This window comes from Ambystoma mexicanum, chromosome 7q (assembly GCF_040938575.1).
Source record: "Ambystoma mexicanum isolate Mex_15411 chromosome 7q, UKY_AmexF1_1, whole genome shotgun sequence".
Lineage (NCBI taxonomy): Eukaryota > Metazoa > Chordata > Amphibia > Caudata > Ambystomatidae > Ambystoma > Ambystoma mexicanum.
The window spans coordinates 1,124,551,330-1,124,623,418 of record NC_090941.1 but is presented as its reverse complement, the minus strand read 5'-3'; positions in this window follow the sequence as shown (position 1 = coordinate 1,124,623,418).

Here is a 72,089-nt window from a genome sequence, read left to right as displayed (position 1 = left end):
TGCTAAGCCTAATCATCCTTCTCCCATCTGATTCTCAATGGCTCATGATAATGGGGTGCTCTTCACCTGCAACCTTAAACTCTCCCCGTTCATCCGGTCCGTGGCCACATCTGCCAGACGTAACCTCCTAAACAGAGAGAAAGTCTGCCCGCACATCACGCACACAGAAAAAAGTAACCTCTGGAGCGCTTTACAGAGGTATCGACGGTACAGATGCGTAACGCAACACTTTACTGAGGTCCCAGCAGAACAGATTTACAGAGCAGCACAGAGGAGGGGTACAGCTGTACAGGGGGGAGGGAGGAGAGGGACGGCCGGCGTCTAGTGAGTCTGGAGGCACAGGGGGCGACGTGATGAGGAGAAAAGACTCCTTGAAGAGGTGGGTCTTGAGTTCTTTTCTGAATTGTAGGAGCGTGGGGACGAGTCTGATGCTGATGGGGAGGAGGTTCCACAGTCTTCAGAGTAGGCAGAGAAGGCCTGTTTTCTGGTCTTTTCCTTTTTGCAGTGGCACATTTCAAGTCTGCACGTGTCCTGGCTTCTGGTGATGCACTCTCCGCTGGAGATGCTGAGTTTCTCCTTGAGGTAGCTGGGTGACTTGAGGGCGACTGCCTTACAGATGACGCAGCAAGACTTGAAAGTGATTTGTGAGTGCATTGGCAGCCAGTGAAGGTCAATGATGCCCGGCGTGATGTGGACGTATCTGCGTAGATCATTGATGAGGTATGCGGCCATGTTCAGGACACTTCTCAGGGGCACAAGGCAGGCCTCCGTGGGGGGCACTGCCCCATTCAGGTGGGATCGGGCCGGTACTTGAACAGTGCATCTAGAACAGTCCAGCTGGAAGAAGGGCTTGACTTTCCACAGGAGGGAGAGCTGATACCAAGCTGGAAGAGTTTGCTTAGCAATGTGTGTCTTGAAGGAGAGGTGTGTGTCAATGTGGCACCCAAGCGACTTGGTACAGAGGTGAGCTCTGGTGTGAAGTCCTCAGGGTTCATGGCTGATAGCCAGGTCTGCATGTCTGAGTGTTCGATGTTGTTGGTGAGTATGCACTGGACATCCAAGACTGGGTCAGTGAGAGGCAGGTTTTGAGTCTATCGATGTCCTTGATGGAGTCGATCTTGAGGTATAGCTGTGTGTCATCGGTCTATTGGTGGATGGGGATGTTGGGTGGGTAAGAAGGGCTCCCATGGGCTCCATGTATAGATTGAAGGTCACTGGGGAGAGGATGGACCCCTGCGAGACTCCAAGGTGATGGGTAGCATGGGCGATCTAGAGGAGTCCATCTGAACAAACTGCTGGCGGTCAGTGAGGTAGGACTAGAACCAGTGTATCACAGGTTTGCTGATTCCCATGCACCAATGTAGGGGGTCCGTGAGTGCCTTTTTACTGTGTTGAAATCAGCCGAGAGGTCCAGGAGAACCAGGAGGGAGGGGTGGCTGCAGACGAGAATGTTGAGTGTGTCTTCAATTACCTGTATGGTTTCTATCTCCTGCATCTGGGTCTGAACCCGGATTGGTAGGTTTGGAGGAGATTGTTGGTCTTGGTGTGTTGCTGCAGTTGCACGTCTACCGCACGTCTACCGCTTTCTCGATGATCTTAGCTAGCAGCGGAGTTGGGTGATGCAGCAATAGTTACCTAGGTTGTCTGGATCCAAAGTTGGTTTCTTTAGTAGAGGGAGGATCTGTCCAGTCTTTATGATCAATGGGAAGATGAAATGAGTTAGGAAGCTGTTGATCTCCAGGTAGGGAAGGAGAACTTCTGTGGAGAGGGTCTTGAGGATGGATGCTGGGAGGATGTTGTCTGTATACAATGTGGCTTTGAGGGTGGCCAGGGTTTCTACCAGGTCCTCAGAGAGAGTGTCTTGTCCTGGATGTGCAGATTTTACAAGGAGGGACTTGAAGTGGGTCTAAGGATGCAGAGCGGGTGTCTATGTGCTAGCGAATCTTGATGATTTAGTCCATAAAGAAGCTATTGTTGGTAATGGATTTATACATTGTGTGTGGTATGACAGGGTCGGGTAGTGGGTTGACCCAGTGCTTGATTGTTATGAAGAGGATTCTGCTTTTGTTGGCATCTTCTGCTATGGTGTTCTGATAGTAGGAGGCCTTGAATGTGTAGATTAGTTGTCAGCGGGTTGCTCAAAGTTCCTTGAGGAGCGCCAGTTTGGATGTGCCACATTTTTTCTTGTTTCCTGGTGACTCTTTTGGTGAGGTTAAGCTCCTGCGTATACCAGGGTGCTGACAGTTCGTTGTGCAGGTGCGTTGTTTCAGAGGCATGTGTTGGGCGATGGAGGTTGACTGGGTGGCATTGAGTGCTTCCAGTAGAGAGTGACAGTTCAGTTGGGGGTGTTCGGTCAATTTAAGGTGGAGGTTGGTGAGGTCTTACGTGAGGGTTTACACCAGGATGTTCTTGAAGGACCTGAAGGTTTGTCTGATGGGTTTCTGCTGGAAGTGCTTGACTGGGATGCTGTGCAGGATTGAAAGGCACCGCCAGGTGGTCAGACCAGTCAAGCAGGAGTGCATATCTGTGGTGGAGGGAAGGCAGTGGGGTGATGATTACATTGAGGATGTCACTTTTCTTGTGCATTGGATCTTTCATGTGCTGTGTGAGGCTGAGTGTGTCGAGAAGGCAGAGGAAAGATTCCTTCATCAATTTGGAGGCCTTGATGACTAGGAGGTTGAAGTCGGCTAGGAAGATGTTGTTGGCATGCATGAGGGATGTGGTGGTGACCAGGTTGCTGAAGTCTCTGATAAAGGCAGTTATGGGTTTAGGTGGTCTGTAGATGAGATGGAAGGTGACTGTGTCCATTGAGAAGAGCAAGAAGTGGTAGGAGAGGACTTCAAAGCACCCAATGTTGTCGATGTCAAGTCTAGTACAGGGCCACAAGGTCTTGTGGATGACCGCAAGGCCTCTGCCTGTCTTGATTGGTCGGTCTCTTTGTTGGATTCTGTAGCAGTCAGGGACAAGGACGTCTAGGATGTAGGTGAAGGTGGGTGTCAACAAGGTCTAGTGATGAGGACGGCATCAAGGTCATGTGTAGTGATGGGGTTGGCGATGTCTACTCCATGGGTGATAGCTGAGCAGATATGGGTGAGCATCAACCTCTGTGTTGTGGATGGTGAGGGGGTGCTGACGGTCTTGAGTCTGATGTGGCTGAGGTTGCTGCATTGCAGAGTCCATTCCTTATAAAAGGGGTGATGTTGACAATGGCGTTGCCTCATGATGATGGGGATGGCCTGTGGGGACAGAGGGAGAAAACACATGTCTGCGCATGCTTGCCTGTTGTCTGAGCAGGGGTTCGGGCCATGCGTCTTCCTAGTCCAAACAGGTGCAAACAGGAATTGCCATTTTCTTCATCTACCCTTCACTTCCAAGGCCTAGATGAGAGACACCCTTAGTCTAAGAGTTAAGAGCAGAAAGGAAGAGGCAGGGATAAGAAGGTAGTTGGGGCTTAGGCCTCATGGCCTAGATCCACTTTCACCTGCTCACCAACTGCAACGGAAAAGAGGGTGGAGGGCTGCTTAAGCAGGGAAAAAAGACAGCAAAACAGGAAGGCACCAACAATTGAGCAGTGATTGACAGGTGGGTGGGGCTTAGGCCACGAGAGATCGATCCACTTGCATATGCTCACCAACTGCAAAGCAAAAGAGGGTGGAGGGTTGCTTAAGTAGGGAAAAAGGGGCAGCAACACAGGAAGGCACCAACAGTTTAGCAGTGATTGACAGGTGGTTGGGGCTTAGGCCATATGAACTAGCTCCACTTGCACGCGCTAAACAACAACATGTAGCTTTGTGAGTCATCGGGCTCTTCGGTTGTACAAGCATTTCCGGCTAATTGCAATATTCTTCGTTCGGATTGTGTTTCCACCCATCCTGGTGGCGGCATGGCTTTAACCCATTGATCTGCCTTAAAAATCACTTATTTGCCTCTTTCACATAATATTTGAAGGGAAGCCTCCTGCTTCGGTTGGAAACAACATCCTCCACTCTATTGCACTCGGCTACATCTCTGATTTTGCAGATGCCTTGCTTGATTTGTCTGTTAGTTCACAGGTCTATTTCTACAATGTATGAATCGTTGGTGATTTTAATATGAAGTTTACTGATCCATCAGATCTTCAGGCCGCTCATCTGTCATCTACTGTGGATGACCTGGACCTACCTCAGGCAGTGGTGGAGCCCACTCACTATCTTGGTGATACTGGATCTGATCTTTTCACCAGTTGCCTTGAATGCTACCTATTCTGCTCCGCAAGTCGTGTGGACTGGTCATTTTATGTTTCCACTTTCCATTAGGATCAAATCCCTCCTGGCTATTCCCAACATGTGTGGCCCATGTGTGGCCCTCGGCAACGCAAATGTCGCTTGGTCAATACTAAGAATATTTCTAGCCAGGTCAATGAGTGTCGTACTGCTTCTCAAGCTTTGGATTTTAACACTTTGGTAGAAGCTTTCTCCATCACGGCTGATCTTCTTGCTCCTGTCACAGGCCCTAAACCTCGCTCTTGCCAGCTTGAGCCTTGCTTTAATGCTGATCTAAGGGCATTACTCCTTCACCGCTGCGTCAGGGTACGGCCATCTATCACAAAGCAAATCACACCTTCTATACGAGTCAAGTTGAATCATCCCTTCATCAAGCCCAGGAGCTCTTCAGCTTGGTACGTTCAATCTCCAATGTCTCGGCTCCGTCTGAGGTGGCGTCTCCCTCACAAACATGCTGTGATACGATGTCTTCTTATTTCATAGAGAAAGTTGGTACTATCCGTGAGACAATCTGATTCTCCGGACTGAGGATTGAGTGGTTTGGCACATTCTTGGTCTGTTTTTCCTCTTTTTACTCCAGCCGCAATAATTGCTGCCACTAACAGAATAACATCTGCCTCACCATTGGATACCATGCCCTTAGCTATTTTGAAAGAGAATAGGCCGGCTATTGCCTCCCCCGTCACTCAGGTGTTCCACCATTCTTCTGCATCTGTCATTATTCCAGCTGCCCTGAAGAAGGCACTGGTAATTCCGCTTCTAAAAAAAGGCCTCTTTAGGCTCTACTGTCCCTGCAAACCTTCCACCCATTTCACTGCTCCCTTTCTGATTTGGCGCATTTAGGGGCGCTAGTGCCATTAATACCCAAAACATTGCTACTGTAAAAGATAAAGGAGAAAGGGGAGTTTGGGAGAAGTCTATGGGGTTGGCATGGCAACTTGCCGATGCATGGCCAAGAAATGGCCGAAGCAACTGCTGGGCCTTGTTCTTTCAAGGAGGGCTGTGCGTCTTCCATTTACGACCATGCTTTAATGAGTTCCAAGCCATTGCCCATGCACAACATGATACTCAGCGAAGGCTGGAAGATGGCGGAGGTGACAAGAGCGGCGGAAGCTTCTGTGAATCAGTCCCTGAGCCTCGAAACGAAAGCAGTCGGGCTAGTTAACAGAGAAGAATTCCCTGGAAACAAGATCGAAAGAGTGTCCCTAATTTGGTAAGTACTTATGCTGCTTGTTATAACTATAAGTACTCATAACTGCACCAAGTTCAAAAAGTACCCCTGGTTTTGTTTACTCGAAGTACCCCGGGTGCAGTTTGTGTCAATAGGGCAATGGTTAGCCTGGTGCAGGGTGCGGTGAGTACCTGGTTACTGTAAGTGTCCTTGGTACAGTGAGTGCCCCTGGAGAGCAGGAGGCTGTGAGTGTCCTCAGTGCCATGCAGTGAGTACCCCCTATCTCTTGCCCACACTCACTGGCGCGGGCAGGTTGCCCGTGCAGTCGGCTCCACATGCCTCCATTCTGTGCAGTTTGCAGTGCCCACTGCAGCTACTTGCCTGGTCTGCTTCACCGGAGTGTGCAGCTCTGCCATGCTCCCCTACCTTCTCTGGCATTCCTGCCCTTTGCCTCTACCAGCCCTGTACATGCGCCCCTCTGCGCTGCCTTGCCTGTGTACTACCAGCCCTACACTCCCAGCTCTGTGCATTGCCTGCCCCAGAGTCTGGGTTGCTACCACCTACTCCTTCTTCCGTGCACTTCCACCACATACTCCCATATCTGCACCCTACTTTCTCTGACCTCCCTGTCCTTTACTTCTAACAGCCCTGCACATGCACACGTGTATGCTGCATTGCCTGAGCACTACCAGCACTGCACATCCGGCTTCGTGCATGCACCGCTCTATGCCTTCTTGCCATCTGCCTTGGAATCTGGCCGCCACCAGCTCTGTGCGTCCATCTGTCACTGGCTTGCTCTGTGTGCATGTGCACTCTGTCATGTACCCCAGTGTTCAGTCATGCACTCCAGACTCAGTGTATTGCCCTCACATGTCTGAGAGTCTGGGCACTACCAGTTGTACTCTACAGTGTGTACCCTACTCCTCTGCATTCCCGGCCATGTCCTTAGCCTCTGGCCCTCTGCATGCAGCCTCTTGGTACCTGGCTATGTGTATTCCTTGTTGTACACTTGGCAGCAAAGTCTGCTGTTCATCCACCAGACTTGCACCTTGTGCATTTCTCTGTCCCACCAGCCCTGTTCCTCAGGTCGGTGTGTAACCAGTCTGCCCTACGCTTTACTAGCACAATGTTGGTGTGTGAGTGGTTGGATATTCTGCATTAACTGGATCTTCACCGGCTTGGCCCCTCACTCCCCTTTCTGGTAATGACCAGCCCGAAACACAGTGTCTCTGCATGTCCATAATTGTGCACACCCTGCCCTGCACTCTTGCTTTTGTGCAGAGCCAGCATTAGTCTCTCGGATCTGTGCATAACCATTCCTGCACAAGCGGGGCACTTCTTCTACAACATGGCCAGCTCCGGCCCCCAACACAGGCACTGGAATGCCAACATGCTATGTTTGCCAGATGCTCTGATTGGCTATTAACATTCACCTAGTCGGCCCCCGTGAAAAAGGCCCACACTAGGCTCCATGCATGGCTCACTTCTTCTCCTAGCCCTTTGTCCCCGTGTGTTACGATCCACGCAGCACCATCCAACTCCCAGCGCAGCGCAGCACCGCCCACCTCCCAGCGCCGCGCAACACCGCCCACCTCCCAGAGACATCTTACCTGCGGCGGTGACCTTGGCCGGGCGCTCCCCTTCAGAGGCCATGGTTCCGGGCTCCCCGGAAGAGGGAGGCAGCGCACGACAGCTTGGAGACTGTGGCCGCGATGGCGCTGGGGTGGGTTGAGCCTCACCACCCCGGCATCCTGGTCACATAGGCAACGCCCACGTGTTGCCGTAGGAGCGGCCCGCTCATCCAATCATGTTGCTGCTTCCCAGTTGCGAGGGTCACGTGATACGCTGCGTCGCTCACGTGACCCAGTGAAGAAGCGATCACGTGACCCGAACACCGGTTCAAAAGAACACGGAAGCTGAGTCTCCGCGCTTCTCAGCTGTTCTCAGCAATTTCGAGTGGCGTTGTGTTTTCTTGGATCTTGAACCTCCGGCTTTTTGAACTCTGGCTTCTGATTTATCTGGACTGTTTTTGCCTGCTCCTTGGATTTGGTTGCCTGAACTACTGTCTAAACGGAATTTGGGACTCTCTGGCTTGCATCATTGGACCTGCTTCTTACGAATTTCGGACTTGGCTTTTGGAACTTTCAAGTATTATCTCCCTCGGAACTTGGACCCCTTTTTGCTCTGGACATTTCTTGGAACTGCTTCTGAAACTCCCTGGCTCAAGGGTGTTTGGTTTGGACTTCGGCTCAGCATCACGTCCAGCCTCTAAGTGTGGGGGTCCTGAACACCAACTTCCCCGGCTGTCTTCCTGGCCTGGTTGTCCTCCCTGTTCGGTAGGTCCCACTCCATTATCTAGAGTATTGATTATTCCGAAATGTATTGCCTTGTATTTACACTCACCTGCTTTTCCATTGCAGCACCTGGTGCCCGTGTTCCCGACCCTTTTATCGCCTGTGGCCTCAATAACTGGCGGGGGAGTTATTCTCTCCTTCGCTGGTGCTTGGGGACAGAGGTACCCATAGGCATCGCAGAGGTTCGTTGTGACAGACTGAGAAGCCTTCTCTGCCTTGGCTATGGATGCCGCCGCCGGGGACCAGGTAGCTGCTCTGGTACAGGCTATTACGGTTCTCAGAGCCGACATGTCTGCCGCTACGGCCGCTATTCATCAGCGGCTTGACACCATACAAAGCGAACGTCATGCACTCCCTCCTGATCCGGAATTTGGGGATAGCATTCCCCAGATGAGCCCACCAGCCCCTGCTCCGAATCCTACCCCGGTCTTTGTTCCCACACCGTTTCCCTTGGCCCCCCCTGAAAAGTTTCATGGAGACCCCAGTAAATTCCGTACATTTATTAATCAATGTAAACTTCATTTTTTATGCTGCCCCCTAGCCTTTCCCGATTCCACAACGAAGGCTGCATTCACACTCTCACACCTGGGAGGCATAGCAGCCGCCTGGGCCAACCCACTGTTAGAAACAAACAGTCCCATATTATATGATTTCGATTTGTTATTCACGGAAATGACAAGAGTGTTTGATACTAGACACAAAGCACAGACCCGGGATCTAGAATTGTTAGAATTGGTTCAGGGTAAGAGTCCACTAGTGGATTACATTACTCGCTTTAATCAATTATCAGTAGAGACAGCATGGCCAGAGAATAAAAAGGCTGTGGTGTTTTATCGCGGCCTAAATGAGGCAATGAAAGATGCACTAGCAGTAGTTCCTTCACTGCCAGCTCAATATCCCGAACTCGTGGATCTGGCACTACAGGTCGATGCCCGAAGGGCTGAGAGAAGAGTTGAAGCTAAAAGAACCGTTCCCTTTTCAAATCCCAGTACCAGCGATTCCCCTCCTCAGCCTATGCAAATCGGTGGGGTACGTAGTCCCATCACGGCTACCGAAAGGGAACGCCGTCGAACCTCCAACGCATGTTTTTACTGCGGGTTGAACGGCCATTATGTCCGGGAGTGTCCTCGACGTCCTAAACCTAAAGCGGAGGTTTTTCGGAAAGCCCGTCCCTAAATGAGGGGGTTCGGACGGGTCCTCCCTTTTCTTCCTCCTCGCCTGCAACGTTTGCGGGACCCATGCATATTCAGGCCCTTCTCTTTTTCCCCGGCAACACTCCACATCAGGTGCGCTTGGCGATCGATTCAGGAGCCACGGGGAACTACATCGACATCGCCCTCGCTGCCTCCCTTAACTTACCCGTCCTGAACAAACGACGACCGGAACCTGTGCAAGCCGTTGATGGCTCATCGCTCATCTCGGGCCCCATCAAGCAACAGACAGCTCCATTGACCCTGGTCATCCACGACAAACACAAAGAAACCCTGTCATTTAATCTTATCACGACACCACAGTTCGGTCTCATCTTGGGTCTTCCATGGTTACGAACCCACAACCCAATCATTGATTGGACCCAGAGTAAAGTGTTATTTGAATCCCCATACTGTCAAGATCATTGTTTGATATGCCCTGAATCGGTGACCTCCCCTTCCCAAGTGTTGGGTGCTTTGGCCCAGTTGCAGCTCACGGATGAGCAGGATATGGAGTCAGATCCTCCTAACCATGTCATAGGAGTCGCCGCTTCTGGCATACCTGCAGAATACAGGGATTACCTGGATGTTTTTGACAAAGGAAAAGCTGACGAACTCCCACCGCACAGACCTTATGATTGCCCCATCGACCTCGTCCCGGATGCCGTAATTCCCTGTGGTCGAATCTATTCCTTGTCACCCACGGAAGATCAGGCTCTCAAGGACTACTTACAGACCGCCTTAAGAATAGGCCACATTCGCCCATCACAGTCCCCTGCTGCCAGTCCCATCTTTTTCGTTCAGAGGGAAGGGGACCTACGTCCATGTGTAGACTACCACCGTCTCAACCAAATCACCATTAAGAATCGATACCCGATTCCTTTAATAAACCCCCTTCTAGACAATCTTACTCACGCTGTACTGTTTACCAAGCTCGATCTCAGGGGGGCCTACAATCTTATCCGAATAAGAAAAGGGGATGAGTGGAAAACCGCCTTTTGTACCCGACACGGACTCTTGGAATATACCGTCATGCCTTTCGGACTCTGCAATGCCCCTGCGACATTTCAGAGATTCATAAATGACATCTTCCATGACATCCTAGATATATTCGTCATAGTTTATCTAGACGACATTCTGATATACTCCTCTTCTTTCTCTTTACACGTAACTCACGTTAGAGAAGTACTCCAGAGACTCAGGACCAACGCCTTATTTGCCAAGCCTGAAAAATGCCTCTTTCATGTCACAGAGGTGGATTTCTTGGGGTTTCACATCACTCCTAAAGGTCTGTCCATGAATGCTACCAAGGTTGATGTTGTTTTGAACTGGCCTGTACCCGCGACAATTAAGGCGTTGCAATCATTTCTCGGGTTCGCAAATTTTTATAGGAGATTTATTGCAGGGTTTTCCTCCATAGCTGCACCACTTACCCACCTGACCAGTCCCCGAGAGTCATACACTTGGACGAAAGCACAGGATCTGGCCTTCGAGACCTTAAAGGCAGCCTTCACTTCCGCTCCCATTCTGCAACACCCAAACCCGGAGCTACCTTTTATAGTGGAGGCAGACGCCTCGTCATTCGCATTAGGTGCTGTGTTGTCGCAACATTGTCCCATCTCGGGGTTACTACACCCCGTCGCCTATCACTCCCGCAAGTTCACCACTACAGAACTACATTACACTGTAACCGAAAAAGAGTTGCTCGCTGTCAAGGACGCATTTCAGGTTTGGAGACACCACCTGTTGGGAGCAAAAAACCAAATTGTTGTTTATTCTGACCACCGCAACCTGCAAGATCTGGCGAACCTGAAATGCGTAAACAGTCGACAAGTCCATTGGCACCTGTTTTTCTCCGCCTATGACTTTGTCATACGACACCGTCCTGGCATCGGTCATGGTAAAGCAGATGCTCTCTCACGCCTACAAGGTGGAGATTCTCTTCCTGTGTTCCCCGAACACATCTTAGAAAAAAATCATGTCATCTGTCTTTGCACCCCTTCAACCGACCTAGTCAGTGCCATTCGCACTTGGGCTTCTACGCATTCCGATGAAATGAGTGAATGGGATTTAGTGTATCATGAAGGGTTACCCTTCATGCAAGGCCTCTTGTTTCTCCCCACTACGGACACACGCATTCAGGCTCTTGAGTGGTCTCATGACGCCCCAGTCAACGGGCATCCAGGACAACAAAAAACCCGCACATTATTAAAGAGATGGTGTTGGTGGCCGTCCATGCGTCGAGATGTAACTAACTATGTTCTAAACTGCCCAATCTGTGCCCAATGTAAAAATACCAGAGGACGCCCGTTGGGTCTGCTTCAACCATTGCCCATTCCTCCTTGTCCCTGGCATACTGTAACCATGGATTTTATAACTGATTTGCCGAAGATCCAGGGTCATGATACAATATGGGTTGTGGTGGATGCATTCACCAAGATGGCACGCTTCGTTCCATGCACCGGGATCCCTTCAGCACCGACATTAGCCAGATTGTTTTTTCAATCGATATTCTGTCTCTTCGATTGCCTTCAGTAGTCATTTCCGATAGGGGCTCCCAATTTACCTCTAAGTTTTGGCGTTCCCTCACTCGCCTCTTGGGCATTGATGCTCGTTTCTCGTCTTCATACCACCCCGAGATTGACGGCCAGACCGAACGCTGTAATCAGACACTAGAACAGTATCTTCGCTGTCTTTCTCTTCAACATCAATATACCTGGTTCCAAGTTTTGCACCTTGCAGAATTTGCATATAACAACGCACCTCATTCTGCCACCGGTTTCTCTCCGTTTTATTCTATGTATGGGCAACATCCCAGAGTTTTTCCCATTCCTGACTTCTCCGCTACATTAACTCCTGCGGCAGCTGTCTGCATTAGGGATCTGAAAAGCGTACATGCTCAGACCTTGGTGCATTTAAAGGACGCCCAGACTGCCATGTGCCGTGCGGCCAATAGACATCGTGTCCCGAGCCCTTGTTACTCAGTTGGGGATAAGGTGTGGTTGTCCACCCGCCACCTACGGATACCTGGTTGCCGTAAGCTCCTTCCCCGTTTTGTTGGCCCGTACCGAATTTCGAGGGTCATTAACCAAGTGGCCTTTCGCCTGACCATTCTTTCCTCTTGGCGCATACATCCCGTGTTTCATACTTCCCTGTTGAAACCCTGCCGGCCCCTCACGAGACCACTGCTGCCGCCGGCTCCTCTTGTGCAAGGGTCCTCCGATGAATATGAGGTGAAGGACATAATGGGTTCGTGCCTTCGTAATGGGATCTTGTACTACCTGATTGATTGGGCCGGCTTCGGCCCGGAAGAGAGATCTTGGGAGCCCGCGTCTCATGTTCATGCCCCCCTGTAAGTGTCTCGATTCCACCGGGAGCATCCGTCTTGCCCACGTGGACGTGGGCCTTTGGGTGGGGGTTCTGTTACGATCCGCGCAGCACCATCCAACTCCCAGCGCAGCGCAGCACCGCCCACCTCCCAGCGCCGCGCAACACCGCCCACCTCCCAGAGACATCTTACCTGCGGCGGTGGCCTTAGCCGGGTGCTCCCCTTCAGAGGCCATGGTGCCGGGCTCCCCGGAAGAGGGAGGCGGCGCACGACAGCTTGGAGACTGTGGCCGCGATGGCGCTGGGGTGGGTTGAGCCTCACCACCCCGGCGTCCTGGTCACATAGGCAACGCCCACGTGTTGCCGTAGGAGCGGTCCGCTCATCCAATCATGTTGCTGCTCCCCGGTTGCGAGGGTCACGTGATACGCTGCGTCGCTCAGTGAAGAAGCGATCACGTGACCCGAACACCGGTTCAAAAGAACACAGAAGCTGAGTCTCCGCGCTTCTCAGCTGTTCTCAGCAATTTCGAGTGGCGTTGTGTTTTCTTGGATCTTGAACTTCCGGCTTTTTGAACTCTGGCTTCTGATTTATCTGGACTGTTTTTGCCTGCTCCTTGGATTTGGTTGCCTGAACTACTGTCTAAACGGAATTTGGGACTCTCTGGCTTGCATCATTGGACCTGCTTCTTACGGATTTCGGACTTGGCTTTTGGAACTTTCAAGTATTATCTCCCTCGGATCTTGGACCCCTTTTTGCTCTGGACATTTCTTGGAACTGCTTCTGAAACTCCCTGGCTCACGGGTGTTTGGTTTGGACTTCGGCTCAGCATCACGTCCAGCCTCTAAGTGTGGGGGTCCTGAACACCAACTTCCCCGGCTGTCTTCCCGGCCTGGTTGTCCTCCCTGTTCGGTAGGTCCCACTCCATTATCTAGAGTATTGATTATTCCGAAATGTATTGCCTTGTATTTACACTCACCTGCTTTTCCTTTGCAGCACCTGGTGCCCGTGTTCCCGACCCTTTTATCACCTGTGGCCTCAATAACTGGCGGGGGAGTTATTCTCTCCTTCGCTGGTGCTTGGGGATGGAGGTACCCATAGGCATCGCATAGGTTCGTTGTGACACCGTGTAGAAGCACCCATTTGCCAAGGTAAGCCTGCTTGACCTTCTGGAGTGTTGCAGGCATTTTTACCAGATCGTACAGATGATTAGTAACCTCACAGCATCCTAAAGGGCAGGGTGCTTCCAAATACCACCTTTTGGATTTATTTGTGCTTTGTTGCCTGATCACATTATTGCAGCTAAAATTTCCCAGTTGTGGGTTACTTTTATCGGGACACTTCTTCTCCAACATGGCCGCCGCTGCCAACACAGGCACTGGAGTGCCAGCATGCTAAGTTTGCCGGATGCTCTGATTCGCTATTAACGTTCACCCAACCCAATGCATGGGAGCCGGCAGGCTGAGCTGTCCAGTGACAAAGCCCCCACTATGGCCCCCTGTCTGTCCCTGTCCAAATCGGGAGGGAGCGCCTCTCCCTGCAGCAACTTGGCATCACTCCCAAAGGATTCATACACACCTGGTCCCTGCATGCTCTAACCACAAGCAAAATCGTGTCTTCAATTGCCCTGGTAAGCAATTATAGATCGCATTGGTTCACCCACCTTCTTTGGACACTACTTGGTCTGCTTCTTTTTCTACCCGCCTAAACTGTAACCTCTAATCTCTTCACAAACAGTACTCTGCATCGTGATGTGGCCCATACTGATTGCTTCTACACTGCACTGTTAATGCCCTGCTTCAAAAGCAAAAAGAAAGCAAATAATTGATTCCACTTTTCTATTCTCTGGTGTGATTTCAACGGCGCACCCACCATCTGTACTGCTTTGGAGTGCTTTCTGGCTAAATTCGAACTTAGGTGTGCTTACCTATTTGTTAATGGTCTGTAGTCTGGGCATCTCCAGCGTGCTCACTGATTTCTGTCTGCTTCGCCGTCTGATGTGATTCTATTGTTATTTAGTTCTTCTAACCATCTCTGGTGCTATCCTCAGACTCTCCCCCCTCCACTTGTCTCTGCCCCCATGGTGCTCTCCATCTACCCTATCTTCTCTAACTGGTTCTCCATCTCCTATCCTCCCTCTCTCATAAAGTCTGGAAGGAAGCAATGAAAAAAGGAAGTCCTGAGTTACAACCCTGGTCTGACCATCGCAGACACCTACGTCAATGTTTCCTCTAGACAGACTATGACTGACATTCTCTTTGCTGTTCCTTCTAACCTATGGACCCCCACATGGTCTCTGTCCTCTTTCCTTTCTCCTCCTCACCCATTACTGGTAGCACTAGATGGGAAGTGCTCTTGGCTCACTTTGCATCTTCAAAATACACTATTAATATCTATCACAATGGCACTGTCATGGCCCAGGGCTCTCAGGACAACCTTTGCCTTCTTGACAGGCATCTGCCTTCTCTCTTCAACTTCCCTCCTCTACTTCCACCTCTTCTTCTCTCATCCCCACTCTCTGCTCCCCCGGGTGGTGGCCCCCCATGCCCTTCCCCGTAACAAATATTTTAAAGGGCGCAGACAGCTTTACTTAGCTACCCTAAATTCTTGCTCTGCTATCAAACACTGCTCTGACATTTGTCACCTCCTTGAAGGCGTTGACCTTGACATCCTTGCTCTCACTGAGACGTGGTTCAAGGCCAGCTCTGTCACTGCTTTGACACTCTTCTCCCTGAGGGCTACGAGATTCGGTCCAATCCGAGGTCCTCCCGGCCTGGTGGTGGAGTGGCTCTGATCTTCCCTGAGTGGGTTCCTGCCTCCATCATCCCCACTCAAACCTACTCATCCTTTGACAGCCTAGACTGCAGGCTATCTGTCTCACCTACTTGCTATCCTACTCTGGCAACCATCTACAGACCCCCTGGACTGACCTTCCTCTACCTCTCAGAATGGCCTGACGTGTCCTCCTCTCTTCTTGCATCCTCTCACAAACTAATCTTCCTTGGGGACTTCAATATCCATTTTGACTCTTTGCCGTACAAACCTTAGATGCTCTCATCTCAACAGGTATCCCTCTCTCCAACCTTCAAACTACCTCTCTCTCTCTCTTGGTCTGACCACTCTCTCTTCTCTTCCCACCTTGACCTCTCCTGTCCCCTGACCCTTCCGCCTGCACTGCCAGTCTCATTCTCTGTCATTCGACTGATGAAGCATGCATCAGTCGCTGCATTTGCCTTTTCCTTCATCCCTTCTCCGCCCCCTTCATCAGAATCTCCTTTTGACTCTATTCTAGCTAACCTCCATCTCTCTAACACCCTGGACATCTTTGCCCCCGTCATGAGGATCCACATGAAGCCTGCCTCCAAATGCAACTCTTGGTATGACTTTGACTTGGCCGCTTATAGAAACGCAAGTGCAAAGCTGCAAAACCGAAGTGGCAGGCACCAAGCTCATCCTCTGACAAACTGACCTGCTGCCTACTTCAAAGGCAATACTGTCTCTCCATCTGCTCCAAGAAGAGGGCTCATGTCCAAGCCTGCATCTCTGGAGCCACCAATAACATGACTTCAAAATCCCCCAACTGACCCTCCACTCCAAAATGGCTGGCTGCCTCCATGACCACCAGTCTGGTTTGAGAGAAGTGGAAAATGCTCTCCTGAACACCTGTGAAGACCTACTCTCCAACCTGGACTCCAACATTCCCCTGTCCTGATCCTCCTCAGTCTTTCTTCTGCTTTTGACACAGTCATCCAGTCCATCGTTATGAACCATCTCCAAGATACCCTAGGAATCACAGACAGGGCATTGGCATGGCTCTCCTCCTTCCTTTCAAACAGACCCTCCCAAGTGCAATTGGGTCCTTTTCTCTCCTCCACCTCACACTCTACCTGTGGTATCCCTCAGGGTTCTATCCTATCGCCATGGATCTTCAACATCTACCTGGCCCCCCTAGCCCACCTGATCACCTCCTTCTCTCATTCCCAGTGTTATGCAAATGACACACAGCTGTCTTTCAAGATGCCTTTCTCTATCTTCTCCGCCTTCTCCCTCAAACCTGACTGCTATTCAGGCATGGTGTTCTACCAATGATTTCTGCCTTAATGCCAGTAAGACAGAGATCCTTCTTACTGGGATGCCTGCTGCTTGCTCCCCCCACACTCTCTGGCTAAACTCTCGGGGTCCTCTCCCCTCACCCACCTGTGAGGCAAAAAACCTGGCATCATCTTTGAGTCCTCTATCTCTTTCTCTCTACACATCATGGACCTTGCCAAGAAGTCCAGTTTTCACTTGGTTCTCTCTGTCCACTGCACTCATCCCCCTCTTCCCCCCTCTGGCACTTGCCACCTTGGCCCACCCAGCACTTGCCCGCCCCCACCCATGAGAGGTACCCCACTCCTGCACTTTTCCCTCTACCCCCTCTACCTTGCACTTTCCACCTCGTTATGCACTTGCACGGTAGAAGTATCACAAGGCCAATATAAACGTTTTTGTTGTTACTTTTTGATTCCCATGCCGCCTGGAAACACCTGTGTATAGGTGCCATATAAATGTTGAATACATTAAATAAAATAAAATATCAAGCGTGTCCCTATGCAACCAGAAAGCCCACACTATGTGCAACACCAGCCTTGCAATTCCCAGCACTGCACATCTGGACCATAGAAAAGTTCTCATTGTGTCCCCAGGTCTGAGTGCCCCTGCACTACTGGTTCTATGAACCTTCCTCTAGCCCTGTCACACCTTTACACTCCTAGAGCACTGCGCTGCCTTGAACTTGTGTTGTTCCTGAGTGGGAGCATAACCATTTGTGCTGTTCTTAGTTTATGCACCACTGGGTTTTGAACACCCAGATCAGTGCACAACTTGCACTGAGTTCCCAGGTGTGTTCACCCTGATCTCTTCAATGCGTGTAGCCCCAACTATCCTGGGTATTAGATTCCCGCTGACTTGTAGTGTTGGGTTTGTGCACATTATACCGTGTTACCAGGTGACTCCCTGTTACTGGTATGTTAAGAAGGGGTGGAAACCCCCGGGGTAAGCAGTCATTTCTTGTTTTCAGTTTATTATGTTTTATTAGGACTTCTGAAACAACAAATAGTTCTGAAGTTGTTCCCTGAATCATCCATTGAGACCAAAATCATAAAAGAAATATGTATCCTAAAGGATTACATAGTTCACTTTAGGTTCCAACAGATGAGATTACATTCAATTCGATTCATACACACATGTCATAAATAGTAGCCTGCAATACACCTACCACCCCATGCCCTTTCTCTACTCTACCCACTCTCTCACTACCCGATCCAGGCATTCTACCTGCACTCCCTACTCCCACTCACCCTACCCCACACTCTCTACCCCAGCCATCCTACCCCCACTCTCTCTTCCCCACCCTCCCCCAACCCCATTCTATCTACCAACGCTCACCCTACCCCACCACAATTCTCCTTACCCCCACTTTCTCGCCGCACTACCCTACCCACACTATCTCTACCCACGCGCACCCAACCCTAACTCTCTCTTCCTTCACACACCCTAACCTTACCCTCCTTACCCCCACCAACCCACACCTATATCCATACCCCGACCCACCCACCCTGCCCCCCTTCTCTACTTAACCCTACCACCTCTCTTTACCCCATCCTACCTTCTCTTATGCCTCTCCTTGTCCCCTCTCATCCTACCTCTGACAACCTTGCGTTATTTCGTACCCTCTCACTCATACCCTTTCTCGCTCATATTTCCTCTCGCTCATCATCAATGGCATCCTCACTCGCTCTATTCCTCTTCTCATTCTACTGCTCATCATCAGCGCCCTCTATCAATGGCTGGCTCTGTTGCTCTATCCCCCTTCTCATTCTATTACTCATCATCAGCACCCTCTATCAATGGACGGCTCTGTTGCTCTATTCCCCTTCTCATTCTATTGCACATCATCAATTGCACCCTCTATCAATGGCCAGCTCTGTTGCTCTATTCCCCTTCTCATTCTATTGCTCATCATTACCTCACTCTATCAATGGCTGGCTCTGGTGCTCTATTCCCCTTCTCATTCTATTGCTCATCATCAGCGCCCTCTATCAATGGCCAGCTCCCTTGCTCTATTCCCCTTCTCATTCTATTACTCATCATCAGCGCCCTCTATCAATGGCTGGCTCTGTTGCTCTTTTCCCCTTCTCATTCTATTGCTCATCATCAGCGCCCTCTATCAATGGCCAGCTCCCTTGCTCTATTCCCCTTCTCATTCTATTGCTCATCATCAGCGCCCTCTATCAATGGCCGGCTCCCTTGCTCTATTCCCCTTCTCATTCTATTGCTCATCATCAGCGCCCTCTATCAATGGCCGGCTCTGGTGCTCTATTCCCCTTCTCATTCTATTGCTCATCATCAGCACCCTCTATCAATGGCCGGCTCCGTTGCTCTATTCCCCTTCTCATTCTATTGCTCATCATCAGCGCCCTCTATCAATGGCCAGCTCTGGTGCTCTATTCCCCTTCTCATTCTATTGCTCATCATCAGCGCCCTCTATCAATGGCCGGCTCCCTTGCTCTATTCCCCTTCTCATTCTATTGCTCATCATCAGCGCCCTCTATCAATGGCCAGCTCTGGTGCTCTATTCCCCTTCTCATTCTATTGCTCATCATCAGCGCCCTCTATCAATGGCCGGCTCCGTTGCTCTATTCCCCTTCTCATTCTATTGCTCATCATCAGCACCCTCTATCAATGGTCGGCTCCGGCGCTCTATTCCCCTTCTCATTCTATTGCTCATCATCAGCGCCCTCTATCAATGGCCGGCTCCGTTGCTCTATTCCCCTTCTCATTCTATTGCTCATCATCAGCGCCCTCTATCAATGGCTGGCTCCATTGCTCTATTCCCCTTCTCATTCTATTACTCATCACCAGCACCCTCTATCAATGGCCGGCTCCGTTGCTCTATTCCCCTCCTCATTCTATTACTCATCATCGGCACCCTCTATCAAGGGCCGGCTCCGTTGCTCTATTCCCCTTCTCATTCTATTGCTCATCATCAGCACCCTCTATCAATGGCCCTGTCCCTTGCTCTATTCCCCTCCTCATTCTACTGCTCATCATCAGCGCCCTCTATCCATGGCCGGCTCCATTGCTCTATTCCCCTTCTCATTCTATTGCTCATCACCAGCACCCTCTATCAATGGCTGGCTCCATTGCTCTATTCCCCTTCTCATTCTATTGCTCATCATCAGCGCCCTCTATCAATGGCTGGCTCCATTGCTCTATTCCCCTTCTCATTCTATTGCTCATCATCAGCACCCTCTATCAATGGCCCTGTCCCTTGCTCTATTCCCCTCCTCATTCTACTGCTCATCATCAGCGCCCTCTATCCATGGCCGGCTCCATTGCTCTATTCCCCTTCTCATTCTATTGCTCATCATCAGCACCCTCTATCAATGGCCAGCTCCCTTGCTCTATTCCCCTTCTCATTCTATTGCTCATCATCAGCACCCTCTATCAATGGCCCTGTCCCTTGCTCTATTCCCCTTCTCATTCTATTGCTCATCATCAGCGCCCTCTATCAATGGCTGGCTCCATTGCTCTATTCCCCTTCTCATTCTATTGCTCATCATCAGCACCCTCTATCAATGGCCCTGTCCCTTGCTCTATTCCCCTCCTCATTCTACTGCTCATCATCAGCACCCTCTATCCATGGCCGGCTCCATTGCTCTATTCCCCTTCTCATTCCATTGCTCATCATCAGCGTCCTCTATCAATGGCCGGCTCCCTTGCTCTATTCCCCTTCTCATTCTATTGCTCATCATCAGCACCCTCTATCAATGGCCGGCTCCGTTGCTCTATTCCCCTTCTCATTCTATTGCTCATCATCAGCGCCCTCTATCAATGGCTGGCTCCATTGCTCTATTCCCCTTCTCATTCTATTGCTCATCATCAGCACCCTCTATCAATGGCCCTGTCCCTTGCTCTATTCCCCTTCTCATTCTATTGCTCATCATCAGCACCCTCTATCAAAGGCCGGATCTGTTGTTCTATTCCCCTTCTCATTCTATTGCTCATCATCAGCACCCTCTATCATTGGTCGGCTCCCTTGCTCTATTCCCCTTCTCATTCTATTGCTCATCATCAGCACCCTCTATCAATGGCTGGCTCCATTGCTCTATTCCCCTTCTCATTCTATTGCTCATCATCAGCACCCTCTATCAATGGCCGGCTCCCTTGCTCTATTCCCCTCCTCATTCTACTGCTCATCATCAGCGCCCTCTATCCATGGCCGGCTCCATTGCTCTATTCCCCTTCTCATTCTATTGCTCATCATCAGTGCCCTCTATCAAGGGCCAGCTCAGTTGCTCTATTCCCCCTCTCATTCTATTGCTCATCATCAGCGCCCTCTATCAATGGCTGGCTCCATTGCTCTATTCCCCTTCTCATTCTATTGCTCATCATCAGCACCCTCTATCAATGGCCGGCTCTGTTGCTCTATTCCCCTTCTCATTCTATTGCTCATCATCAGCGCCCTCTATCAATGGCTGGCTCCCTTGCTCTATTCCTCTTCTCATTCTATTGCTCATCATCAGTGCCCTCTATCAATGGCCCTGTCCCTTGCTCTATTCCCCTCCTCATTCTACTGCTCATCATCAGCGCCCTCTATCCATGGCCGGCTCCATTGCTCTATTCCCCTTCTCATTCTATTGCTCATCATCAGCACCCTCTATCAATGGCCAGCTCTGTTGCTCTATTCCCCTTCTCATTCTACTGCTCATCATCAATGACACCCTCTATCAATGGTGTCTTCCCTTGCTCTATTCCTCTTCTCGTTCTATTGCACACCTGCACCCCCTATCACATCCACAGTTCAAACTGTGCACTCTCCTTGCACCTAGGTGCTAAAAAAAGCAAAATAAAAAAAAAAATCAAAAGTAAATGCCTAACCTATCGGCATTGCCAGTGCTTGTTTAATGAAGCTGCTCAAGTTCCTTGTTGATCCATTACTTACTACCTTTCTGGAGGAGTTTCCTTTTTTCGACCCTTTTCAGTCTGGATTGTGGCCGGGGCACGGTGCAGAAAGTGTGCTGGTTTCAGTTGTTGGTGGCCGGGCCGTGTGGATGCACCGATTTTGCTTGGTCTTTCAGCCGAATTTGATACCATTGATCAGTTCTTTGTTAAATGACCGGGCTCATTCGCCACTCTCTCTTCTTTTCGTTCAGCACCAGTTCAACTTACATGTGGGGTTCCTCAGGATCTAACAGAAAAGTAAAGATGGGCACCACTTCTGTTAGGTCACTTAGACATCAAGTTCATTCCTATTTTAAACAATTTAGGTATTCATGCTTTAATAATCAAAATTTTACTATCACAAAAACTCTCAATAGAAATTCTTTTTTTCCTCTAAATGTTTTATTTTCATTACAAGGGAGCAGAAGCCATAGCCAATACATTTCGGACCAAGTAGTCCATCTTCATGGCTGACCAAATACGCTATCATTTAGGTATTAATGATGCAGACTATGGGTGATTATTACTGGAATGACACCCCTTTAGTCTTACCTAAGCCTGAGTTATGTTCACATTCGTGTAGAAGAACATCCTGTAGGGTTACTGGTTTCATTCCTGGTTTATCCTGGAGCCTCTGTGTTTCTTGGACTCCTACAAGCATGCTGTCGTTGTACACATGAGGTTTAAGCTATTCTGAAACACTGTGCTATTGTGTAGCTCCACTTATAGATTGGCTAGACGTGTTTCTCTAAAATATATCCTCACAACAAGCTTTTTATGTTTTTTGATAGCCGGAGATTTCCCAATTTGTCAAATGTATTTGTGATTTCTCTGCCTAGTGGGGCTTTTACAACTTCTATGGTTTCAACACACTTTAATACCTATATAGATAGAGTACTGAGTGTATACATATATGAGTTGGATAAATCGTAGTTTTCTCTGTTTTCTCCTTGTTTCTTACCTTTACAGAACATTAGGGCCCAAAATGTGCACAGGTGTTTGGTGTTAACGAATAAAGGAATTTTTATTAAGAATGCTTAATTATTCACCAGCCCATTGCTGTGCACAGGGTCACCTGCACTCCCCCTAGCATCTGTCGACAGGAATCCATAAGGCAGCAGCATGGAATCCCTGTTCACCAGCTCATTACCTTGCACAGGGTCACCTGCACTCCCCCTAGCATCAGTCGACAGGAATCCATAAGGCAGCAGCATGGAATCCCTGTTCACCAGCTCATTACCTTGCACAGGGTCACCTGCACTCCCCCTAGCATCAGTCGACAGGAATCCATAAGGCAGCAGCATGGAATCCCTGTTCACCAGCTCATTACCTTGCACAGGGTCACCTGCACTCCCCCTAGCATCAGTCTGCAGGAAGCCATATGGCAGCAGCAGGGAATCCCTGTTCACCAGCCCATTGCCGTGCACAGGGTCACCTGCACTCCCCCTAGCATCAGTCGACAGGAATCCATAAGGCAGCAGCAGGGAATCCCTGTTCACCTACTCATTACCTTGCACAGGGTCACCTGCACTCCCCCTAGTATCAGTTGACAGGAAGCCATATGGCAACAGCAGGGAATCCCTGTTCACCAGCCCATTGCCGTGCACAGACTCACCTGCACTCCCCCTAGCATCAGTCGACAGGAATCCATAAGGCAGCAGCATGGAATCCCTGTTCACCAGATCATTACCTTGCACAGGGTCACCTGCACTCCCCGTAGCATCAGTCGACAGGAAGCCATATGGCAGCAGCAGGGAATCCCTGTTCACCAGCCCATTGCCGTGCACAGGGTCACCTGCACTCCCCCTAGCATCAGTGGACAGGAATCCATAAGGCAGCAGCAGGAAATCCCTGTTCACCTACTCATTACCTTGCACAGGGTCACCAGCACTCCCCCTAGTATCAGTTGACAGGAAGCCATATGGCAACAGCAGGGTATCCCTGTTCACCAGCCCATTGCCGTGCACAGACTCACCTGCACTCCCCCTAGCATCAGTCGACAGGAATCCATAAGGCAGCAGCATGGAATCCCTGTTCACCAGATCATTACCTTGCACAGGGTCACCTGCACTCCCCGTAGCATCAGTCGACAGGAATCCATAAGGTAGTAGCAGGGAATCCCTGTTCACCAGCCCATTGCCGTGCACAGGCTCACCTGCACTCTCCCTAGCATCAGTGGACAGGAATCCATAAGGCAGCAGCAGGAAATCCCTGTTCACCTACTCATTACCTTGCACAGGGTCACCAGCACTCCCCTTAGTATCAGTCGACAGGAATCCATATGGCAGCAGCAGGGAATCCCTGTTCACCAGCCCATTGCCATGCACAAGGTCACCTGCACTCCTCCTAGCATCAGTCGACAGGAATCCATAAGGCAGCAGCAGGGAATCCCTGTTCACCAACTCATTACCTTGCACAGGGTCACCTGCACCCCCCCTAGCATCAATCGACAGGAATCCATAAGGTAGTAGCAGGGAATCCCTGTTCACCAGCCCATTGCCGTGCACAGGCTCACCTGCACTCTCCCTAGCATCAGTCGACAGGAATCCATAAGGCAGCAGCAGGGAATCTCTGTTCACCAACTCATTACCTTGCACAGGGTCACCTGCACTCCCCCTAGCATCGGTCGACAGGAAGCCTCATGGCAGCAGCAGGCAATCCCTGTTCACCAGCCCATTGCCGTGCACAGGCTCACCTGCACTCCCCCTACCAACAGTCAACAGGAATCCATAAGGCAGCAGCAGGGAATCCCTGTTCACCAGCCCATTGCCGTGCACAGGCTCACCTGCACTCTCCCTAGCATCAGTCGACAGGAATCCATAAGGCAGCAGCAGGGAATCCCTGTTCACCAACTCATTACCTTGCACAGGGTCACCTGCACTCCCCCTAGCATCTGTCGACAGGAATCCATAAGGCAGCAGCAGGGAATCCCTGTTCACCAGCTCATTACCGTGCACAGGGTCACCTGCACTCCCCTAGCATCAGTCAACAGGAATCCATAAGGCAGCAGCAGGGAATCCCTGTTCACCAGCCAGCTACATTGAGTATGGGAGGTCTGGACCGCGAAGCCAACCAGGTCATTGACCATGTCAGACCTCGTGTTTTAAATGCATGTATTTATTTTGCAGGTACAGGAAACAGAAAATAGGTACTTTTGATCACAAAAGAGCGTAAAATGTAGCACAACTGATAGAATGGGGAGCAGTGACCCTCTCACAGTTGGGAGGGTTCCAGCGGAGTGATGACCGGGCTTGATAAGGGGAAGATGGAACAGATACGGGGGGCAACACGGTTGACAAACTTAGAGCAAGTGACAGCATTAGTGTGCAGGTGGGCAGCCTGAGCATCAAGCATAGACTATGATCAGACATTAACACTATTAAGTGCATGGAAAGGTGTGAGCCGCGTAGTGTCCTGCTGTGCCATAAATTGAGCGTAGAGTGTTTTGACATATCTGGACCTAGTTCAAATGTAATGCCCTTTTCAGAACACACAGCATATTGCAGATATGGAAAGCCTCCTAGCACCTTCCTAGACACTATCATTAAACTGCTTCTAGCCCATGTTTCTTTCTGGCGGGAAGAAGGCTCTCCTTAATGAGAATAGTTCAGTCGCTAGATTGAGCTTCTTGCATATGTGAGTGATACAGATGTGTCTCTTAGTTGTCCCACATTCTTGCTTTTGCGTCTTCTACAGTATATTTGTATTTGTGTAAAAGTAGTCAGTGCAATCCCACAAACACGAAGCAGGCGATGCTAGAGACGAGGCAGCGCCTGAACTGAGGAGCATGGAAACAGACAGAGGACAGGCAAGAGATAGTCACAGGGCCAGTTAGGGTGATCATTTCTGCTCTCTGATATCCTGGAGTTGGGTCTCCTAATTCATTTAAGTATGAGGATAGTTGGTCATCAATATCTCTGATGGAATTGTAACAGGCAGGTCTGTACTAATAATTAGAGTATTATTTTCAGAGCCTCTATACGACTGATTTTAAAGATCAGTCTACTTGAGTGTCCTGTCAGAGGTAGTTGGGGGTAGGTGGAGGAAAGGTTCCAGGAGTGGTGAGATGTGTAGGTAGAGAGATGAAGAGAGAGAGACAGAGAGTGTACATGTGTGTTTGTGTGCTTGTGTGTGTTTGTGTTTGTGTGCGTGTGTCCGTGCCTGTGAGTGTGGTGGCGAGAAGTATTGATGCAATTTGAAATCCCACCTTCAACTAAGTGTGTATGTTTGTGTGTGCATGTGTGAACGCCCCCGAAAGTGGGGGTCACAGGTGTTCATGGAATTTGAAATCTCACCTTTAGCTTTGACAGGAGCCGTCCTTGAGCAACCTTAATTACCTTAACACACCTCCAAAGGATGGGATCTGTGTCTCCTTGGCTTGCAGTGGATGGGTCATTTGAGTGGGTGCTTATGGAAGAGGATGTTACACCGCAGACCACGGTATTTTATCATCACCTATGGGTTCATGTTATGTAGTGGACACTTCTTAATAAGTGCTTTAAATGGCAGTGGAGATTAGATTCAATAGGAGCACAGCTGGGCCATCACTCTGACCCTTTCCCCTTGTTTATCTTGATCTTTTATTGTTTCGAAGTGACCAAATAGCCCTGGATTCAATGACCCTAGAAGGTGGCAGTATACTTTAGATCATGTGTTAAGCAAGCATTAAATAACGTCACACAAATAAGTGCATGGTGGATTGCTGTGGAGCGCACAAACACCTTTTAATATTAATCACGTACACCATGACCATTGTTGCTCTACATGTTCTGTCATTTTTATGCTTAACAATGGCACCGATTGCTGCACACATTCCTGCACAGGTGCTAAAGGGGTTCTTTAAATATTCCATCTTTTGTTCATAAGAAGAGCATCATATTCCTGCAACCGAGTTAAGACACAATTTCATTTATTGTCTTTCCACCTTTTCCCTCCTCCCTAACCAACTTTGTAATATTTCCAAAATATCTTGTGTGTCTCTAGTTAATTTTGTTAACCCTGTAATTACCTTTCACAACTAGATTATGTTTGTTTTTGTCTGGCCTCAGAATAATAATGCAACATTTGGGGAAGAGTAAACAGCCAAGCAGTCCAGCACTGGAGCACAGGATGGCAAACACCTCCACGGCCACCATGTACTTCCCGCGTGTGCTCAGGTACGCTGGGATGAAGGAGATCCACACACTGACAAACACCAGCATACTGAAGGTGATCAGCTTGGCCTCGTTGAAGCTTCCAGGGAGATTCCTGGAGAGAAAGGCCACGATGAAGCTGATGGTGGCGAGGAGGCCCATGTATCCCAGCATGCAGTAGAAGAAGATGGCGTCTCCTTCATTACATTCAAAAACTATTTTATCCTTATATGAAATAATGTTCAGCTCTGGGCTACCTAGGTATAGATATAGGCCTAGACATAGGAACTAGCTCTTTTAAGTATGGATATGGGTCGGCTGGGTATCACTGTAGACTAGTCAGGTGTCATCTATATAGGCATAGGCTAGTTGGGTTTCCTCAGCTGTTCAGGCAAAGATATATCACGGAGCAGACATATGCATAGGTATTTAGTAGTAGGTGTGGGTTATTCGGAAGTAGGCCCAGTAAGCACAACATATATGTAGGGTAGAAGCAAAGGTTAATAGACAGCGGGAGCGGGTCAGCACAGCGTGCTGAACAGCGGATTACGATTGTTATAACAAGCAGTCGTCGGTTCGAAATGTTAATTGGATTACCTGTATCAACGGAACTTATCTATGCACATACTGATGAATAAATTAGAATTGACCTGGCAGAGACCCTAGACCAGTAATACATTCATGGAATGGTTAACCCGCGAAGGGGTTGGACAACAGGCTGGAGAAATGTATAAAAGCCTGAATGTCCCAATGTACAGTCTCTCACTGAATATATAGAACCCCGTTGAAGTTTGTTGTGTTGTACTGAGGGCCAATAGCTATCCGATCTGTCATTTGAATTTGTCATTGCTTGACCTTAAAATAAAGTACTTTGTATGTTCCTTTGTAACCAGTGTTTGGTGTGTTTCCTTTGGGTTTCCTGGCCTCATATTATTTTTCTCTTTTCACAGTTGGCGCCCGAATAGGGACCCTCAAGATTGATGCCAGACCATTGAAGGTTGACGCATGCTATCGGACCGTGATTGGACGGTGTGATACTACGGGCCCGACTGAACGAGACGCGACACCTCTACAGCGCTGCACGATCCGATCCTTGGACGATAGCCGTGCGGTCTGAGATGGCATCTTGACGAGGGTCCACTTTTTGAGGCGGGCAGATTTGCCGAAATCACCAAACACAAGGTCACATTCGTTAGGTAAGTTCTTTGATAAACCGTACAGTCCTCCTTAGGCTTGGTCAGGTGAGTCGTGACCCGACTCTTAATTTAACCCTGACAATTTGAATTTGGCGCATTGTAACTGCAGACACAATTATTGACCAGGTAACACCAAGTTTTTGAGAAATGCCTGGGAAATTGTCTAGCTGCTTTAGGGCATTATTCTGCAGCGATCGACAATCTTTGGAATTTAGCTGCCCGGCACCACAGAAGGGGTCGCCGGCGTTTACTATGTAGGTAAACATGGCATTGGAAGTGTAGTATTTAATGATATTTGGCACAGACAAACCAGACATGCCTCCAAACTTCAGTGGCCAATCAATGGTAGTTTTGAGATCCCTCGTATTGAATACGGTCGATCTTGTTAAAGAAAAAGGCCAGACCCGCAGCATTTGATGTTCTACAGAATTAGAAAAAAGAAGCGTTGCAGCAGCTTAAGACTAGGGAAAAACATGCGCGCCGTCATAAAACGAACGCTGAAAAGGCGTTGTTATATGATCAGGACAAACAGTCTGAGTCAGTTAGGAATATGGATAGGGCTTTCTCACTCGGTATTCAGCAAATCTATCCTTCTAAAGACCTTCATGTTTCTGACGAGTTTCTCGACAAATTGCTAAACGAGCAAAGGCCTGGTGCCTCTGCACCACCTCCGTATGATCCTCTTCCTGTTGCTTTGCCTCTTCCTGCTGTTATTCCTGCTCTCCCTGCTCAACCTGTTGCTCCTATTCTTCCGGCTGTTGTTCCTCTGCCTGCTCTACTACCTCTTCCCATTGCACCAGTAATAACACCTCCATTGAATCTGCCTGCACCTCCACTCCCGAGTGGTTCTGTACCGACTATAGTTGATGGGTGCGGGGTCGAAGGTTGTTACTCGTAATACTGTCCCAACAGATAAAAAGCTGGATTTGTTTGCATGGGCTAAGCATTGTATGGAGGGAGATGATCGAGCTAATGTTTTTGCCACACTGTCTAATATGGATAATTTTCCAGAGAAAAATGTTTTTATTGAAAGTTTAGGGATTCATTTATGTGTAATGTGGGGTAAATTAAATATTGTGGATCTCCCACAAGGGCTGAGGGATCTGAATACTTAAGCACTGAATACTTAAGCACTTCGACTCTACACTCTCCTTCTCTCCTCATATTTCTGACGTCGCCAAGAGGTCACACTACCAGCTGCACCTCCTCAGAGGTATTCTTCCCTTCCTCTCCTTCCCCCAGAAGCTCACTGTCTCCCGAGCCCTGGTTCTCTCGAAGCTGGACTACTGTAACAGCCTCTATCTTAACCTGCCTGCCTCCACTCTCCGCCCTCTGCAACTCATCCAGAACAGAACTGCGAGACTTGTCCTTGGCCTCAAGCCCAGGGACCGTATCTCTCCAGGACTGAAATCTCTACACTGGCTCCCAGTGGCTGCGAGGATAAAGTTCAAAACCCTCTGCATTGTCCACAAGGCCTTCTGGGGCCTGGGTCCTAAATACCTTCAACTCTCTCTTCCCAAATATCTTCCTTCCCGAGCCCTTCGCTCATCCGCCTCCAATTCCCTCAGGGTTAGCCGCTTCTCGAAGCATCGAGCTGGGGGTAGATCTCTCTCCGCGGCAGGGGCCTCCCTCTGGAACAGCCTTCCTGCCTCCCTGAAACTTGAGGAGAACCATCTCCGGTTCCGGAAGCACCTCAAAACCTTCCTCTTTGCTTCTGCTTTCTCTCTCCCTCTCCCCTGCTGAACAGCTAATAAATTCTTCACTGAAACTGCACTGATCCTGCAACTGGACCACTCTAAACGGCCTTGGTCCTGGGCCCAGCCACTCTCCACTTGCACTGATGCCCTGGAACCCCTTTGCACTGCGGGACTGTCTCTGTATCCCTACAGCCCCCCCCTTCCCCAGCACTTGCTCTGCACTTACCTCGCACTTGCCACCAGCTGGCCCTATTTATTTATTTATTACTTTACACCACTTACCTTGTACTGCACTTCCCCCCTCCCTTTCCCCTTGCACTTTTCCCCCTCCCCCACCCCTGCACTTGCGCAATCTGAATGACACCTGGCCTAGTAGGATCGTTGTCCGTCTCCCCTTGTCCCTCCCCTCCCTGCCTCGTTGCGCCTTGAAACACATGTGTATAGGCGCGTTACAAATACCATATCATATCATATCATAAGAGATACTGTGGAGAAAGTACATGAGCATGTCGAGAGGTTGTTTGAGTATAGAAGAGATTTGGAGAAGTTACGGAATGAGGATGACGAAGAAGAGAGTATGTATGTACAGAAACGATTTCTTCCGTGTCGTAAATGGGCATCTGAGGAAGTACAAATTTGTACAAAAGATGTGATTAGATGGATTTCGGATTTATCGAAAACTCTGGTTGAGGTATATGACACATATAGTCAATATACGCTAGAAATGCAGAGGAAGGTGATTCAGGTAATGGTAGAGTACCTGCAGGATGAATGTGTGAGGAAGAAGGTTAGTTGTCCCACAGAGTTACTGGGTATTTATAAGAGAGCTTTTTCACTTGACACTTCTTCGACTACTTTAGCGCTCGACTTAGCTCTGTTGCTTAGTAAGCGTACGGAGTTGCCTTTATCTCAGTTGCCTATGAGAGAGGTTCCTCTGACATTTGTCCCAAAAGTTGAGATTGCTGCTAATGCTGCAGCAGGTACAGCTGCTGGGGACATTCCTGCACATTATGTATCGCAGTTTGTTCACGTCCCGTTTTCATGACAGGAACTGAACACTATTAGGAAATCTATTCCCGACATTAAGAAAAATCCGACAGGATTCTATAAAGAGATAGAGTCCGTCTTGCAGTCCTCAGTGTTCACCCTAGGCAATATTGACTTGTTATTCCCTGTACTCCTGCCCGTAGATTTGTGGAAGCAGGTTAGACCAATAAATGATGCACCTGGGTTGGGAGATACGTGGGCTAATATAACTAGGCTTGACGGGGAAAGGCCAGCTGGTGAGAGACCGCCTCAGGTGATACTCACTTTGCCTGACAGAATCATTGCGAAATTAAAAACATGATTCCCGAAAAAATAATTATTTGGGACAAGCTTACGGCCTGTGTCCAAGGAAAATCTGAGGGTGCCACCGAGTTCTTTAATCGGTTCGAACAAGTATTCTCAGACTTCAGTGGACAGGATTTAGGCACAGAATCTGGGAAAAGGTTATTTGTGGACAAATTTGTGCGTGGATTGCTGCCTGACATCCAGTCACAGATTATGTCTTCCGAGAGCGCTTGGCAGGCAAAATCCCAATCAGAAGTACTGCACATGGCTCAGTACTACGAGAACCATGTCAATAATGAGAAAGATAGAGTAGAAAAGAGAAAAGGAGACTTAAAGACTAAAGTATTGTTACAACAAATTGTTAGAGGCCCAAGAGGGGGTAGTTCGCAGATTAGAGGTCGGTATGTTCCACAAGGGAATGTGCCCTTGGGTCCTGTGAACATTAACCAGTGTGCCTATTGTCGCCAGGAGGGTCACTGGTGTGCACAATGCCCCGTCTTTCGACCGAGGTCGAATAACACATTTGGGAGTATGGTTAGACGACCCAGAGGTCGCCCGGGGTGGGGGGCCCTGGTAGAGGTCAGTTTTCGCAGGATCCTCAGCAACCATTTTCACAGGACAATCAGACTTCGAGTGTGGATACTAGAAACATATTCAATCACCCTTCTGCTGCTTACCTCTCTGAGGAGCTTCCTTCTGATGATATTCTGTTTCGTTAGGATTGCCAGGAGCAGGGTTTGGAACCTACACCTATTCCCGTTAGTCAGAAAGGTCCCTACGTTGAAATGGTAGTGGGAAATAGGAAACATCCGTTCTTGAAAGACACTGGAGCACAGAAGTGCTCCATTGATAATTCTTGGGTTCCAAACATTCCACTGTCAGGGCAAACCAATGTCTCCGTAGGGTTTTCTGGCACACAAGGCATTTGTCTAGTTTCTTCGCCGGTACCTATTTCCTTGGGTCCCTCTACGGACCACTGTCCATTTCTTTTGACTTTGAATTGTGGAGAGAATTTGTTGGGGTTGAATCTGTCGAAGGAATTAAATGTGGTAATTCATTGTTCATCTGATGGAGTGTGTTTGACGATTTCAGCACAGCAGTTTTCTGTTTCACAATTTTTGACTAGACCTTTGCCACCAGAATTCAGTAATGTCCCAGAGTGTTTGTGGGCGGCTGACGACAATGATGTCGGTGTTCTACAGATTGAGCCTGTTAGAATAGTCTTGAAACATGGTATTAAGCTGCCACGTATTCCGCAGTATAAGATCTCGGTTGAAGGTGAGCGAGCTTTGAAGAACATTGTTTCCGATTTTGTGCATTGTGGTGTGATTGAAGAGATTACAGGAAGTTTGTGCAAAAGTCCGATCCTACCCGTGTACAAAAAAGGCGATAATGCTATTCCGTTTCGTTTTATAATTGATTTGCATGCCATCAATAGAGTTGTTGCTCCACAATTTCCAATTGTGCCTGATGTGACAACGATATTAACTATGATTCCAGCTACGGCTACTTACTTCAGTGTTGTGGACCTGAAGAATGCTTTCTTCAGTATTCCTATACACAAGGACAGTAGATATTTGTTTGCGTTCACCTTAGGGGGAGGCTCGTTCACATTTACTTGTGCTCCTCAAGATTACACTGAGAGTCCTAGCATTTATAGTAGGGCCTTGAAAGAACAGCTTGATACTCTTGAATTGCCCCCTACTTGTACGCTGCTTCAGTGCGTTGATGACTTGCTTTTAGCAGCAGATTCTGAGAGCTCTTGTAAAGAGGGCACTGTATTGTTGCTCATCCATCTAGCTAAGCATGGTCACAAAGCTTCGCTTAAAAAGTTTCAATATTGTTGCCAGGAGGTCGCCTATTTAGGATACCTCCTGTCAAAGGAGGGAAGAAGATTGACACCTGAAAGAATAAAACACATTTCTGGCATGTCTGTCCCAAATACACAGAAGGAAATCAGAGCCTTAATAGGTATGGCTTCTTACTGTAGGTTATGGATCCCAAACTTTTCACTAGTGATAAAACCGATGTTGGCTTTGACAAAGAAGGGCATTTCTTTGCCATTGCCATGGAAATCGGAACATCAACAATCATTTGAGCTTCTCAAGACTGCATTATGCTCTGCACCAGTTTTGGGTACACCACATTACAGCAAGGCCTTTGTGTTGTTTGTGCATGAATGTGATGGATGTGCTTTGGCTGTATTAACGCAGGAACATGGAGGGAAGAATAGGCCGTGCGGTTATTACTCTTCCGCCCTTGATCCTGTTGCATGCGCTTTGCCAAGATGTTTGCGAGTGTAACGCTCACCTGATTCTCGCAGAGGCGCCGGTCTTGACTGGGCGACTACCGTATCTTCAAAAGTGATGTGTAGCATCCGGTTGGCTCTTTGGGCTGGACCTCTGTGCACTGTATGCCTGACTCGAAGAGTAAGATGTCTGCAGATAGAAAATATGGGATTAATGACCTGGGGTTATTGGGGTGTCCCTATCTCTTTCCTTTTCTCCTCTCCTGTAGAACCCCAAAGGTTAACGCTCTCACCTTATGTAAGTGAACGCTGAGCTCTCCATCTGCCTCGGGGCAGGGTGCTGTAACCAGTTTCTTCACTGGATAGGTAGCGCAGGCCTCTTGACTTCAGAGGACTGCTGTCCGTCGTTTACTTCACGAACGGTGAGTTCCGAGTATTTCAAATGTCTTTAAAAGTCTTTTGTAATGCTGTCTCTTATTTTGCAGGGTTCCGGCGATGGCGGTTGACTGGCTAAAGTGAGTTGAGGATGGACCCGTATGCGGAATAGAAGCGCCTGGAAGCGCGTAAGTAAGCACTTGTTGCTTGCTTCACGATGCGCACTAACTGTCCTTTTATTTTGCAGGTACCAGTTCGGAGCTGCTGAAGGATGCCGGAATGCCCACTGAGTTCGGCGTGGATGGAGTAATGGCACATGAGTATTTAACGTTACCCAATGTCTTTAAACGCACCTTCTTTTGTCTTACAGATGCGGGATGCAGCGCCGAAGGCCTCCGGAGCGTGCGAAGAGTTGGTAAGCTTTTGTCTTTCAGATGCCGGAATGCAGTGCGATGACCTCCGGAGCGTGTGAAGAGTAGGTAAGCCTTTGTCTTTCAGATGCAGGAATGCTGCGCGAGGCGTTGATGACAGCCGATGGACCAGGTAAGAGATGCGCTGTCACTGAAGACCATAGTGCTAACCTGTTATTTCTTGTCTTTATAGATGTTGCTGAAGACTGGATTCAGGATGGTAAGCCTTTTTCCTTTAGTCCCAGGATCAGATGCAGAAGACACGATGAGCGTTCTGCTGCAGAGGATGCAGAATAACGCAAAGCAAGATTCATCCATCGAGTGTGGTTTAAATAGCCTCCTGTAGTGCTTAGGTGTCTCCTTCCACAGCCTCGCCTAGAAGAAAAAGAGTTCCTTCTTTCCAGAAGAGTTCCAGTGTTCTGAACCTAGGGAGTGGCTCCTGCCCCACCCAACAGGAAAAGTAGTCCCGAACAGAAGAGGATCAGAGGCTCAACTGGCAGGTAAGTAAGCAGCATGGTCTGCTGCAGGTAAGTCCACCCAAGCATTATGAGCCCGGCGCTTCCAGCGCTGGGACTGGGCATATTTATGAGCCTGGTGCCACTGGGGCCAAGACAGGGTCCAAAAGGTCCCAATTGGGACTGATTGGCACTCGGAACCTGGGTTATGGGTCTGCTTCCAAGGGAGTTGGGTAAGTCCTGACCTTTTGGAAGCAGAGATCATGACAGCGAGCTGTCGCTGCTGCTGCCGCGTCTGTAAAGCAGAGTGAGGGAATGGTCCTAGGCCATGATCTAACCCTGATGGTGCCTCACTCTGTAGATGTTCTATTGAACAAAACTCAAACGCAACACCTCACTTCCGCATGATTGACGAGATATTAATTGATTTTGTTTGCTCCCCACATACAAATTGGGAGGTGTTGTTTTCTTAATCCGGCTGAACTCCTACCTTTCCCGCAAAATACTGTTTGCGGTGATGATGAGTCACATGACTGCCTGTATACTACTGAACAAGAAACAAAGGGCAGAATTGATCTTAAGGACACTCCTTTGGATAATGCGCAAGGAGAACTATTTTGTGATGGCTCCTGTTTCAAACTTCCGGATGGTACATACACAGCTGCTTATGCAGTTACTACATTAAGCTCGGTTGTAGAGACCAAGCGAATTACACATATCTCCACGCAGGCCGCAGAGATTATAGCATTAACCCGAGCTTGTGACCTTTCCGAAGGGCTAACGGTGAATATATATACTGACATTCAGTATGCTTTTGGGGTGGCTCACAATTTTGGGAGACTTTGGTCAGAGAGAGGGTTTCTAACTTCACATGGGACCAAGATTCAGCATGGCCCCCTGATAGTACAATTGCACTCGGCGCTCGCGCTCCCTAGTCAGTTAGCGATCATGAAATGCACAGCGCATCGAAAGATCACAGACGATGTAGGAAAAGGGACTGCTTTCGCTGATCAGATAGCCAGACAAACTGCCACAGATCTTCGCACAGAAATGTATGCTCTAAGAGAAACTAGAGATGTCTATGTAATGGACGAGGATATTGGGTCTGTGTGGGATATCCAAGCTGATGCCACAATGGAAGAATCTAAGAAATGGGCTGAAGGCTTGGGGAAATTAGATGATGACGGGTGTTGGGTGGACACAGTTGAAGGGAAATGGTTACTTCCTAATGCCTGCATAGTCATGATGGTCACTATGGCACACGGTCCCACGCATGTGTGTGCTCAACAGATTACGAAAATGTTAGAGAAAGTCTGGGTAAATGATAAGATTTCAAAAATTGCTCAGCATTATGTCCAAAATTGCATGATTTGCCTACAGCACAATGTGGGGAAGGGGACCGTAACTCCAAGGGGTAGCCTTGGGCCTCCTCCTGTCCCGTCTGAAGTGATTCATTTTGATTTTATTGAGATGGAGCGGTGCAATCTTTTAAAATATGTCCTTGTGGTCATTTGTGCCTTCAGTAAATGGGTTGAGGCTTTCCCTGTCAAAGATGCTACAGCCATGACCACTGCGAAAATTCCCGTGGTTTGGGTTGCCAAGAGTCATTTGGTCGGACAATGGTCCACATTTTGTTGCTGCTGTAGTTTTACAGATATGTACGGCACTACATATTGATAAGCGATTTCATTCGGCTAGACAGCCTCAAAGTGCCGGGTTGGTAGAGAGACATAACGGTATCCTAAAGAACAAACTCGCTAAGACGTGTGCCGGTACCAAACTAAAATGGCCAGATGCCTTACTGATCGTGTTACTAGCCATGCGCACTACCCCTCAAACTAAGACTGGGCTCTCTCCATTTGAGGTGGTGATGGGGAGGCCTGCCAATATCAATATTTGGGGTCTTCCGAAACCTAAAGCACTGAGAAATGTTGAGAATGTATTGCTTTCAGACTACTGTAACCAGTTGACCAAAAATCTGTATTTCATTTATTATCAGGTACGATCAGCTTTACCTATACGTTACGAGGGCCCAGGACACAACATCCGGCCTGGAAGCTGGGTCCTGGTGAGAGCATGCGAGCGGTCTTCTTGCCTCGCGCCTCGCTGGCGGGGACCATTCCAGGTCTTGTTGGGCACCCAAATGGCAGTGTGGGTGTCTGGAAAGAATAACTGGATACATGCGACGCATGTCAAGAAACTTCCTCACCCAACGCCGCACGCTACAGAAGAAACAGAACCCCTCACTAACACTGCAATCGATGATCCTGAAGCAGCAAATAGCACTGTGAGTGAGTCAGAGAATCTCTCCGAGCCTGTGGGGTTTGGGGAACCGACCATTTTGTCTCCACACTCTTTGGAAAAGTCATTTCCAGAAACCATTGCTCCGAATTCTGCAACTTCCGTTGCCTCTGATACGTTGCTTCCCTCAGGAAGTGACGTTACCTTATTTCCGGATCAAACAGTACCGGGAACCACCAGATATAATCTTCGCCGGAGAAAATAGACCTAGGGCATGGTTCGACTGTGCATTCAAAAGAAGGAAAGGATCATCAAGGGCTTGCTTTTGCCCATATTTTGAGAAAGAGGGCTCTGTTGGCTAGGGTTGGGGTAGGACTAAGAAGCCGCGCAACCGGAGGGTCGCCAGCAACGAACACTGGGGTTTCCATCGGAAGACTATGATGCCTGCCACCGCTACTGCCCGTATTGGACTTGTAAATAAGGGGGTGACCAACTAGGACAATGAACAATGTGCCTGGGCCCCGAAAACGTATTGCTTTGTTTTGATGATAATACATGGGGTTTTTATAGTAACTGCTTTAGGATTCTGGTACATCGAGGAGATTTATCCTCTAGAGCCTCTTTTGCCAACTAAAATTGTACCTACTGTTTTTACTCCTTTTGTACATTTGCATACTCTGTCACCTAGAGACTCTCAGCATAGACAGAAGTATCACAATAATACTATGATTATGATTTCGACACATGCCATTTTTAACAAAACCAATTGCTGGGTCTGCTCGCATTTACCGCAACATGGGGATAAGGGGCTAGGTTGGTATATTCATCCCTTACCTTTGATGACTGCTTGTTATGCCTCTCTTAGAGCACTGTTCCTTGGCCGATGAAATGACAGCATCTCGGGGAATTTTGATGGAACTAATTTGAACAATTTTGAAAAACGTGTTCTGACTCACCTGGGATGCTCGCTTTTTGCAAATAGAACCAAACTCAACGTTGCTTCAATTAGGCCTTCTGATAGACTATCCCGTCCTTTCCAATCTTTAGTTTCCTTTAAAATGGCTCTGATAGGCAATAAGAATGCCGTGCCTAATTCTTACTCTGTTAACCATAGCCCCGATTCAGTTTCTTTTTGCATACAGAGGAATGGTACCCGGTCAATGGGAGATTTTAAAGGCTGTGCCAACGTTGCAAATTTGACTGCAGAAGACAGCCCTTTGTATGTAGGCGAACCTGTCTATTCTGTTTGTGGTAATGTGGCATTTCCATGGTTGCCCTGGGATTGGCAGGGAACCTGTTATTTAGGGATCCTGTTACCTGGGGTATTCATAGCAAGCACTTTGGAAGTTTCAAAGGCTCATCCACGACGGGACGAGAATGGTGATACCCCTGCACAAGTGATGGGAGATATAGCAAAATCAGTTGTGCCATTTTGGGGGAAGATAGCAAATTCTGAAGACATCAGGAGACTAGCGAGAGTAGTGGAGAGAACCATCAACCGGACCACAGATATACTCTATAACAGGACATTAGAACAGAAAGCGATAAGATTAATAGCACTCCAGAACCGGATGGCATTAGATGTCATTCTGGCTGAACATGCTGGAGTATGTAGATTAGTGGGGTCCGCTTGCCGTGTTTTCATACCAGACTCCTCCCCAACCATTTTCAAAGCAATTCAGAATCTGCACGTCCTTAGCTCAAGAGTGCACGTTCCCGAGGGGAACTGGAATCTTAGTGCTTGGTTTTGGGATTTCTTGCGATCTTGGGGTTGGAAGGTACTTTCAGTTTTGTTGATTATTTTGGGAGTTCTGTTATTCCTTTGTTGTTGTATCCAATGTCTGCCTAGTATATGTTCGATGCTAGGGGGATGTTGTGCTCAGGCGATAGGTACGATGGGACAAAAGGTATATGCCCCGGATAAAACTTCCAAGGAGTATGTGTTAAAAGAGATCTTAGTGAACGACCTGATGGCCATAGATATCTCTGGCGGCGATTCAGGGTGTATGGACGATGAGTTACTTGCAAGGAGATCAGAAGTAGTCTTAGCACTTGGCATAGGCCAAAAGGAGGGTTTGTCAAACTAGATATTAAATTATGCCTCCTATTGTAAACGATTGTATATATATTGGCCTACGCCAAGTTGCTTAAAACTGTACGCGAATAACTCTCTACGGCAAGGTCTTGACCTTAGAAATTGATGTAGGCCGCCATCTTGAATCAAACCGCCATTTTAGGTTCTCTTGCTGTGTAAAAGTCACCCTGTACATCAAAATGGTGGACGATGCCATTCCGAACAGAATCTGGTCGACATGACCTCCGTACAGCTAATGTATAACTTGACTACAGGCCACTTGTTAGGGTCATGAACTGAGATCTTGGCCTTCTGTTGACCTGCATGTAAATGGATTACCTGTATCAATGGAACTGATCTATGCACATACTGATGAATAAATTAGAATTGACCTGGCAGAGACCCTAGACCAGTAATACATTCATGGAATGGTTAACCCGCAAAGGGGTTGGACAATAGGCTGGAGAAATGTATAAAAGCCTGAATGTCCCAATGTACAGTCTCTCACTGAATACATGGAACCCCGTTGAAGTTTGTTGTGTTGCACTGAGGGCCGATAGCTATCCGATCTGTCATTTGACTTTGTCATTACTTGACCTTAAAATAAAGTACTTTGTATATTCCTTTGTAACCGGTGTTTGGTGTGTTTCCTTTTGGTTTCCCGGCCTCATATTATTTTTCTCTTTTCACAGAACGGCTCCCACCCCCTGCTAGTAATCTTCCAAACAATACTTCTCATGTATTATCAGGAGGAACGGCTCCCACCCCCTGCTAATAATGTTCCAAACAATACTTCTCATGTATTGTCAGGAGGAATGGCTCGCACCCCCTGCTAGTAATGTTCCAAACAATACTTCGCACATGTTATCAGGAGGAATGGCTCCCATCCCCTAATAGTAATGTTCCAAACAATACTTCTCTTGTATTATCAGAATAATGGCTCCCACGCCCTGCTAGTAATGCTCCAAACAATACTTCTCTTGTATTATCAGAATAATGACTCCCACCCCCTGCTAGTAATCTTCCAAACAATACTTCTCATGTATTATCAGGAGGAACGGCTCCCACCCCCTGCTAATAATGTTCCAAACAATACTTCTCATGTATTGTCAGGAGGAATGGCTCGCACCCCCTGCTAGTAATGTTCCAAACAATACTTCGCACATGTTATCAGGAGGAATGGCTCCCATCCCCTAATAGTAATGTTCCAAACAATACTTCTCTTGTATTATCAGAATAATGGCTCCCACCCCCTGCTAGTAATGTTCCAAACAATACTTCTCATGTATTATCAGGAGGAACGTCTCGCACCCCTTGCTAGTAATGTTCCAAACAATACCTCTCATGTAGAGGGACTCCTCTAACATATTATCTGACAACAGTGTTAGCAGATATGACTTAAGACATCCAAAAACATATCCTCCCCAAGCTATTCATGTACAAACTGTGAAGTTATCATCTCACTGGACCCCTACTAAAATGACTAGCTTATCTTCCACCGTAGAGGGTCTGGCGGCTATCGGATCTGTCACCCTTGACAGCCATAGTTCTTCCTCATTGGCTTGTCTGAGGTCTAATCTGAGGAATTACACTATTACCTTGCTGACTATAGGTTCTCACATTGACTCTCCTGTCACATCTCTACCTACTGCTAAGGCACACTCTACCGAGTCTGCGGGAATTATAAAGAACATCCATAGGACTCCGTCAGCAGATAGAACAGTTGCTTGGTTGTTATCTTAATCCACTACGTTAAAACAAAACACCTTACAGGCAGATGATTTTGATATCCACCACATCACCATAAAACTATTAGACAGACGTCTTCTGTGTATGCCCTCCTTACCTTTCCATAACGCTACCTTTTCAGAACACCACCACTGACGCGTCGTAATCCATTGTATCTCCTAATCAAATTACCACACTCAGTAATCAGGCACAGATGTGCCCTTCCTTGTGCATGGAGTTCCAATCATTGGAACATCTTCTAACGTGTCCAATCAAAATGTGTGAAGAACTGCAAAGTACCTCGACAAACTACACTACTCGTCTGAACTCCCTGCAGACCTACTTCCAACATGCCGTGTGATATTGCCTCCATCATTGAAGTTGAGCACAATAAATTGCCTCACAACATCACAAATCATTTTGATCCTACTACTAACAACAACCGGAGCTCATTAGCACTGAGATAAAGCACACTTGATTAGCAATAATAAAAAAGCCTGAACAGCGAGTCTGGAAGATTGTGTCCTCATCGACACCAATGAATAGAACGATGGAACCACTACAGGGCTAAATGTATTAAAAATACTAAATCTAATGATTCTGGAAAACATCCCTCTCCATCTGAACATATTGATGGAATCAATTCTAGCACAAGAAACACCAAACTCATAAGCAATGAATAGGGTGTTTTTGATATCTTCCCATATGATATATACAAGACTAACAGCACTACACAATATTTCTTCATAAAGACATAATCCCTTATAAAGAACATAAAGGGGGCTAGGCCCAAGCTCCTGGCAACCTGTATACAGCATGTCTCCCCTTGCAAAGTCTCCAGAAACAAAGGCCTACATTTGTTCTTAACTAAATCGACAGGCCCTACTGCTTCTGGTTACTCTAAGTGGACTTGTTCATCTTCACCGATTGTGGACTCCAACAAGTACCGCCACACATTGGAAGAGATTGGAAGACTCTTTTTCAGGAAGCAAAACAAGAGACAATCACTAAAGCTGCTGTGATCGGCCGCACAGACTTACACACTTATGCATTCCCTAATTTACTGACTACAACGAAAAAGGTACTCTTCACCCAGTAAATGGGGAAAGAGATGATGGCAAGCATTCACAAATTCAGATACCGACTGCTTGTCTCTAAACATTCAGAGTGTTTTGTCGAAGTCAGGTCTAATACTTAAATCAGTCAATGATTATTCCTTTGCACTGTTTACAAACAGAAGATATTGTGATCTTGGACCTCCCCGTAGATACATACCATGCTCGTGTGATTGTCTATGTTCATAGTTGTGCTCTGCTGGACTTTGTCATGTTACATGATGCTGACCTGGTGAAATAATGTTACGATTGCTTAATCAATGAAGATCTTTTTAGAAAATATGAGCCAAATCTAAGTGATTGTCACCAAAGTGATTGTCTCCATGCCCCCCCCAACAACCCCCTGTTCCCTCGTGAGTGTCTCCAAGACCCCCCACCCACCCGCTGGCCCTGGGTCTCTCTTCCCCCACCCCCATGCTTGTCTTCTAGCACCCTGTGCCCCCCTCCCCTTCTCCTTCCCCTCCCTCATCCTACCCTCCCCTCCTTTGCCTTCCCTTTCATTGCCTCCTTCTGTCAAATTCCTGCACTACCTCAATTGCCGTCAGGCATAGTAAAAGTAGCTGCTTGCCTTTTGCAGCCATCTTGCCCTTCCTTGCCCCCCTACCATTTCACTTTTATCTTACCACTTACTCTTATCATGTGTCCTTCGACCTCTGATAACAGCTTGTCTGCCCCCCTTCCCTCCTTGTCTTCTCCTCCCACTCCCTTCCCAGCACTAACTTGAATAGTTGTTGACCCTTTAAGATAGTCACTTGTTCTGTTCCTTTCCTTATCCCTTCTCTCCACTCCCCACTCCTCCCCTCATCCCCCTCCTTTTGTCACTCATGCACTGCAACAATTGTCGTCAGGCATAGTAATGTTACTGCTAGTCTTGTTTCCTTTTTTCCTTCCTCTCCTCTCCCTTATTGTTCCATGCACATGTACTATCTGATATGATATGATAGTTTTTCACATTCTGTCTTGTTTCAAGGACCTGTAAGAATGTACCTGTATTCTCCCATGTACCCTCCCACCTTGAAACGCTTTGAAACACATTGTGTATAGGCACTTTACAAATAAACAATCAATAAATCAATCAAAGATCTGGATAGCGCAGCTTGGAGATGCACTACACCTGGCCATTTATTATCAGCTAGATTTTCACACAGCTTGCACATTGCAGACAATCTGCATCTAACAAAAACCCCTGTAAACTGACACAATCACTGTAGCTATTTATTTATGTATTTACTTACTTATCAAGCGCCATAGCCCATATACACCAGGGTGCCACACAGAAACACATATAATTCTAGTGGGATGAGACAGGTGAACGCATATCCCTCCCTAGAAGAGAAAGAAGGTTGGGCTTCTAAGAGTTGACAATGGCTACCCACAGTCCTACAACCATGAAATCTTAGTAGGCCATAGCCTCTATTAGCCATCTTTTCCTGGAACGCCTGGGGTTCCTCACTCTAATTCGAACCCAATGGTTTATTTGATTTTATTCCAAACCTCTGTCTGGTGGTGCTTCAGAAGAGTTGGCCTCATGGAAGACTTGGACTTGAGAGCAGTCCAAATATTTATAGTGCTGCCAGTAAGGGACCTAAGGGTAGATCTAAGGGTGGACTGTTAATTAGTGTAGGCAATCACTTTAAAATCACCCAGATTAACAATTCAGGAAATTCAGTGTTGCCAGTTATGGTGAAATGGGCCGCCAGACGTGGAATGACTACTACGATTTTAATAATCAATATTTATGACCTACCTACTGGGCACAAGTATAATTATAGTGTGAGATCTATAGAAACTCTAACTGACACATTTTCTGATTATTTACCAATCATAATTGTCAGTGACTTCAATGTCAAAATTCCTACCAGAGATTCCCTCTAATTTCATTGGGCATCATTATTCTAACCATGTGGCTTTATTATGTTAAACAGATACAGTTTGCAAGAGTGCGCAGTTGGAAGCGTGCTGTGTGAGAGTGCTGCCTCGCTGTGTTACACTCTCTAGTCTGATACCCCTCTTGTGCTGGACTCGATTCTACAAGGTGCAGGAGATGGAACTTTGAATCCTCCGGCTACTGCTTCTTCTAACGAGAACTTTGAGTTTGCTGATGAGCTGCCAGGAACAAAATTTATTAATTCTATTGGACAGTAGGCCAGGAACTGCCTACTTGTCCTGGAAGCCTACAAAGCCTGCGGGCCACACGCATTACGTGTGCGCGCATTTGGCAAGAGTGATGTCTCGCTGTCTGCTAGTCAGCGAGCTGGAGAGCAAGAGCCACGGTCGTCTCATCAGCACCCGTGACAGACCCACCCTACAACTCATTACGCTTCTTCCCAATGCCGCGGACATGCTAACTTGTGAACACCCAGGTGAGCACAGCCCTCATGGCCTGCCTAAATTTAATACTAAACTGGTGGGGTCCCAGAGTGAACAGCAGAAGCACATAGCTGCAACGGGGTGCTGAACATTACCCGCATGGCTACATGACTAAAACAGAGGGGTGGAATGCACTGATCTCGCTTCAGTGCTTAAAAAGAAATACACACCCTGCGAACACCTGTCAGTGGGGCAAAATGGATGGGCAGCCTCGAATCACCTGACTCAGGCGTCTATTACAACATTGGATCCTCCCCTCGAAAATCTCAAGCTGGACCTTACAGATGCAGAAATTCTCCAGTCTGATTTGTCTGAGCTGGATCCTACAGGTCCTTCCCTTGCAAAGATTCACTCCCTTAAAACCCTGTGTGAAGGCCTCCTGTGTGACATCCCGGCTAACAAGAGAAAGAACTAGAACACAGGAGGAGGAGAGGGTATCCCCCTGAAAACTATTTTACAACCACAAAGAGACAAAAAAGAGTGGATGCGGTCCCTCTAAATTTGCCCCTGCTATGTGCTTCCAGGCTCTAATAAAGGATTTGGTGGCTTGACCTATACATTATCCCGCTCTCCTTATTTATGGCTTGCCCAGAGATCAAAAGCCCCATGAATAGGCCTGACCACCCAAGTGTCCCTGCCTGTTTACCACATCCTGAAGGACTCCTTCCAGCTCACAAGATGAACAGGGAAGGTGACAGGAGGCTGGATACTTTGCATTTTGTGGAGCTGTTGAACTCAAATCCTAATGGGGTATCCTCCAAGGCAAATGTTAACAAATCTGATCTTCAATCAATGAAGGAAAGCCGGTGGTTGATTTTGTTCTTGTTTGAGCAGGAAGGATGTCTTCTGGATCCAAAAACAATGGCATTGTCCTCACCAGGTCCTCAGATTGATGCACCGATATCCTCCCCAAAATCCTTGAACACGGCAGATCAAGATCCCAATGGTGCTCTGTTCAAAATGCAATGCAACGTAATGAATGCCATTACTATTGCTTTGTCACCCTTTCTTAAACTTTACAAAGCCATCAACAAAAACTGAAAAGACCAAGCAATCCTATTGGTTCTAATCATTTGCAAGGTGATCTATATTTAATCATTCAGGGCCTCTTTGAAATGAAGGACGGATCAAGAAATGGAATGTACCAAGGTCATTCGTGGTCAACTCGAAGAGGCACTTGACCTTGAGCGGAATGACAAGAAATGGCTCTGAAATTCTGTTTCGGACTTGCTACATCTTAAACCATTGATTCAAATGAAGAAAGGAATCCATGGATAGCTCACAAGAATCCCTTTCTATGCCTTTACCGGAGGAGCCGGAGCCTCCACGGGCCAACCTAGATGATCATCTGTGACCTCCAGCTGAACTTGCCCAATCCCTTATTGAAGTGAGACCTGCTCCGGTGTCTAACGCCATTCTTGTGTCGTTTTTTTCAACTCTTCCGACAGATGACAATTCTTCTCAGCTGATAATGGCAGGTCCCACAGGCTTGCCAAATAAAGTTCGATTGGATTCAACTCCCTCTGGTGATGCCCATCCTTACATTTATCGCCAAAGAGGAAAAAAAGGGAAACTGTCCCACCTACCAACAAAGGGGGCATCGCTGGGAAAAAAAACCTAAGAACCAAAAGCTGCCAAAAAACAGAATCTCTAACCAGGCACGGTCCTTTATTAGAAATGTTCCGAATCCTACTAAATGGCTCCAACGACCTAAACTTGGTCCCTAACAGCTTTCTACAAAGGCAAGAGTCCCTCCGGTGCTTCCAAATCCAACTAAGGAACTCTCAAAGAACTGAACAAGTGCCATAACTCACACACCCAGAAGAGGATGATTGCCTCAACTTCTCCACTTTTATGGTTGAAGATGAAGAGTATCCTGGAGTTGAGGGACATTCACAACTCCCTCCTTCCTCTTTCCTCTAAGATGGTTGAATCCACTGTTTTGGTCCCCTTGACCCGCTTGTCCTGCTACTGAGACCTCACGAACTACCTGAGGATGCACAACGAGTCGTTCTTAACAACTCCTATAATTCATCCTCGTCACAACTGAGTCCACCATTTTTTAAATTGGCAGAGCAGAGAAGTCAAACTTTACTTGAAGTAAAGCCTTCACTATGCCAGAAACCCACTTCCCATTGGCTTAGAGGTGATAACTTGCTGCAGTGCTCTACAACAGGGCGATACTACCATCCCTGCGTAACTTCCTACTCAATGCATCCCTACAACTTGAGGCCCAGTCAGGAAAACAGAACGGGACGAAAGGAGGAAGATCATTTTATCAGACTAGAATGTCTCTTGCCAGCAGCCAATGGCCTGACATTGAACTGCAAGAACATCATCTGACTTTTCCATGTTATCCCAGTGCTACAGTTGGTGAGATCCGAAGACATCATAATTGTAGAATTGCCAGAAGAACGTAAAACTGACAGAGTCATTCTACACTTGATCAAATTCAATCAGGGGCTCAATACTGGAGATAGCCCACCTTCTACTACCACTGGGCTTTGAATGCATTGATGTAGTTTATAAGAAATGTTTGTCTGTCTTTCCCTGGCCGCATACATTTGGTACTCGTTTTACTGAGACTACTAATGAAGAACTCAACTGTATCTCCATTCCTCCTCCTTGGGACCCAATCAACAAGGAAGCCAACCTAGTGGCCAACAGGAAACACAATGAAGGAACATTGGGACTTGTCTCCATAGAAATGGCTACCCCAATTAGCATCACAGTCTCTAATACCAGAACATTGAGAGATGAGTCCATCACAGTCCAAGCATCTTTTAAAATCAATTTACCTCACTCCACGAGATCGGGAGATGGAGCGTATGCTCCTCCAGGCCCCAGATAACAACAACCTTACAACTGTTCTTTGACATTTTGGAACACTGGGGTCATCTCCATCTGTCAAACGACCCAGATCTTTCCTTGGGTAACTTGGATATAATTGGCTTCCAGGAGACCTGGATGATGGTGGCCCCCTCCCTTGATGGATGCACCTCCTTTCTCAATCCGGTTTATAGAGTTGTCAGAGGGTATCCGGTTTCTGGCCTACTCACCCTGGTCAAAAACGTAAAGGCAGTGAAGCTGAAGAACTGGAGACCTTTAACGCTTAGGGAATTGATATCACCTTCTCAGACACAAAGGAATAAAAGGCCCAACATTGTCTTTTGCTGAATGTTTATTGGAACGTCTTGGCCATTTCTACAGAAGACTTTCTGAATTTGTCGACCACTACCCTGGATAAATGGATCCTAAGCTTCAATCCACATGCCATAATATTAGATGGGGACCTAAATTGCTTGTGTGTTAACAAAACTCATCTGGGGAATCTAACAAGGATCGAAAATAGGCCGGTGGAATGCACTCAGTTTATGGCTGTAAGAAACCTACACATGTTGAACGGTCAAAACAATGGTGGCTGCCCTCCAAAAGCCACCTGGACCAATGGCTCTTCATTGAGTATTTTGGACTATGGGCCTCATTACATGGTAGACGGTAAGGGTTTACCGGTACCGGTATTTTACCGGTACCGGTAAATCATAACTGCCTTACTACAAGGTCCCTTTGCCGGTTGGAGAATTTAACGCCTGCTTTTTGCAGGCGTTAAAAACCAACCCGCAAAGGGACCAGGGAGCTAATTACAGTACCGCAATTTGTGGTGCCGTAATTAGCACCTTCCCCATTCCCATTATGCCCTATGGGGCAAAAATGGAAATGGGGAAGGGCAATGGGGTAAGGGGGAATTACCGCCCCACCAACTTTGGAATAGGGCAGTAATTCCCCTTTCCACCAAGGTGGTGCCGGTATTTTACCGGCATGGACCAAGGTGCTAATAGCACCTTGGTCCACCGCCGTCCATGTAATGAGGCCCTATGTCTTTGTTTCAAGCATAATGCTACACGGCATCACTCAACTAAAGGTCCTGCCCAAAATCACAAATGATCGCGCCCTACTAAAACTATCCTGGACATTCAAACCATTTGAGATATAATGCTTGGCCCTATGCACATTGAACTTCACACAGGAGCAAATTGCTTGAGGATGTCCCGACCAGACATCCAGTCTCTGACAGAACAATTCATGAGACAGGCACGTTCTTGTGGAAGTGTTAACTATATCCCACTGCTCATGGATAACAAGCAAGCTTTATCTAAGTCCTCTACCAGACTTAGTCCTCACCTCCATCTTTTCAATGCGAAAATTCACCAGGAAAAAAGAATCCTTGGGAAATACCTCAGACAGACAACTAAGCTGCGGAATGGTAAACAAACCCTTTTATGTAACACAAGGATGTCAAAATAGAGGAACTGGCTAACAAACCTCAAAGCAGAACTTGATTAAAAAGAGGCAGAAGCCGTGTTCAAGGTCATTGCAGGAAAAGACGCTAGAGGAATCTGGCCACTCCTCAATGTGCTAGAGACGCCATGGGCATGGCTGTGTAAGCAAATGTGAATTTGGAGACTGCGTGGACAACCTTTTATCAAGAGCTATTTTCTATCAACATGGTCCCTGATGCCCATCCTGTGCCTAAAAACCTAAGAGGATGGACGTTCTCACTAGACATCGTAGACATAGAGATGCTCATTAAGAAGGCTAATCACTCGAGAGCTCCGGGGTCTGATGGAATCTTTAAATCATTAATTAAAGAAGCAGCTGAGATAACTACTCCCTTCATCTTCGAACTGTTTAAGCAAATTATGATGAATGCAGAGATTCCAAGTTCCTGGACAACCATAATAGTTATCCCCATTCACAAGAAAGGAAACAGAAATGACCCGACAAATGATCACCCTATTTGCCTTCTGGACTCTGTGGGCAAGTTATTTGCAGCTTTACTTCTAAGGCATTTGCAGTCATGGATCTCCCACTATGAGCTAGCAGATACTAGGCAAACTGGATTTGCCAAAAGGGTGTGAACGTCCCTGAACCTCTTTCTCTTCAATCTACTCAAGGGAGAAACATACAAAGAAAATTCAAGGATTTACCTGTTCTTTGTTGACCTTAGAAAGGCCTTTGAAAGCATAGATCGCTGTCTACTTTGCTAAAAAATGGAAGCCCAGAACTGCCCAAGTGACCTACTGGAGGCTAATAAAGTGCTCTATCTGTCCACAAATGTTCAGTTGTGCCTGAATGCACAGGGGCTCCTTAGCTCTAAGATTCCAACGTCCAGAGGCCTAAAGCAGGGGTGTCCTCCGGCCTCTTCTCTTTTCAACTTTTACATCTCTGACGTAGGACCCTAAATGTCTGAAGTGCAGGCCTTCCCTCCGAAACTGGGTGTACATCATCTCCCTTGAGTGCTTTTTGCAGATGACCTAGTTATGATCGACTCAACACCTATCTGCAGAGGTCACTTGATCATTTGCACAAATATCCGTGGCTAATGGCCTGTCTATGAATTTGATCAAAACCAACATTGTGTTTCTGGGCCCTCAGGATCGGCATAAAATGCCAAGGATTAAATGGTATGTGGTCAAAAATCCATTGACCCAGATGGAAGGGACAACCTACCTTGGGGAGACAATGAACAACAACAGGGTGGATCAGCCATGACAGCTAGGTTTGAGGTCTAAATTGCGAAACTTTGTGTCACAAGCTCATTGGATTCACACAAGATGCAGAAAGTTTTCAATGAAACCAGTTCTGACTTTCTACAAATCCAGTGTTTCCCAGGCCTTCACATACGACTCCAGGGTATATTTGACAGCGGACAGAACAGCGGACAGGATTGCAGATCTACTCGTCACGTATCAGATCTTCATCCAGTCAGAGCAGCGGCCAGAGAAGGAGCCCTCTGGCCAGAGCAGCGGCCAGAGTGGCTCCTCCTCCCAGGTGGGAGGCTTCGGCCAAGCCAGAAAAGAGGACACTGTCCCTAAGCCCGAGATGACACCTCGGGACTCAAAAGGAGGGGGGTGGTAAGGCTCTTCAGGGCACAGATATTTCCTCTTCTGGCAAGGACATGGTTTCTGTCTTCCATCCCATGGCTTCTCGGTAAGTAATATCCCCTGATTAGGCTTATTTTACATTTAAAATTCAAATGTGTTAGCCCCCAGGCCTCTAACCCCCTTCCCGCGCTCCCTTCTCCCTCCCTGCACCCGCTTCCTGGTTCACCACCTCCCGGCCCTCCCCCCGCTCTGATTGGTGCGTAGTTCCTGCTTCGCTAGGTCTAGCCAACCACGTGTGTGTGCCCTCGAGCCCCACTTCCATCCCGTGGCTGCTCGGTAAGTAATATCACCTGATTAGGCTTATTTTACATTTAAAATTATAAATGTGTTAGCCCCAAGGCCCTAACCCCCTTGTGCGCCCTTCACTCCCTCCCCGCTTTCTGGTTCGCTGCCTCCCAGCCCTCCCCCCGCTTTGATTGGTCCTGACAAGAAGTTCCCCACTCTTTGCCAGTCCTCCCAGGGCAGACCTCTGCCCGGCAGCCCATTGGCTAAGGACCGGAGGCAAAGGACAGCTCCATTTGATGGCTCCTGACCGTATCTGCAGGTATCCGCAGGAGAAGCATGAAGCCAACAATAAGTCTGGCAAGGGCGGGGTCAGAAGCAATTACTTCACGCCATACTACCATACCACTCAACCCTATAAACTAAACCAAAATAAAATTCTTCATACTGTGGTAGCATTGCGTTTACAAGTTCGCATTTACATCATGTCTGTGGTATAGTGCATTCTTAAAACAGGAATTCACCATTGAATTTAGAAGTGTGCCTAGTATCCTCTCTGTGAAAATCTGATTTTAGAAGTGTGCCTAATATCCTCTCTGTGCAAAGATGATTTTAGAGGTGTGCCTAATACCCTCTCTGCGCAAAACTGAATTTAGAAGTGTACCTAATATCCTCTCTGTGCAAAGTCGAATTTAGAAGTGTGCCTAATAGTGTGCCCTGGTTGAATCTAGAACTATGCCTAATATCCTCTCTGTGCAAAGTTGAATTTAGAAGTGTGCCTATGATCATATCTATGCAAAGCTGAATGTAGACATGTGCCTAGTGTCCTCTCTGTGCAAAGCTAATTTTAGAAGTGTGCCTAGTATCTTCTCTTTGAAAGGTTGAATGTAGAAGTGTGCCTAATATCCTCTCTGTGCAAAGCTGATTTTAGAAGTGTGCCTAATAGTGTGCCCTGGTTGAATCTAGAACTATCCTTAATATCTGTGCAAAGTTGAATTTAGAAGTGGCCTAAGATCATATCTATGCAAAGCTGAATGTAGACATGTGCCTAGTGTCCTCTCTGTGCAAAGCTAATTTTAGAAGTGTGCCTAGTATCTTCTCTTTGAAAGGTTGAATGTATAAGTGTGCCTAATATCCTCTCTGCGCAAAACTGAATTTAGAAGTGTACCTACACCTACACTAACTATGCGGATGATACTTAGATTCTCCTACCACTTTCTGGGGATTACGGTACGGACATGGGCCTAGTGAACAAAGTTTACCTTATCATCCAAGCATGGATGGCCACTCACGGCCTATGCTTGAACGATGATAAGACTGAACTAATAATATTGGGCTCGCAGGCCAATATTAGAAAACTAGGTCAAGAATATTCATCTTTCAATATTGACGGCAATACTATTAAAGTCTCCAAGGAAGTAAAAACCTTGGGATTCTACTTGGACTCCACACTTTCTTTTGACAAGCAGGTCAAATCCCTTACCTCAGCGACGGCTTACACATGCAAACTTCTTAGAGCTGGTAAACCGTTCCTCTCCGACAATAGCTGTCTGATCCTGGCTAGAGCTCTTATACTCTCCAGAATCGACTATTGCAATGCCCTCTACATTGGGGCTAACAGATCTACTATTCAAAAGCTCCAAATGCTACAGAATAACACCTTAAGAGCAGCCCTTGGCATAAACAAGAAAACCCACATTTCTGCCTTGAGACGTCAACACAAATGGCTCTCCACATCCAATAAAATACTTCTAAAAACACTCTCTTTGACACACAAAGCCTTGAACAATGCGGCCCCTAGTTACCTTATAGACAAACTTCAGAGAAGAACTACTCTCAGACCCACTAGAAGTGGGAACACCAATTGCCTAAATATCCCCAAATACAAACTTACCACCATCGGGGGTAATGGCTTCACTGTTAAGGCAGCCAAAAGCTGGAATGCACTGCCCCAGGAGTTGAGAGCTGACCAACCATATCCACTCTTCAGGAACAACTTACTAAAACACATCACTGCCACCAATCCTTAGCCCCAGGAGTTGAGAGCTGACCAACCATATCCACTCTTCAGGAAAAACTCAAAACACATCACTGCCACCAATCCTTAGCTTCCCATCACCTTCTCCCCAGAGGACACAATCCTATCTAGTATATCTTGCTATACTCTTTCCTTATGTAAATACTGCAGCCTATGTATATGTAACCATATAAGATGTATATCCTTAGTCCATGTACCCTTGCCTCAGTCCTTGTATATATCCTATAATCATGCAAAATTGTTCATCTTGCTATATGTAAATTCTGTAACCTGTGTACACGCAACCATGTAAGCCTTGCATTTCCTTGTCTTTGCGCCCTTTTACTTACGAGTCTGGTGCGCTTAACAAATGAATAAATAAACAAACAAACAAACAAACCTAGTATCCTCTCTGTGCAAAGTTGAATGTAGAAGTGTGCCTAGTGCCCTCTCTGTGCAAAGCTGATTTTAGAAGTGTGCCTAGTATCCTCTCTGTAAAAAGTTGAATGTAGAAGTGCGCCTAATATCAGCTCTGTGCAAAGCTGATTTTAGAAGTGTGCCTAATACCCGGTCTCTGAGAAAAGTTGAATTTAGAAGTGCACCTAATATCCTCTCTGTGCAATGTCGAATTTAGAAGTGTGCCTAATAGCGTGTCCTGATTGACTTTAGAAGTGTGCCTAGTATCCTGTGTGTGCAAAGTTGAACCTAGAAGTGTGCATAATAGCGTGTCCTGGTTGACTTTAAAAGGGTGCCTAATAACGTGCCCTGGTTGACTTTAAAAGTGTGCATAAGAACCTCTCTGTGCAAAATCGAATTTAGAAGCGTGCCTAATATCCTCTCTGCGCAAAATTGAATCTGCTTCCCTAATATCCCCTCCGTGCAAAGCTGAATCTAGAAGTGTGCCTAATATCCTCTCTGTGCAAAGTCCAATTTTGAAGTGTGCCTAATAGTGTGCCCTGGTTGACTTCGAAGTGTGCCTAATACCCTCGCTATGCAAAGTTGAACTTAGAAGTGTGCCTAATAGGGTGCCCTGGTTGAATTTAGTAGTGTGCCTAATATCCTCTCTGTGCAAAGTTGAATCTAGAACTATGCTTAATACCCTCTCGGTGCAAAGTTGAATATAGAAGTGTGCCTAAGATCATATCTATAAAAAGCTGAACTTAGAAGTGTGCATAATATTCCTCTCTGTGCAAATTTGAATTTGGTTGCCTAATATATAATAATATCGCTAATAGCGTGCCTTGATTGAGCTTAGAAGTATGCCCAATATCATCTTGGTGCAAAGTTGAATTTAGAATTGTATATAACAACACCACTTTAGCAGAGCAGAACTAGACAACGTCACTAATAGCGTCACTGTACCAAAGTCTAGAAAGTCTGTTCTATAGCTTATCTGTATCATAACTACACTTAGAATGTCTACCCTATAGCTTACCAGTGGCATAACCGCATTTACAAAGTCTGCCCTATAGCTTATATATGTCATAATTGCATTTGAAAACTGGATTTAGAAAATTTAGCCTATAGCATACCTGTATCATAACTGCACTTAAAAGTCCTCCTAAATTTCACTGATAAGAAGCACCTAAATGGACAAAATGGGTCAAATGTATTGAGTAGAACGATTGAAGGATGTGGGTGGAACGGGTGAAGTATGTGGGTGGAACGGATGAGCTGGGTGGAATGGGTGCAATATGTGGAAGGAAAGAGTGTAGTATGTAGATGGGACAAGTGAACTATGTGGATGGAATGGGTGATGTATGTGAATGGAACGGGTGATGTATGTGGATGGAACGAGTGAAGTATGTGAATGGAACGGTGATGGATGGGGATGGAACGGGTGATGTATGGGGATGGAATGCTCGAAATATGTGGATGGAAGAGTCAGAGTACATGGAACGGATCGAACGGGTGAAGTATTGTAGACGGAACGGGTGAAACATGTGGGTGGAAAGGGTGAAATGTGGATGGACCAGTCTGAGTACATGGAACGGATGGAGTATATGGAACTATTGGAATGGGCGCAATCTCAAACACCTAAGGTAAACCACCATGTATCATCTCCACGCTTACTCTCCTCTTTACACCACCACTCAACTAGAACATAGTGATACTATGTCACCATTCGGTATAGCTGTTCTCATACCATCATTTGCCTCATACTCCCCATGACCCTAACTAAACACTGCTGGTTACACACCCTCCAGCCTAGGCGTGCTCCTCAGGCCTAACGCAGCCAGAATCAGTCTGGATAACAACCTGGCAGAACGAACACATACGCTTGATCTCTCAACAACCACACCTACCGCTATGAAGCAGCTATCATTTGAATGCTACACCAGCTGCACACATATACGGTGCTCACACGCACCTTTGACTCTCCCTACTCTCTCTACTGACTTCAACTTCCGTTCCCAAGGGCGTTCAACCTACCAGCGCCTTGAGACTGTACCAATGGTACATAAGGCGCTATATAAATACAAAATAACATAACATAACATAACATGTGGAGTGGAGGGCTTTTTGTTCACGCCGTGGGAGACCTGGCTCACATGGGAAGGTCTTTTTTGTAGAAAAATATTAGGCTCGCCGAAGCCTATCCCGGTCGCTGTAATCCGATTTGAGCTGGACCTCATCTCTCTTCTTGTAAGAGTTACATGGAAGACTCTAGCCTTGTATAGGAGCTGCATTCTTCCCAACTCCCACAATCCATTCTTCATCTTGGCTGATACAATGAGAAAGGGAACCAATGTCCTAGACGCCCAATGCTGCCAAGGCTGCAAAAGCCAACTATGCCACCTTAACAGTGACCCAGAAGAACTAATTGTAAACCCAGCAAAAGATAAATGGGAACTCTGGCAGGATGATTGGTTAAGAATGCAAGATGCAAGAAACACCTTTAAACATCTTACGACAATGAAAATTGAAAATAAGCAAAGCGGTCCTCTGCCAACATACCTTCAAAGAATTCCTAATAATTGGTATAGGAATTCCTCTGATTTGGATTAAATCTCTTTCCTACTTGGCAACTGATGCAGATTTACAAGCAGCGGATTGATGATTCTGTAAAAAGGTCGGTGAAACAGAAACACTAAACTATATAACCTTGTTTCGTCCAGCCTTAACTGTCCCACGTACCGGCTACCTGGAGGAATGGTGCAGCAGCTCTGCACACAAACAAGGCAGATTCTTTTTGGGAGCTCCTTCTTCAAGGTGAAAGCTTCCCTAGCAGCTTCTGCCTTATGCAATATCTCAAGGAGATACTTGATGGAAATAACCTGACAACTTTGCAAAGACGAAGGACCATATCTCGCAGCTGCCGAATGGCTGGTCTGAGTTAAAGGAAGGAAAGAACAGATCACAATGCTGAAATACTTTTCTTTCCTTTTCTGATTCCTGCTTTTCTGATGATTTTTTAAAAATATTATTTCTTTCTGTTTCTGTTTAACAAAGGTTAGTAATAAACCTTACGTTTCATAAAACATTACAAAAAGTAATAATCGGGCACAGTCCGGATGATTCCCTGGAGAATCACTCAAGAGTGTCGGGCAATAGTGAATCTGTCATTGACTATAGGGCCTCATTACGAGGTAGGAGGTAGCCATGGTGCTCTTAGCACCATGGCTACCCCCTTACCGCATTCCGTGTCCCGGGTCTCTAAATAGGGATTTACAAGGTCATTCCAACCTTGGGGGACCCGGTAAGTCCCCATTTCGAGAACCATTCCCCATTCCCATTCGAGCCCCCATAGGGCTCAATGGGAATGGGGATGAAGCTATTAACGGGCCCGCTAATAGCGGGCCTGTTATTAGCTCCCTGGTCCCTTAGAGGCTCCCACCAAGGGACCTCGGAACAGGGCGGTAGGGTTTACCAGCACCGGTGTCCTTACCGGTGCCTGTTAACACTTACCGCCCACCTCGTAATGAGGCGCTATGTTTTTGCAAATATTCATATGCACCCTGTATTGATTGATATGCAGATACTCACCAGAACCGAAAGTGACAATTTCCCTCTTTTATCCTTCTTAAACTGTACTGAGATATTGGGGGTCATTACGTGTTTGGAGGTAGCCATGGTGCTATTAGCGCCATGGCTGCTTCCAAACCCGGGTCCGGTCTGACAGAATGGGGACGTACCGGCTCATTCTGACCTTGGAGGACCAGGTAAGTCCCCATTCTGTAGACTATTCCCCATTCCCATTTGAGTCCTCAAAGGGCTCAATGGGAATGGGGAAGGCGCTAATTACAGGCCCGCAAATAGCAGTCCCGTTATTAGCGCCTTGGTCCCTTAGCGGGACCCGCAAAGGACATGTGGTCAGACCACATGTCCTTTGCGGGTCCCGCTAAGAGACCTCAGAATTGGGAGGTAAGGGTTTACCGGCACCGGTCTGCTTACCGGTGACCATTAACCCTTTGGCCCTCATTACGACCCAGGCGGTAAGTTACCGCCTGGGCCGTGACTTTACCACCATGGCGTAAACTACGTTTACGCCATGGTGGTTGGCGGACTTACCGCCCCATTCCGACCTTGGCGGGGCGGTAAGTCCCCAATCCCCATTTACCCTTCCCCATTCCCATTTTTGCCCCATAGGGCATAATGGGAGTGGGGAAGGCGTTAATTACGCCACCGTAAATTACGGTGGCGTAATTAACTCCATGGTCCCTTAGCGCCATGGATTTTAACACCTGCTAAAAGCAGGTGTTAAGTCCGCCATGGCGCTAAGGGACCTCGTACTCAGGCGGTAAGGGTCGGCGCTGTTTACGGCGCCGTAAACCCCTTACCGCCTGAGTTGTAATGAGGGCCTTACTGTCCAGCTCGGAATGAGGGCAAGTGTATGATAATCATTACATTGACAATGTTGAAGTTAACTGTGAGATGTAACCCAGACAAAGCTATATTTCTGGTCAAAGGACTGGCCTCAGACCCTCCGGCCACTATTAATGAAGGGACTCTAGATTTCATAGTGGCCAGAGGGTCTGAGGCCAGTCCATTGACCAGAGATATAGAGTATTGTCATTAATAGTGGCCAGAGGCTCTGTGTCCAGTCCATTGACAAGAGGTACAGAGTCTGTCTGGAGTTGGCGGGTTTGGTGTTGGGTGTCTCGTCCTTTTTTTTGCATGAAGCATCCCAGTCAATTCCATGCCTGGTCTCTATTCCATTCCCCTGGGTCCAGTCCAGGATTTCTTAGTTGTGCCCCAATGTATTCAGGGAGTTGTGGTTCTGAAAATGTCAGTAGAGAACTCTGGCCATTAGGAAGTTCAGCCCCTGGTGGTTTTTGTTCCTGTTCTGGGTGTGAACACTTTCAACTTACAGGGGCCAGACATGTGCCAGATGTTAGGAACCGCCCACCATCCCAGACCAGCAGGTAAAGGGAGGTGCTTAGCATGCATGCTGTTGAATAGAGGGCGGGAGGATATTCCTCTTGAGTTGTGGACACTGTTTAATAGTTTGTCTGCTGATTTTCCTCGCAGGGCTCCCTTGCGGATGGTGTAGGGAGGTGGCTCGCGCTGTGCTGTGGAGGTGAGGGGTGGATGGGCATGTTTTTGTGTCGTGTTGTTGTGGTTTTATGTTTGTTGGTTGCGTTGGGATGGGATGTTATTCATTATAATCACTGGCTGTTTCGTGTCTCTGAAACTGTTTTGTATTTTGATTCGGACATGACAGAATGTTGTGGTTCTGATGATCCAACTTATTTCAAGTGTTTGCATTTTGTCTGTGATTGTTGGTTTTATGTGAAAAATGATCCAGTTTGAAAAAAAAAAGAAAACAAGAAATTTGAAAAGAGAAAGAAGAAAATAAATATAAAAGATCTCTAAACTTGACTCATGAAACGGCAAACACGGGAATTCATATTTACATTTCAGCAAGTCATTTAAAGATGAAATCCCAGAATTTCATAGATTCAATTTAAGCCAATGCCCATCATGTATTTTTGCCAGATATCTTCCGGCTTCAGGGTAACCAGATCCCAATTGCCATCAGCCATGTAGACCCTTTTGCGTAAATGAAGAAGGCTTTCGCAGTCCATTATTAAGTGTTATACACTTTCTAAATGATCACTGCCACAGAGGGCCTCATCACGACTTGAGCAGTATCCCGGCTGTAATACCGCCCAACTGTAATAGCGTTAGCACCCACCGGTCCGGCGGTATTACCACCGGAACATGGATTGGGCATTAACTGTAAATCCCTCTCCCCATTGGGTCCTTTGGACCCAACGGGGAAACATTGGAGCTAATACCGCACGCTAATACAGCTGGCGGTAATACAGAGCGCTAAATGGGATTTTTCGCTTCCAGAAAAAAGCCGGAGGTAAAACATTCCATTTAGCACCCAACTCGTGATAGGGCCAGTCCTTAACTGTGGCGGTATTGACATTACTGCCTCATTTAAGGGCTATCGCCCAACCTGTGATGAGGTCTGCAAATGTCAGCAGGTTTAGGTAGACCAAGTCATGCGCCAGTAACTTCCCATGTGTTAGCCTAGTTGAATTTTTCTATTTTAATGCACCTCCATAGATACTTATTATTGGGAAAAGAGAACATGTTTGAGAGTCATGTAGTGACACTAGCATATGTAGGCAGCTCTGTCCCCCTTAGTGAGCAAGTCCACCAGACTTTGTTCCGAGGAGAACTTTTGGGTGTATCTCTTTGTGCGCATTCTTGTACATGGCATAAGTAGCACTGAGAATATTATGTCATAGGCGAGGACTCCAGATCGTAGCTGTACTGAATATCTGGTCAATTGCAGGGCCTTTCATATATGGCTGATGAAGAAAATACCCTTTGACAACCCAGTATATATATAATATAATATATAATTGGTTATTTATAACGTGCTTAATACCCAGAGGTGCGAAGTACGAGCAAGTACTGTTTGCTGGGACGAGAGGCTCTTTGATTCTCACGGACCCGCAGTGAGACTGCCATGAGCCAACACCCGAAGGAACAACCTGACTGTAACACCTCTGGTGATTATACCTTTAAAGGTGACTACAGTTGTCTTCTGCTGGACACAACTGTGGACGTACTGCGTTGCAGCTGGTGGAGTTCATGTGTTAGAAACTGTGGAAACTGTGGATTGAAACTGTGGATTGTGGAGAATATCTGTGGCTGAGCCCGGAACAATCCTTCATTTACCTTGGTCCCAGCACACCACGCGCGCACCGCGAAGTACGAGCAAGTACTGTTTGCTGTTTGCGGTGCGCGAGGCGTGGAGCACAGTGTCTGGTCCAAGATCTAATTAGAACAAGTGGGCTTTATGTTCTACGGGAGTGTTGCCCCTGCTAGGACTGGGATAGTCAACACATAGAAAATGCCTAAAAAACCTCTATGGGTTTTTGGTTTAGTATATTCTATGGTGCCTTCTAGTAAATGATAATATTCGTAGATGGTACATTAATTTTCGGGTTCTTGGCTGCCAAGTAATCCTGTGGCCTAACGTGTATCCTGAGCGTATTTTGAGCGTGGCCAAGAGTGTCTAAGGAGATATTTTTTGTCCTTTGTAGCATCTCCTTTAAGCACTTCCCTGGCAGGCTGATCCCTGTATTGGCAAGTACTTTCTTGGCAGGTTGATCCCTGTATTGGCAAGTACTTTCTTGGCAGGCTGATCACTGTATTGGGAAGCACTTCCCTGGCAGGCTGATCCCTGTATTGGCAAGTACTTTCTTGGCAGGCTGATCCCTGTATTGGGAAGCACTTCCCTGGCAGGCTGATCCCTGTATTGGGAAGCACTTCCCTGGCAGGCTGATCCCTGTATTGGCAAGTACTTTCTTGGCAGGCTGATCTCTGTATTGGGAAGCACTTCCCTGGCAGGCTGATCCCTGTATTGGCAAGTACTTTCTTGGCAGGTTGATCCCTGTATTGGCAAGTACTTTCTTGGCAGGCTGATCCCTGTATTGGGAAACACTTCCCTGGCTGGCTGATCCCTGTATTGGCAAGTACTTTCTTGGCAGGCTGATCCCTGTATTGGCAAGTACTTTCTTGGCAGGCTGATCCCTGTATTGGGAAGCACTTCCCTGGCAGGCTGATCCCTGTATTGGGAAGCACTTTCTTGGCAGGTTGATCCCTGCATTGGCAAGTACTTTCTTGGCAGGCTGATCCCTGTATTGGGAAGCACTTCCCTGGCAGGCTGATCTCTGTATTGGCAAGTACTTTCTTGGCAGGTTGATCCCTGTATTGGCAAGTACTTTCTTGGCAGGCTGATCCCTGTATTGGGAAGCACTTCCCTGGCAGGCTGATCCCTGTATTGGGAAGTACTTTCTTGGCAGGCTGATCTCTGTATTGGGAAGCACTTTCTTGGCAGGCTGATCCCTGTATTGGCAAGTACTTTCTTGGCAGGTTGATCCCTGTATTGGCAAGTACTTTCTTGGCAGGCTGATCCCTGTATTGGGAAGCACTTCCCTGGCTGGCTGATCCCTGTATTGGGAAGCACTTCTCTGGCAGGTTGATCCCTGTATTGGGAAGCACTTCTCTGGCAGGCTGATCTCTGTATTGGGAAGCACTTCCCTGGCAGGCTGATCCCTGTATTGGGAAGCACTTCCCTGGCAGGCTGATCCCTGTATTGGCAAGTACTTTCTTGGCAGGTTGATCCCTGTATTGGCAAATACTTTCTTGGCAGGCTGATCCCTGTATTGGGAAGCACTTCCCTGGCTGGCTGATCCCTGTATTGGGAAGCACTTCTCTGGCAGGTTGATCCCTGTATTGGGAAGCACTTCTCTGGCAGGCTGATCCCTGTATTGGGAAGCACTTCCCTGGCTGGCTGATCCCTGTATTGGGAAGCACTTCCCTGGCGGGCTGATCCCTGTATTGGGAAGTACTTTCTTGGCAGGCTGATCCCTGTATTGGAAAACACTTCCCTGGCGGGCTGATCCCTGTATTGGGAAGCACTTCCCTGGCAGGCTGATTCCTGTATTGGGAAGCACTTCCCTGGCAGGCTGATCCCTGTATTGGGAAGTACTTTCTTGGCAGGTTGATCCCTGTATTGTCAAGTACTTTCTTGGCAGGCTGATCCCTGTATTGGCAAGCACTTCCCTGGCAGGCTGATCCCTGTATTGGGAAGTACTTTCTTGGCAGGTTGATCTCTGCATTGGCAAGTACTTTCTTGGCAGGCTGATCCCTGTATTGGGAAGCACTTCCCTGGCAGGTTGATTCCTGTATTGGCAAGTACTTTCTTGGCAGGCTGATCACTGTATTGGGAAGTACTTTCTTGGCAGGCTGATCCCTGTATTGGGAAGTACTTCCCTGGCAGGCTGATCCCTGTATTGGGAAGCACTTCCCTGGCAGGTTGATTCCTGTATTGGCAAGTACTTTCTTGGCAGGCTGATCCCTGTATTGGCAAGTACTTTCTTGGCAGGCTGATCCCTGTATTGGGAAGTACTTTCTTGGCAGGTTGATCCCTGTATTGGCAAGTACTTTCTTGGCAGGTTGATCCCTGTATTGGCAAGTACTTTCTTGGCAGGCTGATCACTGTATTGGCAAGCACTTCCCTGGCAGGCTGATCCCTGTATTGGCAAGTGCTTTCTTGGCAGGCTGATCCCTGTATTGGGAAGTACTTTCTTGGCAGGCTGATCCCTGTATTGGCAAGTGCTTTCTTGGCAGGTTGATCCCTGTATTGGCAAGTACTTTCTTGGCAGGCTGATCACTGTATTGGCCAGTACTTTCTTGGCAGGCTGATCCCTGTATTGGGAAGTACTTTCTTGGCAAGTTGATCCCTGTATTGGCAAGTACTTTCTTGGCAGGCTGATCCCTGTATTGGGAAGTACTTCCCTGGCAGACTGATCCCTGTATTGGGAAGCACTTCCCTGGCAGGTTGATTCCTGTATTGGCAAGTACTTTCTTGGCAGGCTGATCCCTGTATTGGGAAGCACTTTCTTGGCAGGTTGATCCCTGTATTGGCAAGTACTTTCTTGGCAGGCTGATCCCTGTATTGGGAAGCACTTCCCTGGCAGGCTGATCCCTGTATTGGGAAGCACTTCCCTGGCAGGCTGATCCCTGTATTGGCAAGTACTTTCTTGGCAGGCTGATCTCTGTATTGGGAAGCACTTCCCTGGCAGGCTGATCCCTGTATTGGCAAGTACTTTCTTGGCAGGTTGATCCCTGTATTGGCAAGTACTTTCTTGGCAGGCTGATCCCTGTATTGGGAAACACTTCCCTGGCTGGCTGATCCCTGTATTGGCAAGTACTTTCTTGGCAGGCTGATCCCTGTATTGGCAAGTAATTTCTTGGCAGGCTGATCCCTGTATTGGGAAGCACTTCCCTGGCAGGCTGATCCCTGTATTGGGAAGCACTCTCTTGGCAGGTTGATCCCTGCATTGGCAAGTACTTTCTTGGCAGGCTGATCCCTGTATTGGGAAGCACTTCCCTGGCAGGCTGATCTCTGTATTGGCAAGTACTTTCTTGGCAGGTTGATCCCTGTATTGGCAAGTACTTTCTTGGCAGGCTGATCCCTGTATTGGGAAGCACTTCCCTGGCAGGCTGATCCCTGTATTGGGAAGTACTTTCTTGGCAGGCTGATCTCTGTATTGGGAAGCACTTTCTTGGCAGGCTGATCCCTGTATTGGCAAGTACTTTCTTGGCAGGTTGATCCCTGTATTGGCAAGTACTTTCTTGGCAGGCTGATCCCTGTATTGGGAAGCACTTCCCTGGCTGGCTGATCCCTGTATTGGGAAGCACTTCTCTGGCAGGTTGATCCCTGTATTGGGAAGCACTTCTCTGGCAGGCTGATCTCTGTATTGGGAAGCACTTCCCTGGCAGGCTGATCCCTGTATTGGGAAGCACTTCCCTGGCAGGCTGATCCCTGTATTGGCAAGTACTTTCTTGGCAGGTTGATCCCTGTATTGGCAAATACTTTCTTGGCAGGCTGATCCCTGTATTGGGAAGCACTTCCCTGGCTGGCTGATCCCTGTATTGGGAAGCACTTCTCTGGCAGGTTGATCCCTGTATTGGGAAGCACTTCTCTGGCAGGCTGATCCCTGTATTGGGAAGCACTTCCCTGGCTGGCTGATCCCTGTATTGGGAAGCACTTCCCTGGCGGGCTGATCCCTGTATTGGGAAGTACTTTCTTGGCAGGCTGATCCCTGTATTGGAAAACACTTCCCTGGCGGGCTGATCCCTGTATTGGGAAGCACTTCCCTGGCAGGCTGATTCCTGTATTGGGAAGCACTTCCCTGGCAGGCTGATCCCTGTATTGGGAAGTACTTTCTTGGCAGGTTGATCCCTGTATTGTCAAGTACTTTCTTGGCAGGCTGATCCCTGTATTGGCAAGCACTTCCCTGGCAGGCTGATCCCTGTATTGGGAAGTACTTTCTTGGCAGGTTGATCTCTGCATTGGCAAGTACTTTCTTGGCAGGCTGATCCCTGTATTGTGAAGCACTTCCCTGGCAGGTTGATTCCTGTATTGGCAAGTACTTTCTTGGCAGGCTGATCACTGTATTGGGAAGTACTTTCTTGGCAGGCTGATCCCTGTATTGGGAAGTACTTCCCTGGCAGGCTGATCCCTGTATTGGGAAGCACTTCCCTGGCAGGTTGATTCCTGTATTGGCAAGTACTTTCTTGGCAGGCTGATCCCTGTATTGGCAAGTACTTTCTTGGCAGGCTGATCCCTGTATTGGGAAGTACTTTCTTGGCAGGTTGATCCCTGTATTGGCAAGTACTTTCTTGGCAGGTTGATCCCTGTATTGGCAAGTACTTTCTTGGCAGGCTGATCACTGTATTGGCAAGCACTTCCCTGGCAGGCTGATCCCTGTATTGGCAAGTGCTTTCTTGGCAGGCTGATCCCTGTATTGGGAAGTACTTTCTTGGCAGGCTGATCCCTGTATTGGCAAGTGCTTTCTTGGCAGGTTGATCCCTGTATTGGCAAGTACTTTCTTGGCAGGCTGATCACTGTATTGGCCAGTACTTTCTTGGCAGGCTGATCCCTGTATTGGGAAGTACTTTCTTGGCAAGTTGATCCCTGTATTGGCAAGTACTTTCTTGGCAGGCTGATCCCTGTATTGGGAAGTACTTCCCTGGCAGACTGATCCCTGTATTGGGAAGCACTTCCCTGGCAGGTTGATTCCTGTATTGGCAAGTACTTTCTTGGCAGGCTGATCCCTGTATTGGGAAGCACTTTCTTGGCAGGTTGATCCCTGTATTGGCAAGTACTTTCTTGGCAGGCTGATCACTGTATTGGCAAGAACTTCCCTGGCAGGCTGATCCCTGTATTGGCAAGTGCTTTCTTGGCAGACTGATCCCTGTATTGGGAAGTACTTTCTTGGCAGGCTGATCCCTGTATTGGCAAGTGCTTTCTTGGCAGGTTGATCCCTGTATTGGCAAGTACTTTCTTGGCAGGCTGATCACTGTATTGGCAAGTACTTTCTTGGCAGGCTGATCCCTGTATTGGGAAGTACTTTCTTGGCAAGTTGATCCCTGTATTGGCAAGTACTTTCTTGGCAGGCTGATCCCTGTACTGGGAAGTACTTCCCTGGCAGACTGATCCCTGTATTGGGAAGCACTTCCCTGGCAGGTTGATTCCTGTATTGGCAAGTACTTTCTTGGCAGGCTGATCCCTGTATTGGGAAGTACTTTCTTGGCAGGTTGATCCCTGTATTGGCAAGTACTTTCTTGGCAGGCTGATCACTGTATTGGCAAGCTCCAGGTATACTCTATTTACTCTGCAACGAGTAATTACCTTTCGATGAACATGGCCAATGTGGATGATTACCAAAGCACAATACCTTACGAAATCGACGCATATGCATCCCGAAAATCATCTATAGACCCAAAAAAACTGCAATGCAAGGTAATGTGATCACTGAATATTTTAACAAATTACCAATTGTGTCTCAAGAATTTACCACTGCTACTGGAATGACCCAACTCGAAGTTGCTGAAGATCTGGTATGTGAGTTGGCATCTGAAGTGGGATGCTTAAGCAGTAAACTACTATCAGATGTATTGTGCAGTAAAGCCCACCCAAAAATATGTGGCAGTGTTGAAGTAAAAACCATGAGGGAGTTGGTTACTGGTACCCATTTATTGAATTCACCAGCTGTTGTACCTAAGCACGAACACCGTAGAAAAATGGAATGCCCAATGCGCAAGTTCGAATGAGAATGGTAATTCAAATGTTCATATTGATGTCTTAGTACATAATGAGTCGTGCAAAAACCCATCTAGCTCAATTGATCTGCCTGATTGCGATTTGGAAGAATATGATATTGAGTATTTGGGTAATGTTCTCTCAGTGCCCTTACTCTCTCCAACCCGCGACCTTAAAGCAGAACAAGTTGAGACAGAGGTCTCTTCTAGTAGTTATGGAATAAAGGTACCTGGTTCAATAACATATGATCCAATAATACCTTCGATATTTGACTTCAGGTCTAAGGTGTGGCCCAACACAAGGAAGGCCATAGCCCTCTGCCCCGAGTGCAAATACCGCACTGGGAGAGTCAAATGATGGAGATGCAATGGATGTAAGTATGAACTCAGATGATATGTTCCATGCGCTCGAAAATCTCCTATAAATGCTGCTGGCTAAATGTAACCATTTGGAAACTAAGATCGATGTCCAATCATTATTGATCCATACAAACATGAGAAAAAAAAGGGTGTGAATGGTGTCTAAATAAGAAAAAATCTGCACGAATTGAAAAGGTCCCCTTGGTAGACCGAAAGGAGGGCTTTTAGTATCTGTTTCCTCCCCCTGGATGATTATAAAACTAGCAATGTCTACGCAGAATGTGCTGGTATCACAACTTTCCTGTTCCAATAGCACTATTATAGTTATTAATATCTATGATCCTCCAAACAAGGTAATGACCAAAGAAAATATGTTCTGTGTGATCTGGTGCTAAAGGCCTATCACCAGCGTTATCCCATCTGGTTAATGGGTGACTTGAAGGCCAAAATTGGTAATTTGGGCACCAGTTAGTGGGCACCACTTTAATAGTCACTCTACTATCTCGTATTGCTGTCTGTAATTGTATGCTGGAATAGAAGCTCAGCCTCCTAAAGACTGAAGCAACTTTATCCTAAGTACTTTTATATTGATTGCAAAACGGGAAGCACTGACTTAAGGCAACCTTTGAAAGTTAAATGCACATTAGCATTTTATTTTGAAAAACGGAGACTGCATTTGTTGCATGGCAATAGACTGACTGAACAGTTGTTTTTTCTGTAACAGCACTCTGAGTCCCAGAACTCACCTTTGTACCAGTAGTGCTTTTCAGGCATCCATTGCCGCCGCAGGTACGCAAACTTGCACAGTCAGGAACTACAGTTCCCAGAGTGCCTTCACGTCCATTTCAAGAAACGTCAGGCGCTTCAGCGCCGGCACTTCTGCAACAAAGCCGGTCTACGCTGGTCCATGGCGTCCAACGGCACATGGCCCTAAACTCTGCTCAAATTTCTCCAGGGAAAGATCTGTTCCAGGCATGTGAGCAGCATCTCCCAAATGACGTGACATATGTTGCTTTGTATGGCAGCGCTTATAATCTTTTGTAGGAGGCACCATGAAGGAAAGCCCTTTCCAATAACAAGCCAAAGCAGGCCTGGGCCCTGGTCAAGCTCAGGAGCTCAGCAGGAGCTGGGCTCAGATGTGGGACTTGCCCGGAAGGGGATGGGGGAAGCTGTGATGTCACAATGCCTGCCCAGCCCGAGGGTTCCGTTGGCATGGCGATGGCAGCAGGTGAGCCTTGGAGCAGGGGCATGGGAAGGTCAAGAACCCTAGAAGCAGGACCTGGGGGAGAGGTGGGGACTCGCTGGAGCCCTGCGGGCAGAGGCAGCTCCGCACAGGCCTCCTGCTGCTGCCAGAAGCACTCAAGCCTGCTATTGCTGGAGCAAGCACTCAGGCCTAAAAGGAACAGTAAAGTCTCTCCCTTTCTAGGAGAAAATATTACTTCTAGCTGCTCCAAAATGTTGGCATGCATGGATTCATTTGCAGTATGCTATCCAAGTTCTCCTTCGCCTGCACAGAGTTCTTTTAGATGCTGTGCTATTATTTTTAGCCCACTTTTGTGTTTCTGAAGTGTGTTTGTTTCCTGAAATGTCACGTTTTTGGCCACTGAAAACAGAATTTCATGGAAAAAACGAAATTTTGGATGCAAACCATCTGAAATATCTTGCTGCACCCTCCCCCCCCAAAAAAAATGTGAAAGTGCAGAATTTCGTGTTGGAAAAAGCCTAAAAAGGGCAATTTTGCTCCAGCGGTGAAACCGGCTTGGTCAGTGAATTTTGCCCTGAATTTGTGATTTTCTTTGCAGAGCCAAGTCAGACAATTACACCCACCGCGTCAAGGCCATACTCTCTGTAGGCTTCAATGGGAAGCTACACAAATCAAGCATTCATCCCCCTTGAAACACAGGCCCTGATTCATAGATTATTTGTGCTGAAAAAAATTGGATTTGTGCGCCATTCTGCATCAAACTTCATGGTCATACATCTAGTGATGCAGATTATGCCTTTACCAGAATCGAGGGAAAGATGGCAGCAACACTAGACTACATGTATGTAAATTCCATGTCCTTAGGTCACATAATAGACATGGGAATTGTAGCTAGACAGGAGAGTGACCATTTGCTTCTTATGTCTCCTCTTTGAGAATCCTCTGCCAACAGAAGTAGCCCCTGCGCATGATGCCAATGGAAGGGTTTACAGAAGCGAGGGAGGGCAAAAACCGTATTCTTTGGCATCAAAACAAGATAGAAAAAGCATCTGAAGCAGTGATGTGTCTATCGCCAGAATTCATATGGGAAGGCCAGTTGCGAATTAATAATAATATCTCGCTGATCCCTATCCACTCTGAACTAATGAGAACGATTCAAACCACTCTGCTAGAAGTGAGAACATATAAAACAGCTGGTGAACGTTCGAATATTGTTTTGCCAGTACGTGCAGGGAAAAAAAATAATTAAATGAAGCAAAAAAGAGCCTACGTGCAACTATAAAAAGTTTGTTAAGGCCCAATGAGAGACATCTGTCCGAATTTGAAATCGCATGTACCATCAAAACCTTAAAACAAAACTATAAACGATGGTTAAAAAAACATAACAGCGACAATGAGATCAAATTGTGGCAAAACATTTCAAGGGTAGCATTACTAAATAATAACCAGGGCCTATGGCATTTGCTGAGTAATAATACAAAACGTAAACGAACTGTCAACTGTATAACAGAGGAAATGTGGGGACAATATATCAAAGAAACTTTGGGAAGAGTAGTGTAACGTCTGTGCATCTCCTTCCGATTCCTAAAGTGATTTGGGATTGTAAGGCTACAGTTTTAGACATTATCGTGATAATTGAAAGTCTAAAGAATTCACGAGCAGCAAGCCCAGATGGGATATGTAATCTTATCCTCAAAAAACAATGAGAATTATGGGGAGCAGCTCTACTCATTTTATTCAAACAAATTGGCACAACTGGGGTGATCTCCCCTCTTGTGGAAAACAAGAAAAATTCTCACTGTCCATAAGAAAGGGGCATGGGATAAACCAGCGAATTTTCAATTACAAGCTATGCTGGACATCCCATCTAAGATCTTTATGAGAGTATTATTAAAAGAACTTAATACTTGGATAGCGGAAAATAATATCCTTCCAAAGAATCAAATTGGTTTTAGGGATAAATCAAGTACCATCCACAACATGGTGATATTTACAACAGGAGTAGAACATGCATGGCACAAAAGGAATCTGGATGTCTATTGCATCTGAAGTATTGGAGGCGAAAGGTAATAGATTAAGACTAGCGCACCCACAGAGGAATTGTCGGTTATGTGGAAATAATGTAATTGAATCTCTCCACCATGTAATAATGAATTGTGAAAGCTTAGTGAATTTGAGAATGAAGTATTTTAAATCATATGACAATTCTATTGATGTGCATAATAACAACGAATTTTGGATGAATTTTATGAGAGGCAATGAGATCCATTTGATATATTTTATAGTATTGTTCTATTTTAAACTTGTTGACATTTTTAACTGTATTGGATAATGTATTTTTATAGGCATGGACCTTTTTTAACACATGCATATGTATATTTGTATGTTATTGTTGTATGTAGTGTGTTATACAAAGCCAATTGGCTACATGTATATCTAATAAATACATTAAATTAAATTAAATCCCCAGAGGTTTCTAATCGCTGACACGGGGCTTCGCATCGTCTTGCTTCCAAAGTGAGTGCCTTGCCCCTGAGCTATCCTCCCGAGATGATAGTAATGATGGGTAGATAGCCATGAGGCCTTTGTAATGATAGTTAAGATGTCTTGCAAATAATGTAGCGGTCACTCTGCAGAGGTTAAATTCCTAATATATGTATTTAATGGGAGTGTTGACTGGAAGCCTAAATAAAGATTTAAACATGTTGCTTCCAGGAGATCAATTGCCTTACTCAATTTGGGGCCCCAGATTTCAGCCCCAAATAATAGAAAAGGAAGAATTCTAGCCTTAAAGTCTTTTAGTACCGAATCGACTAAAAAACTGCCATCCATACTTCTGTGCAAAAGCTCTAACTGCATCGCAATGTTTATCAACTGTAATCTTAGCATTTTTTAAGTGAGGGATTCTGTTCAGTTGGTGCTCCATTATGCTTCCTGGACATTAAAATTGCATAACAACTTCTACAATTTGCTCATGTAAATACCACATGTATCCCTTTCACTTCTTAGCTCAAGTGGGATGGAAGCTCATGATGTTTATCTTGTTGGTGTTAGTGTGAAGTGCAATGGGGAAGAACTTCTAAATGATTTATGTCCAGAGCCAGCACTGTCAAGTGGGGTGCACATGCTGTTGGGGAGACTTCTCCAGAATGGCTCATTTCCCTCACCTACCGAGTCCCTGAGCAGCTTTGCTGGATTTCTAGGAATTTTGTTTTCACCTGGTAACGGTGTGAGCTTATTTTTCCCACTCTTACATGTGCTTTGCTGTGTGTGTGTTTTAACATTCTTGTGTTCATAGACTCTGGAGCCTCACCTACTCCATAGGCCTCATCTTTTTACTGTGTGTTACACAGCACCTTCAATGCAGTGACACAGAGTTGTCTTTTAGTCTTCCCAACTCAAACTCCATTTTTCTGGGACTGACTACTGTCTCCCAGAACATGTAAAGTTGCCATTGACTTACAGGGTAATTCATAGAATTTCGCAGAAAAGTGTCGCAAGCGGCTGGCGCAGAGTGTCCGCGTGCGATTGACTGCGCCAGGCACGTGCGCTAAAACCGATTTCCGCGCACAGCGTATTCATGGATTTCAGGCTCCCAAACCAGCCGTGGCGCAGAGTATCGCAGCGACCCTGCAGCAGCGCCAGTAACGCCCCCAAGAACGCCCTCGCGCAAGGAAAAGCCATCAAAATCGCTAAATCATCGCAAAGGGCAGCGCTAACCCTGGACCAGTCCACAGGGCTGCCAAACAAGGAACGCAAAGCGGGTAACGTGCATATCAGGGGTACCCGTGAAGTTTTACACGCGATTAGCCAGGGCACGTGTATCACAGGGGTACGCAGGAATTATCACACGCGATTTGGCTGGGTACGTATATTACAGGGGTGCGCGGGAATTATCACACGCGATTTGGCTGGGTACGTGTATTCCAGGGGTGCGCGGGAATTATCGCACGCGATTTGGCTGGGTACGTGTATTCCAGGGGTGCGCGGGAATTATCACACGTGATTTGGCTGGGTAGGTGTATTACAGGGGTACACGGGAAGTTCTACACGCGATTCGGCTGGGTACGTGTATTACAGGGGTGCGCGGGAATTCTCACATGCGATTTGGCCAGGTACGTGTATTACAGGGGTGCGTGGGAATTATCACACGCGATTTGGCTTGGTACGTGTATTACAGGGGTGCGTGGGAAGTTGTACACGCGATTGGCCAGGGTACGTGTATTACAGGGGTATGTGGGAATTATCACACGCGATTTGGCTGGGTACGTGTATTACAGGGGTACACGGGAAGTTCTACATGCGATTCGGCTGGGTACGTGTATTACAGGGGTGCGCGGGAATTCTCACATGCGATTTGGCCAGGTACGTGTATTACAGGGGTGCGTGGGAATTATCACACGCGATTTGGCTTGGTACGTGTATTACAGGGGTGCGTGGGAAGTTCTACACGCGATTGGCCAGGGTACGTGTATTACAGGGGTATGTGGGAATGATCACACGCGATTTGGCTGGGTACGTGTATTACAGGGGTACACGGGAAGTTCTACACGCGATTCGGCTGGGTACGTGTATTACAGGGGTGCGCGGGAATTCTCACATGCGATTTGGCCAGGTACGTGTATTACAGGGGTGTGCGGGAATTATCACACGCAATTAGGCTGGGTGGGTCCTCACAGGTGTTCCCTGTACACCCTCCACAGCCCCTGCAGGCAGCCCACAAAACAGGGGACTACCCTGCACACCTGCTCATGTCCCCCTGCACCCCCACCCCCCAGCAGTGCAGGGGCAGCCTCCACCAGGCCCCCACTCATGTCACCCACCACCCCCACCCCCCAGCCACCAGGGACACCCTCCACCAGGCCCCCACTCATGTCTCCCACCACCCCACCCCCCAGCAGTGCAGGGGCAGCCTCCACCAGGCCCCCACTCATGTCACCCACCACCCCCACCCCCCAGCCACCAGGGTCACCCTCCACCAGGCCCCCACTCATGTCACCCACCACCCCCACCCCCCAGCCACCAGGGTCACCCTCCACCAGGCCCCCACTCATGTCTCCCACCACCCCCACCCCCCAGCAGTGCAGGGGCAGCCTCCACCAGGCCCCCACTCATGTCCCCTATCACCCCCACCCCCCCGCCACCAGGGGCACCCTCCACCAGGCCCCCACTCATGTCTCCCACCACCCCCACCCCCCAGCCACCAGGGTCACCCTCCACCAGGCCCCCACTCATGTCACCCACCACCCCCACCCCCCAGCCACCAGGGTCACCCTCCACCAGGCCCCCACTCATGTCTCCCACCACCCCCACCCCCCAGCAGTGCAGGGGCAGCCTCCACCAGGCCCCCACTCATGTCCCCTATCACCCCCACCCCCCCGCCACCAGGGGCACCCTCCACCAGGCCCCCACTCATGTCTCCCACCACCCCCACCCCCCAGCAGTGCAGGGGCAGCCTCCACCAGGCCCCCACTCATGTCACCCACCACCCCCACCCCCCAGCCACCAGGGTCACCCTCCACCAGGCCCCCACTCATGTCTCCCACCACCCCCACCCCCCAGCAGTGCAGGGGCAGCCTCCACCAGGCCCCCACTCATGTC